Source organism: Helianthus annuus, chromosome 3 (assembly GCF_002127325.2).
Source record: "Helianthus annuus cultivar XRQ/B chromosome 3, HanXRQr2.0-SUNRISE, whole genome shotgun sequence".
NCBI classification, from domain to species: domain Eukaryota; kingdom Viridiplantae; phylum Streptophyta; class Magnoliopsida; order Asterales; family Asteraceae; genus Helianthus; species Helianthus annuus.
Genome location: NC_035435.2, coordinates 16,976,189 through 17,048,277, shown reverse-complemented (window position 1 = coordinate 17,048,277; position 72,089 = coordinate 16,976,189). Strand labels below are relative to the sequence as shown.

Below are 72,089 nucleotides of genomic sequence, written 5' to 3'. Positions count from 1 at the left end.
CTTGCTTGTTTGTCTTATGCTTTCTGCTCTGCTATACGTACTAGTTTGCCTAATTAGATAGACACGCCTCCCCTCTTCTATCTCATTCTCGCTATATTACGACATCACACTCATAATATGTTTTCTGGCTATGAAGACAATGAGTGGACGCGGACGAGGAAACGTCAACATGACTCAGGCTCAGTTCACTAACCTGATCAACACGGTGGCTGCAGCTTTCGCAGCTCACCCTGGAGGTCAGCATGCACCTGTGCAACCACGTGTTTGTACTTTCAAGACCTTTATGGATTGCAAGCCTCTTCCTTTCAATGGCACTGAGGGTGCCATAGGGCTACTGCACTGGATCGAGAAGGTGGAAGCTGTCTTCGCTATCTGCGAATGTCCCCCAGCTAATTGGGTAAAGTTTTCTACTGGTACCCTTGAGGGAAGCGCGCTTTCGTGGTGGAAGGCGCAAATTCAAATGCTTGGTTTGGAGACTGCTAATGCTACTGCATGGGAAGATTTCAAGGATATGATCAAGGAAGAGTATTGTCACAGGGATGACATCCACAAACTCGAGGACGAGTACTATGGTCTCAAGATGGTTAGGTCAGAGATTGGGACCTACACCAAGCTGTCCAACGACTATGCTGCACTTTGCCCAAACATGTCCCGACCTATGTATCGAAGGATCGAATTGTACATCAAGGGCTTGGTCCCAGAAATCCGGAGCCATGTGACCTCGGCCAACCTCACTACCATACAGCCTGTGGTTCGTCTTGCCCACAAACTCACCAACCAGGCTTTAGAAGAGGGCAAGTTGCCCAAAAGGATCAGTGTTGCGGAAGGAACTTCTAGTGATGGCAAACGAAAGTGGGATGGAAATCAGGGCAAGGATGCTAACTCTACTCAGGCCCCAGCCCAGCAAAGGAAAACTGAGAACAACAAAGGCCCTCAGCAACAGGGTGGCTACCGGGGAAGCTACCCTAAGTGCAATAAGTGTAACAGGCACCACAATGGGGCATGTAACAAAGGTCAGTGCCAGCGATGCAACAAGATGGGGCATGAAGCCAAGGATTGTAGAAGCCAGTTCCCGGCAAGGCAGAATCAGCAACAACCCCAACAGCAACAGCAGCAGGGAAACAACCGCGGGTGTTTTAAATGTGGGGCAACAGGACACATGCGGAAGGATTGCCCTGAACTGAACCAGAATCACAACAACAACCAGGGAGCTGGGAACAATGAACAAAACAACAATGCGGGGAATGGTGCGAGGGGAAGAGCTTTTGTGATTGGAGCCGGAGAAGCAAGGAACGACCCCAACGTCGTGGCGGGTAAGTTCCTACTTGATGATCGTTATGTTTCTGTGTTATTTGATTCTGGAGCCGATGCTAGTTATGTATCCCTACGAATAAGTAAGAAGCTTAAGCACCCACCTGCATTATTAAGTTCTAAGCACATCGTCGAGATAGCCAATGGTAGAAACATCGAGGCCTCGCACGTAATCCACGGCTGCAAGCTAGAATTGTCTGGCCAAACGTTTAGTATCGACCTTTTCCCTGTCAAACTTGGAAGCTTCGACGTCGTCATCGGCATGGATTGGTTATCCAAACATCGCGCTGAGATCCTCTGTCAAGAGAAAGCGGTTCGTATTCCTCGCCGTTCTGGCAAACCCCTCATCGTTCAAGGTAACAAAGGCGGAGAAGTCTCAGGCATTATCTCGCTTCTGAAAGCCCAGAAGTGTTTACAAAAAGGGCACACCGCTATCTTAGCACTCGTCACTGACACGCAGGAAAGGGAAAAGAGGATTGAAGATTTTCCAGTAGTACGTGACTACCCCGAGGTGTTTCCTGAGGAACTACCTGGACTCCCTCCCCACCGTCAGGTCGAATTCCAAATCGAGCTAGCTCCCGGAGCAGCGCCCATAGCTCGTGCGCCTTATCGACTAGCCCCTGCAGAACTGAAGGAACTCTCTACGCAATTACAGGAACTATTGGATAAAGGATTTATCCGTCCTAGTTCATCACCCTAGGGAGCACCAGTACTCTTTGTTAAGAAGAAGGATGGCACATTCCGAATGTGCATCGACTATCGTGAGCTGAACAAGGTTACCATCAAGAATCGTTACCCTCTCCCGCGCATCGACGACCTGTTCGATCAGTTGCAAGGATCGAGCTATTATTCTAAGATTGACCTGCGATCAGGCTATCATCAGCTGAGAGTTCGTAATGAAGACATCTCCAAGACTGCGTTCAGGACTCGTTACGGTCATTACGAGTTCCTCGTCATGCCTTTCGGAATGACTAACGCGCCTGCGGTTTTTATGGATCTCATGAACCGAGTGTGTAAGCCTTACCTCGACAAATTCATGATTGTGTTTATCGACGACATCCTGATCTACTCGAAAAGTCAAGAAGAGCATGAACGACACCTACGCCTTATCCTCGAACTCTTACGCAATGAGCAATTGTACGCCAAATTCTCGAAGTGTGACTTTTGGCTTCGAGAGGTTCATTTCCTTGGGCATGTGGTCAATAAGGACGGGATTCACATCGACCCCGCTAAGATCGACTCGATAAAGAATTGGCCTACGCCCAAGACGCCAACCGAAGTTCGCCAATTCTTGGGATTAGCAGGAACCTACCGCATATTCATCAAAGGATTCTCAAAGATTGCTCAACCCCTCACGACTCTCACTCAGAAAGGCATTGCTTACAAGTGGAATGAAGCTCAGGAGTCGGCCTTTCAAAGGCTAAAGGATAACCTCTGTAGTGCTCCTATTCTCTCGTTGCCTGAAGGCACTGACGACTTTGTAGTTTACTGCGATGCGTCTATCCATGGGCTCGGTTGCGTGTTGATGCAACGCGAGAAGGTTATTGCTTACGCTTCTCGACAACTTAAGACGCATGAGAGAAACTACACTACGCACGACTTGGAACTGGGAGCAGTGATCTTTGCTCTTAAGATATGGAGACACTACCTGTACGGTACCAAGTGCACTATTTACACCGATCACAGGAGTCTCGAGCATATCTTTAGGCAAAAGGAATTAAACATGCGACAACGTCGATGGGTCGAACTCTTGAATGATTACGAATGCGCCATCAAGTACCATCCGGGCAAAGCTAATGTCGTGGCAGACGCCCTTAGCCGAAAGGACACTACACCAAAGCGCATTCGAGCATTGCAACTTACCATCCAGTCTAACCTCCCTATTCAGATTCGAAAGGCTCAAGTGGAAGCACTGAAACCGGAAAACATCAGGGCTGAGTCCCTGCGAGGGTCGAGACAGCGACTAGAACAGAAAGAAGATGGCGCTTACTATGTAACAGGGCGCATTTGGGTTCCACTCTATGGAGATTTGCGTGAACTCGTGATGGACGAAGCCCATAAGTCCCGTTACTCAGTACATCCTGGCTCGCATAAGATGTACCACGACTTGAGGACTACATACTGGTGGCCTGGTATGAAAGCCCACATAGCAACATATGTCAGCAAATGTTTGACTTGCGCAAGAGTCAAGACAGAGTACCAGAAACCGGCAGGCCTACTCCAACAACCAGAAATCCCAAAATGGAAATGGGAGCAAATTTCCATGGATTTTGTTACAGGACTACCTAGGTCTCAACGCGGAAATGACACTATTTGGGTAATAGTAGATCGATTGACCAAGTCCGCACACTTTTTGGCTATTAAGGAAACAGACAAGTTTTCTACCTTGGCGGAAGTTTACTTAAAGGAAGTAGTTTCGAGGCACGGGGTGCCAACCTCAATTATTTCCGACCAAGACGCTCGTTTTACTTCAGAATTGTGGCAATCTATGCACAAATCCTTTGGCTCACGGTTGGACATGAGCACCGCTTATCACCCGCAAACGGATGGACAGTCCGAACGCACCATCCAAACCCTAGAAGACATGCTTAGAGCCTGTGTGATCGACTTTGGCAAAAATTGGGAGAAGCATCTACCGCTAGTGGAATTCTCCTACAACAACAGCTACCACACTAGCATTCAGGCAGCACCTTTTGAGGCATTGTACGGTCGTAAATGCCGATCACCTCTCTGCTGGGCGGAAATCGGTGATAGTCAAATCACGGGCCCAGAGATGGTGGTAGATACAACGGAAAAGATTGCCCAGATCAGACAACGCATGGCGGCAGCTCGTGACCGTCAGAAAGACTACGCTAATAAGCGTAGGAAACCACTAGAATTCCAGGTCGGTGACCGGGTTCTACTTAAAGTCTCACCCTGGAAGGGTGTGGTACGCTTTGGTAAACGGGGCAAACTTAATCCGTGATATATTGGACCATTCGAAATTACCGAGAAAATCGGTAAGGTTGCTTATATATTGAACCTGCCTGAAGAACTGAGTGTGGTACACAACGTATTTCACATATCTAATCTGAAGAAGTGCTTGTCAGACGAAACGCTTGTAATTCCTTTCAAGGAACTCACTATTGACGAACAGCTACACTTTACTGAGGAACCGATTGAGATCACGGATCGAGAGATCAAAACCCTCAAACGTAGCCAGATACCTCTCGTGCGAGTCCGTTGGAACTCGCGACGTGGCCCAGAATTTACGTGGGAGCGGGAAGACCAGATGAAGCACAAGTATCCCCAGTTATTCCCAAACGAAACCCCCAGCACTGAAGCTACAACCGAATTTCGGGACGAAATTCCAAACTAACGGGGGGATGATGTGACACCCCGTTGAAATGTTCTCATTTACACTAGCTTGACAGTGGCTGTCTTAACTTTCGGGACGAAAGTTCTTAAAACTTGGGGATAATGTGACACTTCGGGTTTTTCCCGGGCAACCTTCTCGAACTAACTTTTTGTGTATATATATGTGTACGTTACTATATGAAAAGTTTCCATTTTTATCTCGGTGTGCTATGTGTTATTAACGTGTATGTAGTATATATATATAGGTATGTATGTGTGTAGTGGGCCGAGACCACGGAACCCAACTCGAGACCACCCGGTCTCGAGTGAACAGTGAACGGTTGGGCCGGTTGGGCCGCAACCTCCCCTTAGCCCACTCGGAAACCTTTAGGGTGCACCTTTTGTTATATATAGCCCCAAACCCTCACACTTTCTCCTTTACACTCTCTCTCACTTCATCCTCACTCACTCTCTCCCTCACTAAAACCCTAAACCCTAACAAAATCATCCTCCTCTCCTCCTCTCGGTGGACTCAACCGGATACATCAAAGCTCTCGGACTAGCTCGAGATCATCACTCAGAACTTGGTTCATCAATTTCTTGTACTCCTCCATCTAACCGGTTAGTATACTATAGTTGTTTGATTGAAAATGATGGTTCATGATGCACAAACTACTTTGATTAGTTGGATGTTTGATCGATTATGTTGCTTGTTAGGTAATAGATTTGTTATCAAATTCAAATGAACAATGTGTTGCTTGCGAGCCAAATGAATGACTTGAAATAACTAAAGGATATGAGTAAGCTAGTGTGCTTTGAATAAGTGATTCATGCTAGAAAAATGAAGGGAAATGTTGCTTTGGTATCTAGTCTATGTGCTATGATTTTTGTCCGAAAAATACAAGGTTATGTAGGATGATGATATGATGAATATGTGTTGAATATGTATGAATACTTGATGAACTATTTGAATGTTGATATGAATATTTAAAAACAGTGGGTTTGATCCATTTTCTTTGATATTAGACAAAGAAACATGTTATTGCAATATGGTTGGTTAGTACAAAATTACATGAAAACAGAATTCTATTGGATAGTACATGTTGACAGGTTCTAGAAGATTTCTGTGCACGTAATCATGGTTGCGAGTTGGAACCCTTGGTTGCGACTCGAGACCAAAGCATGATGAACCGATACGGGCTTCAGGGACTCGAGACCGACTAAGTCTCGACTTGAGACGACATGATCTCGACTCGAGACTGGGCTCGAGACTCCTGAGATTGCGACTCACAAGCAGCACACTCGAGACCAAAACGTGATTCTTCGAGATCTCCCGGTTGCGACTCGAGACCGTGTATTCTCGAGTCGAGACCACCCTTGTCTCGACTGGGCTGCCTACGTGTTATTGGGCCACGACTTGTTGGGCTATCTGTTGACTGGGCTGCATGTGTTTCTGTTACTATTTGTTTGTGAAAATGTTAGGGCAGGCCCAATAACCCAACTGTTTGAATGTATGCATGCTAAGTGTGTCTATACGTGTTTGCTATACGTGATTACTTGTACCCCAACTTGACCTATATTTGGTAACCATGCTAGGACGTGGTGACCAACGTGATTGACCGGGTAATTAATCTACCGAGCAACCCAAGGTGAGTTCACAACCTAAAGCATGCGTTCCCGGTGGTTTGGGAAACGGAACTAAAAACAACACTATCCCCTTATGAGGGATACTACTTACTTTTCTTCCCTTGTTATTGGGAACCTTTAGTTAATTACTGTTTATACGGATTGCAACAAATGGCACTAAACGAAACTCTATCACTCAAGTCCCTACTACATAATACCGATTAGTCGCCGGGGCCAGGCGAACGGGTTATTAGTTGATAGCGCTATTTAGGTTTTACCAGCCTCACACCGTGCCCGCGTATGGGATCGGTCGTGAACTAATGTACTCAGGCATCCGTCAATGATGATAGAACATTGACATCAGGGCATCCTGCGGAAACGCAACGGTTACCTAGTGTTCGGTATTGGAAAAACAGTTTAGTCGCTAACTTTTGGGGTAGCTCCCCATGGCATGTATAAACGGATAAATTAACTGGTGAAACAAGTTTTTGGTAATTAAAACTGGACAACTAGTGAACTCGCTCAACATTATTGTTGACACCTTACTGCATGCTTTGCAGGTAACCAGTGACGGAGGAGCTTGCTGCTTGGGGATGTGTAGTGTTCGTCTACCCCTGTGTTGGGTGTTAAATAAACATGAACTATGAACCTTGTTTAAAACTGTTTTACTTATGCTTCCGCTACTTGCTACTATTTGAACTTAAAACTTTAAGCTCTGAACATGATATTTGCTAATCGTATGGTTAGTAAGTATTACTTTGGTTATTAATTTAATTATTCAGTATAATTGGTGGCTGGATCCTGGTCAGTCACGCCCTCAAGCGGATGATACTCCGCAGGTGGAATTTGGGGGTGTGACAGATCTGATGTCCACAATAGTGTCCATCTCATCCAGCCAGGTGATACAATCCACAGCACCCTTCTCCCCTGTGAATTCCCGGGGCTTACAAGACACGAAGTACTTGTAGGTGCAACCCTTGGCACCGGACGCATCAGTATATTCTCGTTCGCGACGAATACTATTCTCAGCGGACGAGTGATTATCGTCATCTTTCTTGGGTTTGGAGAGTGGTTTGGATTGTGACTTTGGTTTGGAGGGTGGTTTTGATACGGTTCTGCCTTGAGACTCAGTATATTGACGATCCAGAGCTGCCTGAACAGCGTTGTCAATCAGAGCCTTTAACTGTGCGCCTGTCAGATGCACTTGCGCATTGTCGTAGTCATCTTCATTTGTATGGCTATTCTCTCCGTTGGGATCCGCCATTGTAACTTGAATCTGTTACAGAAGATAACAAAATTTTATTCAGGAGCTTATTATAGAATTGTCTTTTATGACAATTCGTTAACCATGGTAACAGAGACCATATTTGGTTAACTTATTTCCCACTTAATCTTAGGATTTGAATATATCCTATTTTAGCTATAACAATAATATTAGCGGCGTAAAGCCTAATCACGAGGGTGTTTTATAATCTTAGCCGAGATTTCAGAGAATCAAAGACATAGAGGTTTGAACCGTAGTTCTTTTACCCCTTTCTGACAGGGAGTCATAGACCACCACTGTCTTCTGTCCTTATAAGACAATTATTACGGCCCATAGGCACTACACCACTAATGGATGTTTTAATAAGGTTAGCCCGTAGGCACTACATCTCCAATGGATGTTTTAAATAAGGTTGGCCCGTAGGCACTACATCACTAATGGATGTTTTAATAAGGTTGGCCCGTAGGCACTACATCACTAATGGATGTTTTATAAATGATCATCTTTATTGATGATTTAGCCCATGATTTATAAATCATTTATTTGGGTTTTTGAAATCCTCTAAAGGATTATTGTATAAGAATGACGTGTGTGATTTTAACGAATCACATCCGCCATGAACGTCAACATGCTTGCAGAGGTTAACAGGGAATCTGAATCTTTTAATTCGGTCGTACCATCTTGGCCGGATCTTAAAAGACACCAGGCTAGGTTTCACTCTTAAGATTCTTTATTTAGGCAGATCAATTTAAAAGGAATGGTTTTGATTTATTTCATACATATTAAAACAAAACTCATAACATACATTCCAAAATCTCAAATAAAATCACATATTGCCCTAAACGGGTCTTTCAAATAGTACATACCTCCATAGAGGTTTAAAATAAGTGACAAGTCCACGCAGGGACTGATACAAGATAAGTGTCCATGCAAGGACTAAAAGAAAAGTCCTCGTAGGACTAAAACACGATAAGTGTCCGCGCAGGGACTTATTTCAATAGAAATTACATTAGTACACTATTAAGGGCTAGTGGTCACGTTTCTTCTTTTTGCCCTTTAGTAGGTTTGCTAAGCCCTTGAGGAATTCTCGGTGGCTCTTTTTCTCTTCCTCGAACTCTCTCTCCACACGATCTAGTCGATGGAGTATCTCTTCCTGTTCAGGAGGAGAGAAACGTGGTTGTGGCGCTTGTTGCGGAACTGGAGGTCTGGGAGGTATTGGATACCCATGAGCTGAGTAGTCCGGTGCTCCCATGTTCCCATGAGCTCCGTCAGGATAGCGTGCATTATATCTAGCCGACACCACATATGGGTCGCGCTCATAATTGTAGTTGTAATGTGCTTGTGATGACGGTTCGAACGGGTTGTAAGCCGTTGGACCCGTGTAAGCAGGTATGGGTTGGTCGTACCCAAATGGTGGCGAATTTGGTGCAACTGTTGCGGAGTTCGCCTCCTGTATAGGACTTGAAGGTCCTTCTTCTTGTAGTGGCGGGTAGTGGCTACTACTAGAGTGTCGAGGGGTGCTGAAGTGGAAATCCCCTCCTCCTCGTGTGGACATACGAGCATTTGTCCTCCTACGCCTTGGCGGATCAGGCACTACTGGCTGTACCGGTGGCGGAGGTGGTGGCGTAACTGCCACGAAGCGTGATTCCTCGGAGGGATCCTGCGGATGTCGCGGTTGTTGTGATGTCTGTTGAGGTGGTGTGTAGTACCACTCATGTCGGTCGAACAACGCTTGGAAACTATCTGGCCCCTGATAGGGTGTGCCATGGAAGGATGACCCATCAGAGACTTCTATCGGATGCGTGGGCGTACCACGAGCAGGTTCTGTCGGATCCGTATCTTCGTCCATATGATCTTCGGAGAAGTGATCTTGTGGCCCTAGTGGAACAAAACCTGAAGGTTCCTGGATGTAGTCAGCTGGATTAAACTGACCTCTGAAGTATGGAGTAGGGTCGTCGTAATTTCGGTGCGATACCGAACGTTGTAGAGGTATGAAGGAGGGTTGCGGGTTGTTGGGATCATTCTCTGAATTTGGCCCGAATGAGTGCCGGTATGATGGCGTCGAGCTGTGCGAGGTGGAATGCCTCGCAGGTTCGTAAAGGTCTCTTCGCCTCTGCGGTTCTTCACTCCTTGTAGTCGAAGGAGCTCGCGTACCCGAAGGTCCGACTTCGTGATCGTGATGAGTAACGATCTCTCCTCTGCCTCTTCTTCCCCTTCCTCTTCCTCGGAATATCACTGGCGGCATGTTTCCTGCTTTATAAAACTTTAAATACCAATAATAAAAGAACCAGGCAATTTGGAATAACAACTCGAATTTGTCCTATGTTCTTGTCTAGACTCAAGTATGTGCAATTGTGTCACTGAGATTAAACACGTTAGGATAGTGTTTAGTTCACTCAATGTTGGCTCTGATACCAACCTGTCACACCCCCATTTTCCACGTGTATCACCGGTGGGCCCGGTGGGGGATTACCGTGACGTAGTTGGCAACAATATAGTCAAACCACACAATTATATGAATGCACAGCGGAAGCAAAAGATAAATATAATTCAACCTTTTGAATGTAATATCAAGTGTATTACAGAAGTCGAATTGTATCCACAGGGGATCAAAATAATAATAAAGTATTGTTCAGTCAGATACAGCATCAAGCTTGCGAGACTTATCACGATGCTAGGAAGCTACTACCAGCCAATTTCGTGTAGTACCTGCACTTAATCTTTTTGGGAAAATACGTCAGTTTACACTGGTAAATACGTTCAACTGACACATTTGAAAATGTTTATTAAAATTGATTTGAATGCACGAGGCACAAACTCTTTTATAACTTGGGAAAATTATTAAAATCTTGTGAACGAATTACATGTCCTTTTATGCGTTCAGTAGCCCGGATCCTGTCCGGGTTAAAGATTAATAGACACACCACATTGCGTAAAACCGTAGTGTAAAAACCAACGGCTACGTCTTTTAATAACATTGTCGACATAATATACCGGGTGTACGCCTACACCGGGATGTCGAGGTCGTGGCCATTTCGTAAAATGATGCCAAGGATATCCGGGACAACGGTCATTAACCCCCCAAAGGCTTTTAAGTAACAAGACTGTTTAAATGAGCCGATCACATTATTCAATTAACCACCTAAGCGATGGAAGATATGATGCTCAATCAAGCGATATTAATATACCGTATCCCAAGCCCGTATAAGGGAAAATAAGTTAAAGTATTTACCTTTGCAAGTATATTCCTTAATGGATTACGTCACAAGTAGCTTTTACTGGGGCTCCTATTCTGGAACGAAGGTTTTAATTAACCTATTAGAATCCTAACAGGTCTTTATATTGGCCGTAGCCTAGACTGGTTGGTTCCGAAATTTTAATCGCGCGAAAAGGCGAAAACCGAGAATGGAGTGTGATTCCGACCCAACAAGTTCAGAGACTTGTTTTATATGGGTTCAAGGTTCACACTCTGGATTTTGGGGTCAAAATAATATGGTTTGACCCATGTCGGCTAATTTATGAAAACTAGTTCCATAAGCCGAACCGTGCGCACAATAGGCGAAACGGTTAACCATGAGAGTCCTACGCTTATTTCCTAAGTCAATATGCCTTAAAGAGGTTGTGGTATTAGTAGGATACCTTCCGTGATGCCCGTAACGAGTTTTAGTTAATATATCGCCCCGTAGGGGTTTTTCGGTCATTTTTAAAGACTTTTAAGGAGCTTTTCGAGTTCTACAGGAAATCTGAGTTTCCCGAACAGTTTATAAAGTCTAAAATATTTTATTTATTATTTAAAATCAGTAGCAACTGGAATCGGGTCAAAAGACCTTGTAGAACTCAAGTTTTGGCCGAAAAGGGCATATTCGGTATTTACCGAACCGTAGCCATAACCGCAGGTTATGAGCAAGGTAAAAATAATTAAAAATCTTTAAAAATCCCAAAATATTATTTTATAACAGTGGGTAAAAGGTTTGGTGACGAAATCTTGGTTTAGATAGGCGTTATGCTAATTGCGCCGTTAATTACAAAAGTTTCTTATAAATGCGCCATTTAGCATAACTCTCATTCTAGACCTCGGATTGACGTGAAACTTTAAGGACATGCTTATAATTTAGTAAGCAAGGTTATGGTCCGTTCACGCGTCCGAAATATTCGTTTTATTTTAAAAAGGCCGTTACGGTCAACTTTTAGGCGATTAACGGAAATGCGTAAAAGACTCGGACAACCAATGAACCGGTCACAGAGGGTTATACCATCATGTAACCTGGTCCTAAGAGAGTCCTAAGGCATATCTATACCTCACTAAAACGGGTCAGAACTGAAGTCAAAGCAAAAGTCAAACTTTTGCGACATTCGGCTCCGAACCGGGTCAATATAGCAAATGGTCGATTCAAACGAGCGTAAACAAGTTTATATACTTAATATCATGTTTTATGAGTGTCTAAACAGGTTGTATATCGTTTATATTACAGATTATACAAGAATCACTAAAATAGCTTTCTGTTGACTTTTTAAGCATTCGTTTGACTCGACATTTGAACTAGTTAGAGTGGTGATCAGAGGGAACCCTTTTAGGGGTTTATTACCCACATAAATACCAACTCATAACTACTTTTGATCCGTCATAAGCCTGAGCCATTACGGATTTATTTTGAAGTCAAACCGTATTTACGACGGTTTGGTTTTTTAGCTATTTACTAAGTATAATTCAAACTACAAAGGATCTAATTGACTTACAGAAGTTGAGACTTGCTTAGAGAACAAAGAAGAATGCTTGAGAGCTTTTGGAATGACCAGTGAAGTGTGTTTGAGTTGTGATGAAAGTTATGAACACAAGAGGTCTATTTATAGTCAAAGACAAGCCCTTAGATCATTACAACACATCCTATAAATGAATGTGGATCAGTGGCATGTGTCCTAGAGAGTTATGGGTCGAGTAGGGGGCGCCCATGACCCTGAGAAACCCATAAATTCATGTTTTGCCGCTTAAAACAGCCAACAGCCAACAATCTGTCGCTGGGCGTTGCTTACGGACCGTATGGCTTCGGCCTTGCGGTCCGTAAGCCATAGGCGGATCATCAGCAATCATTCCCCTTTCTTACGGTCCGTAAGGCCTACCCTTTACGGTCCGTAAGGGGTTAAAAATAAATCTTTTTAAATCTTTTAGTAATGATTATAAAATCTTGGTAATTAATTACCTGCCCTTTCGGGTTTGAAGGGGTAACTTTGCGATATGGCCCTTGATTAATTACAGTTAAGGACCTCGCGCTATTTACTCGTATTGTTAAGCCCCCGATTAATTTATTTATTATCCGGAAAGCCTTAAATTATATTATTGACGCTTTTAACCCTTCTCACACGAATTCGATCGTAACTTTCTCGTTTTAAAACGGAACTTCGCGAAATTTATATATTGCATTCTAGTGAGTGTATTATACTGTTACAAAGCCTCGGGAACGTTAAAGGGTCACTCAGAGGTATAATTAAACATGTTGACACAGTTAACCCCTGTGGTTTGTAACCTCTCACTTTCTTCCGCGTTTCGCTTCCGTACGATCTATGATTTATTCGTTTGAAGGTACAAGCATTATTTAGGGTTACTATACAGAATATTTACCCTTAGTTGACATTTATAACCCTCGAATTTACATACTTTCAAGGTTTGTCAAAATTAGTCCTTTATTTAATGTAGATGCCACGTGTAATCAAATGACACGTGTTAACACATCATTGGACACAAAAATTCGAGGTGTTACATTCCCCTCAGTCTTCCTTTTGATGTTGTTTTTGACGACTCTATACGACCTCTGTCCACCATGTATAACTCTTGAAACTGCGAACTAAAATGACCATAACAATTCTCAATTAACAATTAAAAATAACGATAATAATAATACGTATCATGGTTACGGCTGTGTGTAGCGACGACCTGAGTTGCAGCGGCTATCAGCTTGTGACGAAGATCGTTGTTGCGGTGAGTAGAGATGAACACCGGTATGGGCGACATCGGTTGTCAAGTTTATCTAGTGGCGATCGGTAGTTTGACGCGGTTTCCGAATAGTTTGAGACACGAAGAAGAGGTTGAGGAGATTTCAATGGAAGAAGGAGATGATATATATGATCTTCCCGAGTAATGAATCGATGATGGAAATAAGTTTTCACAATGAAACAAATAATTTTCATTAGTTGGCCATCGGTTATGAATTTGAAGAACTCATCGGTGGAGTTGAATGGTTAAGAAAAACATGATCCTTTATGACTAAATGTATTCTTTAATAGATTAAAAGAATCAGCTTTTAAGTCATTTATGGCCCTATTAACACTCTGATTAAATGCATCATATTGATTAATTTTCATATTACATGTTAAATTTTCATTTAATTAATTCTTTGTTTTTTTTAATTATGCATGCAGAAAGACCATTTTACCTACTTAGTAACTTCATTAACTTATTGTACCATAAGCATAAAATATTGTAATTACTTAAATTTGGTTGGTATCCTTCTGAAATGCTTTATAATATAGCATAGATGGATAGAGAGAGAGAGAGAGAGCTGTTATGATCTAGCGTGGGTTTGAGGTTTTTTTTTTTAATTTTTACAAGTGGTGGTTGTCTGGTGGTGGCGGCAGGGGGCTGTGGTGGTGGTGATGTAGAGGGGGTGAAAGAGATTGTGTATAAGAATGAGCTCCATACCGCTATTGAAAATCGCCAAATATGGGTACCGGAACCTAAAATATTCGGTACCGGTATTTGAAGGTAATATTCGGTAAAATTCCGGTACCTAGCCGAATGTACCAGTACCAAAAAAACGCAAAAGTTGGTACCGAATCGGTACCGAAAATAATTCGGTACTGGAAATTCGGTACCGGTACCAGGTACCAAATGCTTATCCCTAACTTTGTGTAACAACAACAAGAATAATAATATAATAAGAAAAAGAAATTTAAAAAATAAAAATATCTTGAAGTTATGTGCCATTTTCATCCCTAAACTCTATGCGCCATTTACGTCTGTAAAATAATATAAAGTATTAAATAAGATATGGGCTTACAAGTTGGCTGAAAAAATAAGAAAAGATTATAGCTTCTAGATTGCAGGCAAATTGTCTACCAAGTTGCTTTTATTGTCAAGTTGTCATGCAAGTGGCCAAGTAGCTTAAATTTACCCTATCTACATAGACTTAGCTCTTTTATATATATATATATATATATATATATATATATATATATATATAGCATGTATACTGTACATTTATTAGTAGAGTGAATACAATGTAATCTTTAATCTCCTGTGTTTTTTCCAATGGGAGTTTCCCCTGCTTTGTTCTTGATTTGAAGTTCATCATTTGTTTGGAATCAGTTTGTGTGCTAGTGAGACTGTTACCTCAATTTATTACATGGTCTCAGATCCAATGGCTCTCGTATCGATCTTTGTTTCAGCACAAGTCTAAGTTCCTGTTAGGTCAGCAGCGGCTGTCTTCGGGTCTGATTCCAATCCTTGTTTTAGCACAAGTATCGATCCTTGTTTCAGCACAAGTCTGTTTAAGTTTCTGTTTGGTTTCGAATCCCTGGTTCGAACCAGATTTGTTTCTGCTCCATACCGTTTTTTTGGGGATTTTTTGAAGTTAATGTTTTCAGCATCTAGCGTCTATCAATCAGTATTTAAGGAGCATATGGACATTTACCATATTTCAGTTTTGCATCAGAATTTCTACAAAAAAAATATGATTCTAGCTTATTTTCTGATCATTTTCGAATCTGATCAACATAGATTTCTTGGCTCTCAAAACTTGCACAACCCCGACCCTACCCTGGGCGGGAGCCGTGAGCGGACACAAGTGGTACCGGTGTTTATTAAAATTATCGCAGCGGAAAATTTATTAGGACAAGGTGTTAGGAAAAATATCAGAGTTTCAAAACAGCGTAGTTTTCATTTCATAAACTATGGGATGAAACCCATATTTACATAAAGGATTTTCACAAGGATAACCTTTGATTACAAAACACGTTTTATTTAGGTTACATAGCCACTTATTTAAGCTTGAGTGCCTCATAGCACTTTTCCTTCCCTTCACAGTAAATCACCTGAAACGCGTTTTAAAAACATTTTATCAGCGAAAAATACTGGTGAGTTCATTCAATTTGTACAAAAAAAACATTGTTATAATTACAACATTAAGGGTTTTTACATTTATTTATATCTTTCAGTTAATCAAATCAGTATTTGTCACTCGACCGATTACTATTCATTTTAGCAACGCTTATCTGTGACTGTGGTCATGTGACTCATGTCATTATTGGCCCCATTGTCCAATAGCAAAGATTATCAAGTAATGTATACAAAACCCCACATACAGGTAGTAATTTCAGAATACAAAAACTTAATCACTTAAGATCGCTTAAGATTTGAGAACAACAAATGTTGTTAGCATGAGTCTTTCGACTTAGAGCGTCGGCCACGACATTCGCTTAAGGTTTGTGGTTCCAAAGATTGAAGCTTGTGATATGGATCACCATGATACGCTATAATACGGATCGCCACGATACGCTATAATACGATACTTAACGATAAAAAAATAATAAATATGTGATACGATACGCCACGATACGCTATAATACGATATTAAGTTAAAAATGTGACACGATATGTCACGATACACTATAATACGATACTTTTTTTTGGAGAGTGACTTTCTATGTACATGACTTGCTGTCAACGGGAGTTTGTCAAACAGCCTCGCACTTGAAGACGCGATGTTCTACAATCCTTTATTAATTTTTTTCGGAGAGTGACTTTCTATAATATGATACTAACGACAAAAAAATAATAAAGATTTTAAAACTCATTAAAACAAAAATAACCAAGAATAAACACCAATAACCAAACCCAAAACACAAAAAACCAAACACAACACACCAAAATTCAAACCTCAAAAAATCAGAGCCTTAATACTGATCGTATAACCCTTATACGATCTGTATTACCCAGCCGCCCTGCACCTGTCAGTCTTCCATGTCTTAACTTTATCCAATACGAATCGTATAGGGGGCTATATGATCCGTATTGAATTGTCAAAGTATGCGAATAGGAGGGTCGGTGTGCCAATAGAATCCCCTTATATATAAGAGGCTCTAATCCTTGCCAATAGAATCCCCTTGTATATAAGAGGCTCTAATCCTTTATTAATTTTATGTCCCCACCAATACTTTCGGTGTGAAAGTATGACCTTTTGTTTTTGTTAATAAACTAGTGTTTGCCCTGCCTGTGTTGCGGGGCACTAAGCTGATTTTTTCTCTCTCATAACATGTACGTCTGTGTTTTTGTTAGTTGCACATACTACTCATAACACGGTCTCAAAAAAATTACATCGAGTCAACCATTATCATATTTTTGCTAAAAAAAAGATGGAAAAAATAAAATTTTAAATTGGGGGAAAAATTATAATTTTTCAGGACAAATGAGTGTGTGTCAGGCAGCCGCCTGACATGAATAAAAACTACACGGAGTCAAAAAATTAAAACAAAACAATGACATGACTGTAATTTTATACTGGGGACAAAATTGTAATTTAACCAGGAAAACAAAAAAAAAAAAAACGATGGAGAAAATGTAAATTTAAGTTGAGGACAAAATCGTAACTTGGCTAGGAGAAAAAAACTAATGGCAAAACTGTAAAATCAAACGGGGCAAAATCGTAATTTTCAACCGATGGCGAAATTGAAATTTTTAGCTGAAAACAAAAGCGTAAATTTATTTTTAAGTGATAGTAAAAACAAAATTTTGAACTGATGGCAAAATCGTAATTTTAAAGGGGGATAAAATCATGAATTTGACGCTATTCCCTTTGCCCCATGTAAGCTAATAATTTAAAAAGAAAAAAAAAAAGGAAAATGTCAACCGCCTTTTTCCACCAATGTAAGCTTCTAACTATTGCCCTTCATCGTTTATTGTAGATTTAGGTAATTAGGTAATAGGTAATAGGTAATAGGTAATTTGCCTGATAGTAAACTGCCATTTTGGTCCTTGTGGTTTGGTCAATTTTGCCACTTTAGTCCAAAACTTAAACTTTTTGCATTTGGGTCACTGTGGTTTCAGTTTTATTGCCATTTTGGTCCGAAAATGAAATCAGGTCATATTTGTCTTATAAAATCCTGTTATTTTGTCATTTTCTGCAGGGGCAAAATGATCATTTCTTTTTTATAAATAAATATCATATTTTATAAGACAAATATGACCTGATTTGTCCCTGAGAAAAATGACAAAATTACAGGATTTTATAAGACAAGTATGACCTGATTTCATTTTTGGACCAAAATGAAACCACAGAGACCTAGATGCAAAAGGTTTGAGTTTTGGACTAAAGTGACAAAAGTAACAAAACCTCATGATCAAAATGGCAGTTTACTCTTTGCCTTTGCCCGAAGAAAATGTAAAGCAACTACTTTTAACTTTATGTCGTTGCGGAGTAATTTCCCTTGTATATTTGAAGTAAGACTTTTGATTTCACAACCTCTTCTTAAAGTAAACTAAATGGCTTCTACTTCATCTTCATCTGCCCCAACAACCTCTTCTTACGAGTACGATGTCTTCCTCAGTTTCAGAGGTGAAGACACTCGTCATTCTTTTACGGACCATCTTTGTAAGGCCTTACATCAAGCCGGGATCAGGACTTTCAGGGACGATGATGAAATCCGTGAAGGTCAAGAACTGAAGCCAGAAATCGAGAGATCCATAGTAGAATCCAGGGCTTCAGTGATTGTATTTTCAGAGAACTTTGCAAATTCAAGCTGGTGCCTGGATGAGCTCTGGTTGATCCTGGAGCAAAGGAGGAATGGCGCTCATTTGGTTTTACCAGTGTTTTATAAAGTGGACCCTTCAGATGTGAGGAACCAGCGAGGAAGTTACGGTATACAAGAAGCAAAAGATGGAGTGGAAGGTACAAAATGGACACATGGTAATGTGAGACGGTGGAAGGCAGCCCTAAAAGAGGTCGCTGATTTGAAGGGGAAGGTTCTTTCAGGGTATGCTTCAATATCTTTACACAAAAACAGCTGTGACTTTTTCTTCGTATTCATGTATTTCAATTATTTGGTGTAAAGTGACGGTTCAGGGATTTTTTTCATAGGTTTCTTTTGGTAGATTCTCACTAGTTTTTTCCAAACCATATAAAGTTTCCACTAATTTTTTCTAAACCGAGGGGTTCTGGGAACCCCTAAAAACCCCCTAGATCCGCCCCTAATGGTGTACTCTAAAATTTTTGTTATTATATTAACCATTATATAATTAAAATATTTACGTCAACAATGTTAAAGGATATATTTTTTTTGTTAGCCACCCGTTTAACACATAGTACTTAAACTAGTTAATTTCTGTATATAAACACTTGTTACTGCTGCTACTTTAGTTTTGACTTGCAAATTTAGGATTTTAATGGCCCATCCCATTGGAATTGTTTTTTTATTTACCAGAAATTGTTTTTCTATTTAACGAAAATTGTTTTATTAAGATGTTTTAAACTTTAAAGCATAGATTTCAAGAACAAAAGTGAAAATCATGCTTTCATTCTTTCATGTTCCTTGTCGATATACCATGTGAAATGGGTTTGGGGCAAACCAGATCAGAGCATGCTATAATTTATTTAATGATTAAATAAGTCGCAAAATGAATACAACATTACATTGGTTAAATAAATCTCAAGACAAAATTAAGAGGAACTGGGTGGGTCAGGCGGGTTCAGGTGATGGGTCAAAACTGGTTCTTGTTGAGCATATACAGGTTAGAGCAAATGAGATCCGGTCAACGAGCCGTTTTAAAAAAAGCATCAATTTGGTTCAGGTCAACATGGCTTGAGGTGAAAAAGGAGTTGCGCTGAAATGAGTTGTTTTTGTTGGGGATCAGACGACAAATATGCAGCGGAGTTTAATGATGTGTTAGGATAGTGAGTGGGATTTGTGTTATCAGAGACAAGAGATCCAAATTGGATATGCATGATAAAGTAATATTGATGAACAATTGAAGTGATTAAGCGGACAATTCTTTGAGGAAACAAGAATGTCTTGATACCGGATATTGTTTCCGGTAACGAATATATACATAGGAGTATTTGGCGGTTCGAAAATGGCGGGTAACTGTCAAGGACAGTTATTTGAAAGGTTTTCCGCTTATCTACCGATCATTACATATTCTTATCACTAACTAAACTAATACATATCATATGCAGTTCTAATTATATGTTCGAATGATAATAAAACGTATAAACATAACTTAGTTTAATAAATCCAACATAACCCCCCTTAAACTAGGTTATGTTTCCGAGCTTGATCCAAAACGCTTCGATTTGCTTCATCTACAGCCCATCTTGCATAGTTGAAATTGAAGCGTTTTCTTCTTTTCCCTTTATTCCAGTCTTCATCATCAATACCTGCAAATAATGCGACTTGTTCCGTCCCTGCAGATTCTTGTTGAGCTTCTCCTGCACTTTTTGATCTTTCATGGCAGCCTCCGGTGGACTTTCTTCTTCTATAAAAGTCTCCTTGTCCTGCACTTTCTTTTGAACTTGTTTGAAATTGTAATAATACTCTAGGATATCAAGATACATGGCATATGTGACTCTCATGTAATTTCCGTCTTCATAATCGAATCCCAGATCCTTTGCTATTGCAGGCCACAAGTTCTCCGTTGTTACATTTCTGTAACCCCCGTCCACGGCCACCAACAAGTACAGACTCAGCAAATTGATTTTCCTCATGTGTGAAGCAACTGGTGGAACCGGCCTTGTTGAGATTCCCATGTATTCGAATAGAAACCATTTAACCAATTCTTCAAACTTTGAGTCGAGTATATGTTTGTACTTGACAACAAAATCTCGATCATCCAGCAAGTTCATAAACGCTCTACAGTCTTCAAATTCTTTGAATTCCATAGCCTTAACGATCATGATACTCCAATCTGTCTCTTGTGAAGACAGATGAAGTTCTTCGAAATATGAATTCAAATATCGTTGCTTGAACTCTTCATCAAATACACCTTCTTCAATTATTTTTTGCTTTTCTTTTAACCCAATATCCTCTTCCCTCGTCAACCCACTCACTTCATTAATCAAATTATTCACCGGAACAGAGAACATGGGAAAGATTCTGCAAGTATCACCGTCTTTGTTAACGGTAAATCCTTGCATAGTCAATTGATCCATGCTTAATACGTTTCTGTCTAATTCCGGAGAGTAAAAGACACCCTGAATTTTCATAATTTCATTACTCGTTTTAATCTCTACCGATCCAACCCCCCGTGTAAACAAGAAATTTCTTTCACCCGTTTGTGTATCAACCCCAATGATGTGTTTAATGCGTTTAAACACATTCAAGTTTCCGGCCATGTGATGTTTAAACACAGAACTAACGTACCATAAATCGCTCCATAGCCCTCCTTCAGTACCGACAACGATCATTTCTTGATGATCTTTGATTCCTCCTTCTTCGTTCTGTATCCCCGTATTCATTGCTTGCCGGGTTGCCTCATCTGTTTCCTTTTTCAGACATGAAGAAATTTGATGCCCGGGTTTTCGGCAGTAAAAACATACCTTTTCCCGATAACAATGTTTATTCTTGCCATTCATTTCATCTGTACAGTGTTGGCACGGTAAGAGTGTGGATGTTGATCGAATTCCAGTCGTCTTCATCTTGCCCGTCGATGCTCTGATACCACTTTGTTGGGGATCAGACGACAAATATGCAGCGGAGTTTAATGATGTGTTAGGATAGTGAGTGGGATTTGTGTTATCAGAGACAAGAGATCCAAATTGGATATGCATGATAAAGTGATATTGATGAACAATTGAAGTGATTAAGCGGACAATTCTTTGAGGAAACAAGAATGTCTTGATACCGGATATTGTTTCCGGTAACGAATATATACATAGGAGTATTTGGCGGTTCGAAAATGGCGGGTAACTGTCAAGGACAGTTATTTGAAAGGTTTTCCTGCTTATCTACCGATCATTACATATTCTTATCACTAACTAAACTAATACATATCATATGCAGTTCTAATTATATGTTCGAATGATAATAAAACGTATTAACATAACTTAGCTTAATAAATCCAATAGTTTTAGAAAAGAAAGTGCCAAAATAGGTTGACCCGCTATGTTCTTTATGGTGGCTAGTGGCGATGGTGTAGGCAAAGGTACGGTGGCGGATACAGAGGCAGCGGTGAGAGGTGGAGGTTGCGAAAACAACTACGGTTGTGGAGTGTGGTGATGGGTGTGTTGGGGGTTGTGGCGACAACTTAGTGGTCAATAGCAGTGGTGGAGTGTGGTGGTGGCTTCATTGGTGAAGTGGTGGTGACCATGGAAGTGGCAGCGAGAACGAGTAGGTGGTGGAGGAACAATGGTCACCAGCGGTGCTAATCCATTTGGACCCATTTTAAGTTAGCAACTTTTATGATAGTTGTCCGTTTGACGCGTCTATTAATTTCAGTAGGCACAAATAAACCAATTGACTAGTTTAAGGTGATCCAAATGAACCCTATTGAGTTTTTATACCCAAACCTACCCATTCTTTGAATAATTATATTAAAGAGATAATGAAAAACTACACATCCTCACATTTGGTAGTTGCGGTTGACGGGGGTGGTGGCAAGGACAGTGGTGGAAGTACAGGCGGTGACTTGAGATGGTGGTGGCAAGGACGGTGGTGGAAGTAGAGGGGGCAGTGGTGGTGACAAAGGAGACGATGGTGGGAGGTGGCGTCTATCATTGGTAATGGTTTGCTGACCCATTTGAACCCGCTATAAGTTATAAAGTTTTTTTATGAGTACCCAGTTTGCTAAAAGCTATGTTACTTTGCACAATTTGATGGTCCTTCTCAGAGTAGTGTAATGGATTAAGCAACCGCATTAACGCCAGTAGGGTGAACATGGTTTAGTTTTCCATATTTAATGGAGCGTATCTAGCTAGTTCAGTTTCTCATTATTAAATTATTGCTTTAGTCAGATTGCATGTACATTTTCTATGTACGCTTTGGTTGATCGTTTATGGAGGTTTTAATCAGATTGCATGTACATCTGAAAAATATTTTTTATATTTTATTTTTTTATTCGGTTGATCGTATTGGGTGGTTTTATTTAGTGCATGAACTGAAGCCTTTATGCTCTTAAGCGGTTTTGATGTCTTGCTCTAAGTTTGATCATTTTCCTTTACAGGTCTGAAACCGCCTTTATTGCAGATATTGTTCAGAAAGTTTACTGTGAACTAGATTTGAAACTCCTTAGTACTCCAACGGATCTAACTGGAATAGAGACTCGAGCAAAAGGTATTAATTCCTGGTTGAAATATAAGCAGCCTAGTTCTCCGGTTCTAGCAATTTGCGGTATGGGAGGAAGTGGCAAGACAACGCTTGCCAAATACATTTATAACTCCAACAAGGAAAACTTTGAATGCAGCAGTTTTCTTGAAGGGATTGAGAATCAACCTGCTGTATTGCTTGGTTTACAGAAACAACTTCTCAGTGATGTTTCAGGAAATAACATAATGATATCTAATGTTTCTGAAGGAACATTTCAGATCGAAAAGGTTATCGAAAAAAAAAGGGTGCTTATTGTTATTGATGACATCGATGACAAAGATACATTAAACACTTTAGTTGGAACAAAGGTTTTACATACACAAGGTAAAATCATTATAACAACAAGGCATCTAAGCATACATACATGGTTTGGGTCCATATCTATTGGCTGCCATGTCAACAAAATCGAATTGTTAAATGATCATGAATCATTGGAACTTTTAAGTTATCATGCCTTTGGATCTAAAGTTCCTATGGAAGGTTTTGAGGAGCTTGCAATACAGTTAGCAAAATATTGTGAAGGGAATCCGCTAGCTCTCAAGGTATTGGGTTCTTCTCTATCTGAAGGTCAGGGGACAAGAATTGAAACGTGGAGAAGTACTAGGAATTCACTGAATTCCTTGAAAGGAGATATTAATATTAAAATCCAAGGTGTACTACAAAAGAGTTTTGATACCTTGCCATGTGAGAGTCACTGAGAGTTGTTTCTCCATATTGCTTGTTTCTTTCTTGGTGAATTTGCAGAGGATGTGGAAAAGATATTAGAGGATGACTATCATGCAGAATCTGGGATTGTGACCCTCATTAACAGATGCCTTGTTACTGATCCAAGAGTTAGTGATTACAGACTGGCAATGCATAAGCTCCTACAAGATATGGCAAGAAATATAGTTCGAAAGGATTCCAAAGATCCTGCAGAACATAGTAGAGTTTGGCGTCATGATGAATGTAAAACTTTGTTGAGGAACGGAGATGTAAGATGCTTCTTCTTGCGTTTATCTTTATGCTCATTGTACATTTCACAACCTTTCATTTCAAATAAGCCTTCTCTAATTTCATGTCTTTCTCCGTTAGGGTTCCAAGAAAATTGAAGGCCTGGTGTTGAACATGCCAGACGATACGCAAGGGATGGGATCAAAGGTAAGTCTAATAAGTAAATTAGTGTTCGATACATGGCAAGAATTACAAGAATTTCCCAATACCATAATTGTCACACATCAACATAGTTGTCTTCTTGACCAAATTTGAGCAATTATATATTTAATGAAATTAATTAAAAAAGTAAATTTATGTTCTTCCCCTGTCTTTTAACAAAATTGGCCATACAGCTCGAGAACCACCAAAATAAGCAATTAATTATATGAATTTCTTCACCGGTGTGTAGACTTAACCACCATAATGGTTGATTGGCTAATTGCAACACAAATTGACACCTGAATGAGCTAGAATGACACAAAACGGTATGAATCTGATTTTGTTCACTCTTTCCTGTTCATAAAAACATGATTCATTTCAAACCCATTAAATCGAAAAAAGAAACAGTTTTGAGATTTCCTCGCCTGTTTGTCTTTGAAAGAAAATTGTTATTTTATTTGTTTTGTGGTTAACGATCAATTATTACGTTTTGCCTGTCATTCCTCAAATTGTTAATACATATTACGACCAGGACTAAAGAATATATTGGTTAGGGCCGGACACAATAGATTTCAGTTAGGGAAGCATTAATGTATGCCCTAAGGGGTTAAGAATAAACGACTTTCAGGGAGGTGAATCGTTGTTTTTTTTGTATACTTTTTCTTCATCCTCTAATGGTAGCGAAATATTATTTACCTAGTGATCATTATCAGGCATACTGAATTTGCAGGATTTTAAGACAAGTTCCCTTATAAAGATGAAGAACCTAAAATTTCTCTATCTCCGTAATGTGAAACTCACCGGGACCTACAAGAATTTTCCTGACTTAAGATGGTTGAAGTGGCAAAGATGTTTTCTGAAAAGAGTACCCGCAGGCCTATTAACAAACTGCTTGGTGGCATTAGATATGAGTTTTGGAGATTTGGAAGAGTTCAACCCACCCATGGTACAAGGAATTCAGTCTTCTGTTTATCACTTTACCTTTTAGCTTCTTAGTGTTAGACAATCTTCATTTGAATGTACAATGATATATTCAACTTGTTATTCGTGAAACAGGTTCTTAATTCGCTCAAGGTTCTATATCTTTCTTACTCTTACAAACTTGTCAGCATCTGCAATCTCCACCGACTCCCTAAACTTGTGGTTTTGAACCTCCGTGGCTGTATCAGTTTGAGTCATGTTTGTAAAACCGTTAGATACCTTGAGAATCTTTCCTACTTGAGCTTGACAGGGTGCACTAGGCTGTGGAAGGCTTTATCGAATCAGAAGTGTGTAAATCAACTGGAAAGGCTAAAAGCTTTATGTATTTGTGGTGGAACTCCACAACAGCCTTTGTTTCCCTTACCCCAATCATTATCTACGTTGATTTTATCTTACATTTCATTTGAAATCCTGCCCACTTATATTGACCTTAAAATGCTTCGAGTCCTTAACTTGACTTCTTGTCCAAACCTCAAGTCTCTCCCATGTCTCCCAAGTACGCTAAAGTGGTTGCATGTAGATTGGTGTACATCGCTAGAGAGAATAACATTCCAATCAGCTCGTTTCACACTAGAGATGTTTCGTTATGAAGGTTGTTTTAAACTGTGTGAGATTGAAGGGCTTTTTAGGTTAGTATCCATAGAAAAACTTGATGAAGCAGATCTGGGACATATGCAATGGATTAAAGCGTATAAAGATGATAAGGTGGACCTGGTTGGTGATGAGATTACTAAAGGCAGAACTTGGAATATCCAGGTTATCTCTTTCTCAGTGTCTCACAATGTTTAGTATATGATGAAGTAATTGAGTTTTGTGTTGTGTAATATATATAGATGTTGTATGAATATGGTATAAGAAGCACCTATCTGCAAGGCATAAAGGATCAAAGCATGGCGACACATCAGTATACGTCCTCATCCAAATTTTTATCCTTTCGTGTGCCTCTGCATCCAAAGAAGCATAAAATTCATGGATTAAATGTAACGGCCTTATACACATCATCAGTAACTGAAGATAGATATCCTTTGTTTGCCAGAATCAGTAACCGAAGCAGGGGTGTTACCTGGGTATACAGCCCTGTGGTGTATTGCAAACCCAAAGTTGATGAAGATGTTGTGTGGTTAAGTTATTGGCCAACTGGCAACTTATTAGACGTTGGTGATGACGTTTATGTGGATATCATAGGGAAGGAAGGAACAATAATAAGTGGATGTGGTGCGAGCCTTGTGTATAAGGATGGCAGTGAAGTAGAAAAAGAAGAAGAAAAAAGTGAGGAAGAAGTGATTGGAGGAGATCTGTCTCGATTCGAGGTAACCAAAGGAGGCTACTATCTTTGCCGTCGTGATTTCTTCAACTCAATCATCCCAGCTACTTTTTTTGGAGACAATATTCATATTACTGGTAAGTTCCTAGTTATTTGAACAATTGATTGTCGATGTTTTATACTTGTTATTAATATTTGATATTAAGATGCATAATCATAAGCACTTATTGTCATAGATTCACGAAGATGGAGAACATGGAGTGAGTTAAAATCTCGCTTGGAGGAATTAAATAATTTCCGAAACCCCAATCAGAGTGTATGTATACACCTTTACTTTTGTTTTTTTTCGTCCCCGTAATTTGTTTGCTTTTAATGTTAAATCCATTAGCAAATTCTTATTTCCGTTTCTTTTCTTTTCGTTTAATTTTTATTTTTTACTTTGTTTGAGAGAGTTCTTATTATGATGGTTCTTATTGTCGTTTGTTGTTCGATCCTACTTTTTTTTTTCCAGAAATGGAAAGTAACGCTGGGAGTGAACTTTAACAGTGAAAGTGAAATAAAAAAGATAGAGAAGGCAGTTTCTAGTGTTCCGGGTGTTGAATCTGTTTCCTACGCCAATGAAATAGGAAGATTGATTGTCATCGGGCGTTTTGATCATCAAGAAGTTGTAACGTGTGTGAGGGAATTTGAGAAGATGGTTCAGATCCTCGAAAGAGAGTTTTTTTTGACTTTTGACAAGTAAGATGATGCCTGTTGGCCTCTCAACTTTGGGTGTTATACCAAACGGAACAAGATGGGTAGCAGCTGCTCATCTAGCATCATCCGATCTCTCCAAATCCAAACCCTAAATTGAAATATTAGGATACTTGTTGGCGGTACACATTCCACAAAAATCATCTTACAAAACTTTCGCTCATCAAACTCTTACACCTCTGTTTTCTTTATGGATACTTGTTGGCGGTACACATTCCACAGATGAGAACGTATTTTAGGTTCGACAGGTGACACACTTTTTGTTATTATTTTATACTAGGTTAGAAACCTATGTATGACAGTGGTTGTATAAATGTAATTTTATATAATAAGTAATGAAAAATATATCTTTGAAAAACTCGTATCATATGTTAACACATACGCTCGTCAAGTTTATCTTTTAAAATGAACTTTGATATACTATTTCCTTATTATAACATTTTACTTTGTATTTTTTTTTACTTCGCATAAATGTAATTTTATATAATAAATAATATCTGTAAAAAAACTCCTATATTGCACATGTTGACACATATAGTCATCAAGATTTATATTTTAAAGAGTAAACTACCATTTTGGTCTCTTAGGTTTGGTCAGTTTTGCCACTTTAGTCCAAATCTCACAGTTTTTGTATCTGGATCCCTATGGTTTCAGTTTTGTTGCCATTTTGGTCCAAAAGTGAAATCTGACCAGATTTATCTTGTAAAATCCTGCTATTTTGTTCTTTTCCTTAGAGGCAAAATGATCATTTTATTTTTATTATAACACATTATGAATTAAAATAATTAAATTAAGACTTTGGCCATATAAAAGCACAATCTCATAAACAAGTGGCATATCAGATTCAAGAGCTCAGCTTCATTTTCTAATCTTTTCCGGTTCATCTTCATTGAATCATGGAATAATGGATTCTAATAATCCAACCTATTAATCGTTGGCCGGCAACGGTCCCAATTTCAAAAATAACCAGTAGTGGTCCAACCTTTTCACATATTGTAAACTAATGGACCTTTACTAACAGAACCTTAATTTCATTTTGTCCCCTTATCCTTTTCGGTTTAGTAAAGGTCCATTGGTTTACAATATATGAAAAGGTGGGACCACCACTAGGTATTTTTTAAGTTGGGATCGTTGCCGGCCAACGGCTAATAGATAGGATTATTAAAATCCATTATTCCTTGAATCATTGGTGTTCTTCGTCTATGTTCATCGTACACACAGTTGAGTGTGCGAGAGTCGACTTACAGAGAGAAACAAGTTTCGATTTCAGATCTGAAATAACCGCTCAAATTCTGTTCGAGTGATTACTTCACAATCATTAGGTTCCGATCTGCTTCACAAGAACAATAAATCTGATTCAGGAGGAGGTGAAGGTGGAGGAGGTGAGGGTGTCGGGGTGGCGGCGGTGATGGTGGAGGCGGTGAGGGCGACGGTGGTGGCGGTGACGGGGGTGGTAGTTTAACACGTGTTTGAGTTGTAGATTCGATCTTCAGAGGTGACGGTGGTGGCACCGGGTTGCTTTCACGTGGTGTCTGGCGGCTGAGCAGGAGAACTAGGGTTTGGGATTTGGGGGAATATGAAGAAGGTTCTGTACTTTTATGGTGTCTGGCAGAGGTTTGGGCAGATGTTTCATAGAGAGAGAGAAAAAAAGTGCGGTGCTTGTAGTGGTGGCAGTGGGTATTTTGTGGTGGAGGTGTGGTGGTGGTGGATCTTCAGTGGTGGTGGTGATTATTTGAGAAGAGAGAGACGTGATAGTGATGTTAGTGATTTGGGGAAGAAGAAGCGAGGGTGGTGATTTGTTTTACTTAAACTATTTTTTCTATTTTATTAAAAATGACCATTTTGCCTCTGAGGAAAAGGACAAAATAGCAGGACTTTACAAGACAAATCTGGTCAGATTTCACTTTTGAACTAAAATGACAACAAAACTGAAACCACATGGACCCAGATACAAAAACTTTGAGCTTTGGACTAAAGTGGCAAAACTGGCCAAACCTCAGGGACCAAAATGGCAGTTTACTCTATTTTAAAAATGAACTTTGATGTACTATTTACTTATTATAACATTTTACTCTGTTTTTTATTTATTATTAGGTTAAAAACACATGTATTACATGAGTTGAATCCCATTTTTATGATACATTCAAATTATGAGGTACAATTACTTTAGTTAGTTTTATGCACCTTCATGCTTATTTGTTTATTTCATTTATAAAACACTCGTCTCAAATTTGTATTAAATAGAATTTATGGTATAAAAAGGTGGAGATCGATCTCCACAATTTTATAGGAAAATAAGGTGAGAATGCACCTGGAAGTGACACGTGTCCAAAAAAAAATTCATTTATTAGTATATGAAGATTTTTTATGAATTATACCGTGAAATCGAGAATTAATTCTATTTGAATGGAGTATAGAATTGTTATATTTAAAAATGATGTTCTTTCTAAATGTTGATGCAATATGCGATAAATGATAGGGTTAAATCAATTATAACAGTACATCTAACATATTAAAGGTGAAATTAAGTTGTCAAGATTTGACAATTGAAAGAAATTGTGCGATTATAATGGTGTGTCCAAACCATTATAGTGATGCGTCTAAAAACACTTACAATTTGATAGAACCATATGCCCCGACCTAGAATAATTATTTAATTCTAGTGAAAAAAACAATAATACAATGATTAAGTATATATCAAACGCGAGCCTTTGATTCCTAATTTACTATAATTTGAATCACCAAACTCCGGTCTATATATATCTACTCATAATAAAAACCAACATTTATCCTTATCTAAATTTTTGTTTAAAATTATTTATAGAAAAACAAATATTTATTCTTATCTAAAAATAATTGTTCATAATTATTATTAATAGAGTGAATTGCAAATTTTGTCCTTTATCTTTATACCTAATTGCAGACGTTGTCCTTTGTCTTTAAAATTGATTAGTTTTGTACTTTATGTTTCAGATTGTTGCATGGTTTGTCCTTTGGTCCTAACTTAGTTTGTTTTTAACGTTAAATGAGATCATGTGCATGTCACATGAGGGTACTTTTGTAATTTTACCCATTTAATTAAAAAAATATGTTAATTGAAAAATCAAATAAATAAAATATATATTAAACCCAAAAACTCTCTGTCTCTCTCAACATCCTTTTTCTCTCTGAGCTCTCTCCCTCTTGTATCTATTCTTCAAGACATGAAACTTCACCAACCACCTTCCATCCACCATCGCCGCTGCTAGATCTGCGGGATCTGTGATGTTTCTCTTCAATGATCGTCTGTTCTGCATCTAGACTCAAACCCTCAAGCGTCGATGCTCAAAGACACTCGAAATCATCATCGTCTCCAACACCCCTGTCCAGATCTGGTTAAATAAGGAACGATAATGGGTAGGTAGGGTGGAGGATAGGGTGGATGTGAGGTCGGTGAAAGCGGTGGTTGGTGGAGAGAGAAGAACGGTGGCGGAGGATTAAAGGGGTGGTTCCGGTGGTGGTGGAGAGAAGGTGGGAGAGAAGTTCGGTGGGGGATGAGGTGGTGTGGTGGTGCGGATGTGGTGGATATTGCCGGTGGGAAGTGGTGGTGGTGATCCCGAGCCATTGAAGCCATGATTGATGTTGAAGACCGGTGAACTTTTTCGATTTGATTTGTGTTATTGAAAGTTGAAACTGTTGTGTTGTTCTCCTTTCATTAAATAGTTGGAGATAATCAATTCATCAGCAACCGATTAGTGACAGCTGATTAGAAAAATTTAAGATTTGTTTTGATTTGTGTGGTAGAAATACTTGTGGTTGAGTAAACATTTCATGAGACTATATGGTTGATTTTTTGAATCTGGACTATATTGTGTGTTTACTTGGACTGAGAATAAAAGGGTATTCAGTAGGTGGTGTTGTGGGGTGGATGGTGGTGGTGGTGGTAGAATGTGGTGGTAAACAGGTGAGAGAGAGAGTAGTTATATGTGTATATATAAAATATCTTTTTTTTTTTATTTTTTGGTTGGTTGGGTATTTAATTTATTTACATAATTAGTCTCTTGAAAGATGAAATGACAAAAATACCCTCATATGTAAATCACATGCCCAGATTTAACAGAAAAATCAAACTGGGTTAGGACTAAAGGACATAACGTGTAGAATTTTGAAACATAAAGTACAAAACTAATCAATTTTAAAGACAAAGGACATCGCCTGCAATTAGGTATAAAGATAAAGGACAAAGCTTGCAATTCACTCTTATTAATATTTAATATGATCATAATAAAAGCACACGTTTATTCTTATCTAAATTTTTGTTAAAAATTATTTATAGAAAACAAATATTTATTGTTATCTAATTTTTTTCTTTAAAATTATTATTGTTATTATTTAATATGAGAGATAAATAGGAAAATAAGGTGAGAATGCACCAGGAAGTGACACATGTCCAAAAAAGATTTTCATTTATTAGTAGAGAAAAATGCAATTTGCGTCCCTGTGGTATGTCCCAAACATCAGCCTGAGCTAGAGGTGTACAAAAAAATTGGTTTTAGAATCGAAACCGGAAAAAAAAAACCGAAACTGGTTTTTTTTTAACCGTTTTTTTTATAACCGGTTTTTATACCGGTTACTATTCTTGATTTCAAAAACCGGTTATTAACCGAACCGGTTATTAAAAAACCGGTTAAAACCGGAAAAAAAAAACCGGTTTTTTTTGGGAAAAACCGGTTAAAAACCGGTCCCAACCGGTTATACCGGTTATTGTTTTGGACCTCAAAAACCGGTTAGTAACCGCAACCGGTTATTAAAAAAACCGGTTTTTATTTTGGGTGAAAAAACCGGTTTTTTAAAAACCGATTAACCGATTTGTACACCTCTAGCCTGAGCCCCTAAATTAAATTTTTGGTTTTTTGAGCCCCTGACTTTATAAATTCATAACAGTATGAGTCCCTGCCGTCAGTGTTCCGTCAGTTTTACCGTTTGACAGTTGTGAAAAGTCCATAATACCCCCCACCATTAATATCTACACTTAATAGCAGCAACCAGTTTCATTATCATCATCAACAGCTCTCCCAACTCCCAATATCTCTCCCAACTCCCAAGATCATCATCATCATCTTCAACGAACATCTTCATCATCGAACATCTTCATCATCGAACAGATCAGGTTCATCTTCATCCTCATATTGATTTTTGGTTTGATTCGATGATTTGAATGTGTTTATATTGTGAAAAAATAGAGGGTTGATTCTGGGTTTGATTTTGGGTTCCATTCGATGATTTTGGGTTCCAATCGATGATTTTGGGTTGATTTTAAAAAAACAGAGGGTTGATTTTGGGTTCCATTCGATGATTTTGGGTTCCATTCGATGATTTTGGGTTCCCTTCGATGATTTTGGGTTCCATTCGATGATTTTGGGTTGATTTTGAAAAAACAGAGGGTTGATTTTGGGTTCCATTCGATGATTTTGGGTTTATTTTGAAAAAACAGAGGGTTGATTTTGGGTTTGATGTATCAACTGAGTATATTGTTCAAAATGCATCAAAACAGAGGTTTTGAATCTGTTTTGGTTTTGATTCTTGTGGGTTTAGTGTTTAGGGTATCAAAACAGAGGGTTTGAATGTGGGTTTGAAAGTGTTTTGGTTTTGATTCTTGTGGGTTTGAATGTGGGTTTGAATGTGGGTTTGATGTGTTTTGGTTTTGATTTTTGGTTTGAATGTGTTAGGGTATCAAAACAGAGGGTTTAAATGTGGGTTTGAATGTGTTTTGGTTTTGATTCTTATGGGTTTGAATGTGTTTTGGTTTTGATTTTTGGTTTGAATGTGTTAGGGTATCAAAACAAAGGGTTTGAATGTGGTTTTCAATGTGTTTTGGTTTGATTCCATGATTTGGGTTCCTCATATTAAGAACTGATCGGATCAGTGGTTTTCAATGTGTTTTGGTTTGATTCCATGATTTGGGTTCCTCATATTAAGAACTGATCGGATCAGCGGTTTTCAATGTGTTTTGGTTTTTATTCTTGTGTGTTCATCATATTGATTTTTGGTTTGATTCGATGATTTGGATTCCTCATATTAAGAACTGATCGGATCAGTTTCGGATTGAATGTGTTCCTCATTTGAATGTGTTTTGTTGTACAGAATGGTTGCGGATGTAAAGTTACGCAAAACACCAACTACGAAGGCGAGAACACTTGACAACCTCCTAGAAGATGGTGCGGTGCACATAAAGAAGTGATTGATATGAATGAATATAACCCCAGTGTAGCTCTTCGATTTTCCTTGAAATTCCAGAGCTCGCTAATTACATATCTACCGCTTGGGTTATATTTATTCATATGAATGAATATAACCCCAGTGGCAGATATGTAATTACCTACACTGGGGTTGTAGTCATTCATATCTGCTACATTCCGAAGTGCACCCGTCAGTAAAGATCCACAATTGCTTGTGGATCTTTGACGTTTTGTCTCTGTATTGTATGTTACGGTCTTTTGTTATCGAGTCTGTAAGTTCCGTCAAGTCTACGAAGTTGGTATGACGTTTTGTCTCTGTATTGTATGTATTAAAAGTTTACATTTAATATACAGTTTAGGCTTTAATAATTTGTTATATATACTATACATTTAATTATTATATTGCATTTATTTAAAAAGAGTTAATTATTAGATTGCATTTATTTAAAAATAAAAGAGTTAATTTGAATTATTAGATTTCTTAAGAAAAAAGCAAAAAATGAATTTAGGGGCTCAGGTTGATATTTCACTCATACCATAGGGACGCAAAGTGTTATTAATATATGTCAAAAGACGGTCTTACCCCTGCCTCAAACAGTCAAACTGACGGCAGGGACTCAAAGTGTTATGAATTCATAAGGTCAGGGGCTCAAAAAACCAAAAACTTAATTTAGGGGCTCAGGTTGATGTTTGGGACATACCACAGGGACACAAATTGCATTTTTCTCTTATTAGTATAGAAAGAAAAGATTTAAATTTTATAAAAAAAATCTATTAAATTAAAAAAAACATTATTATAAATTGCATAAACAACATAAATTTAAAAAATTACATAAAATTAAATTAAGGGGGATTGGCCTGTAATAATCCTACCTAGACCTTATTAGCCATTAATAATCCCACATCATAATATTCCCCCCACCAGTCCCACCTTTCACCTATTTTTCCTACAATGGTCCCCCGTTAAAAAAAAGTTAACGAAGTTAAGCTTTTTTTCCAAATTACAAATAGATTTTTAGGGCTTTTGATCAGAATGATGATACGAGACCATTGATGTAAAACTTACTTCGAATTGGTGCTCCAAGTGATTTGATTTTGGTTAATTGGAAATTTAAACACCTGAATTGAAGCACCATTTTCATCGTTTGTAGCACCGTTTCGAGACAAGTTTTATATCAATGGACTCGTATCGTCGTTCTAATCAAAAGCCCTCAAAAATTTGTTTGTAATTTGGAAAAAAGCTTAACTCCGTTAAGTTCTTTTAACGGGGGACCATTGTAGGAAAAATATGTGAAAGGTGGGACTGGTGGGGGGAATATTTTGAGGTGGGATTATTAATGGCCAATAAGGTCTAGGTGGGATTATTAGAAGCCAATTTCCCTTAAAATAAAACCACATGAACTTAAAATAAAATTACATAAACATTAATCATTATCCTGAAGAAGATGAACATGAATAACTTGAGCCTTCCATTTTATAAAAACTATGCTAAAAAATGGGAGTGAATATTGACGGGTGGTCCATTGGACAACCCTTAAGCGTGTTAAAAGATGAAATAATCCTCCACTTAATTGTGTAATTATCTTGAATTAGATAACTACCGTTGCTTATGTTTCAGGTGCATTTTGGGAGCTAAAAGATGGATTAAATGCAGCTTTGGAGACTTTGGTGATAAACGGGTCGAGCATGGAACAAAAGACAAGACAAAGAAGGACATTCAGGTCACTACCGTAAATTACGGCTCCACCGTAATTTACGGTGGACCTGAGAATCAAATATTGACACCGTAAATCAGTCTCCTGTCACCATAAACATATCAAGTCCACCGTAAATTACGGTGGAGCCGTAATTTACGGTGGTGGCTGCGTGAAAAAGTGTAACTGCCACATTAAGTTGGTTTTGATGGTGTCTTTTCACATATTCCAATCATTGTCGGTTTTGGGGGCATTCCAGGGGCGAATTGGCTGGTTCTTGCTTGTTTTTGGACAATCTCTAACATTCGGTTTGTGTCTTTGATCCGTATGAACAATATTATCTTTGTTAGGATGTTGATTCGAGCCATGCTTGGCTAAACACTTTATGACTGTCCTAGATTGAAGGTTTGTTTGAGACAATTTGTATTTGACTTCCTAATTTCTAGAATAGCAATCTTAATCTTGATGGTTGGTTTGTTATGGTGTGTGATTGTTTGTTAGTAACTTGTTAATTCTTATGATTTTCTAGTTTGAAACCATACGTTCTTGGTGCCGTTGGCAATCGAGATATCATGGGTAGAATTAGGATTGGGTAAGGGTTGATTGATCATCGGGTAACAACCTCACGTTCTAGGAATCTGAGTACTTAGTTCCCTTTCATCACTGCAAGTAATCACACATGAGCTATGTCTATGTAGTTCTTTCTAGTGGAATGATAATATGAATGTCGATACAAACCGGAAATCTAGGATGGTCATTTGTCTCTAATTTGCTTACAAACAAACTTTTCTCTTGCAATTTACTTAGTTTAATTTAGTCTAAAACCAATTCACTCACATAAACTCTCGAATCTTATTTCTTTTGCAATTAGTTTAATTTTAGGTAACTTAGATAAATCTTCAAATAACACACATTCCACAAACTCCCTGTGTTCGATACCCACTTGCCGCTATCTATATAGTTGTTATTGGGATTAAATTTGCGTGACCACGACATCACGTCAAATTTTAGCGCCGTTGCCGGGGAGTAGTGCGCAACGTGTGTTAGTTTAATAGTTTTGTTTGTTATTTTCGGGTTTACGTTGGTTGTGTTTAGTGTGCAGGTACTTCAGGTGTATGCATACTAGAGGCTCTCACAGGTCATCACCGCTATCGTTTGATCCGGAAATTGAAAGAACGCTAAGACAAAACCGAGTTTTAGTGCGAGAAAACAAAATCATTGGTTCACCCACTTCACCCATCACACCGAGAAACATCATGGCTGATTCTCAAATTCCTCCTACAACGGGTCAATCATCCTCAACCTTTATACCTACTTCCACCCAACCATCACCAAACACCACATTACCTAATACCACCGCTGAATTCACACCATCCAATGTCACCCAACCAATTTCCACTCAAACTGAGCCTACCATCACCTACAATCCATCCACCACAATCCCACCATTATCTCACTTCTTTCCCCCAACTACGGGTCAATCATCATCCACCTTCACAATTGCACCCAATTCAACTATCGTGCATACTACTTCATCTTTTAGACCACAACAACAACAATCGGGCTTTCAGTATTCGACCATCCCATTTGGGCAGACCTCGGGAATTCAAGGAGATGGTTATGATGAGGGATTTGAAGATTATGAGGGTTATGAAGATGATGGGTACGGTTATGGAGGTTATGGTGATCAAGGGGAGTTTGGGTATATTCAAAGTTAATCCCAAGGGATGGCAAGTGTTGGTGGAATGCCACAACAACAACTTATACCACAACACATTCGGCCAAGACCTCAAGGGCCACCAATGCCACAACCTATTCCATTGCAACAAGTCCGGCCACAACATGTACAACAACAATTTCAAAGACCACCTCAGCGCCCACCGATGCGACAACAACAGTTTCAACAACCAAACGCACCACAAGGGCAAGTACCAAGGCCAAATGGTCCTATTATTCCACGAATGAAAGTGAAATAAAAAAGATAGAGAAGGCAGTTTCTAGTGTTCCGGGTGTTGAATTTGTTTCCAGCGACAAAGAAATAGGAAGATTGATCGTCATCGGGCGTTTTGATCATCAAGCAGTTGTAACGTGTGTGAGGAAATTTGAGAAGATGGTTCAGGTCCTACAAAGAACCCATTTATACAAGTAAGATGATGAACCTTTGTTTGATGATGAATCAGAAGAAGTTTAGGGAGGAGAAACCTTTTTGGAACTTGTTATAGTGCAATGGGAGGCTTGTATATGAATATGGTTATTATGTTTATTTTTAGTATGCAAGAGATTTGATGAGTTAATAAAAAATGTGGCAAGCTCTCAACTGACAATATCTTGTTGAGATTGTGTCACATATCACAAGGAAACTATAACACCTCGTAAAAACGTGTCCAATTGTGAGAAGACATGTGTCCTAAACCCTAAATATGTGAAAGATTGAATCACAAGGACTAAAGTTGTCAAACGATGAAAATACGTATGCGAAGGGACTAAAGGTTTCAACATGCCAAACTTGTGCCTCAGATTGACCACACTCGACGAATATATTCTTGAATGAGTAAATATTCGGATTTAAGAAGCCGTTTGTGAAAGTAATCGAAAGATTACAAAACAGAGGGGTTAAACGTGTCAACATGTTAATTCTTACCTCTGAGTGACCTTTTAGCGAACCCCGGGCTTCGTAATGTTCGATTATACTCCCAAGAATAAGTGATAACAAATTCACTAGGTTTCGATATCGTTATGTGTTATTTACGCAAATTCCCAAGAATAAGGGTTAAAAGCGTCAACGAGCAGAAACTAGTGTTTTCGGTGACGTTTAACGAAATTGGACTTAACGGTGTTTGGTTATACTTCCTAGATCATCTACAAACTAACTACAAGGGGCATTTGTGCCTAAAATGAAAGTTTCATTGTATATAAAGGTGTAGGGACTAAACATGACAAGTTTTAAAAATGTTTGGCTGGCCCTTATGGCGTCGTGCTGCGCGACCAGGTCCCTCATATGCCGTGGACTGGAGGACGGCCTTTCCTCCTTTATTTATTTATTTTTTTTGTTTTTTTTTTTATAAAAATTCAACATTTTTATATAAATTACATAACTTATAGAATAAAACATTAAATAACTTAAAAAACATTACATAACTTAAAAAAAAACGTTACATAACTTAAAAAACGAGTAAATTACAAGTTTTGTCCTTTTTGTTTGTAACAAATTGTAGGTGGTGTCCTTTGCCTTTAAATTTAACGAGTGCAAACATAACTTGTAATTTTGTACAAACATTACATAACTTTAAAGGACACCGCCTACAATCCGATACAAACATAAAGGACAAAACTTGTAATTTACTCTAAAAAAACACTACATAACTTTAAAAAAAATCCTTAACTTCAAAAAAAAAATACTAGTTACGATGCCGACCAACTCAGATCCATCGTTGGATAGTAGCCGGGTACCGAGAAAACGTTTTGGTTCGGGTTTGGGTTCGGGTTGTTTTGATTGTATGGATCCATGGCTAAAATTTTAAAAAAGTTGAAGAAATGTATAAAAAAATGAGAGATTGGGTTGATTTGGTGTAGAAAATGGCGATAAATGGTAATTATTTAAAGAAATTTATTTTTTTTATTACATGTAGCTGTTACAACGGCTATGAATTTTGAAATGTGCCCCTGCTTGAGCGTCGAGATGGAGACGGAGAAGACGGGATGACCGGGGGGGGGGGGTGCAGGCCCATCGCCGCATCAGGCCGGCCCAGGGACGTCCCCCACACCGAGTAGTCTAAGCCGTTTAATAAATAGATAATATTTAGGTTGACATATTTAATTATCTTCGAGTTAACTTGTATAACTCATTTAATTAAATAGGTTGTCTCGTCAACCGTCTACTAATGCAATAAAAAATATGTTTTATAAGGCCAAGCCGTTTAACACATTTATTTCGTCTAACCTGTGTATGACCACTCTAACCTATTTGCAACATGATTACAACCCATTTATGATCTACAAGACTGCAACCTGTTTATCACTCATTTAGATAATTGAATTACATAGATCTTTGCAGACTATAGCATCCAACAAGCATAAAGTGTGGCATAAGAAATCACAACAGCAAGAAAACGGTATATTATCTAAGATTGTAATAGAAGTACGGATGTCTTGTGTTGTGTTTAAAAATTGCAAAACTAATTACTTTCTTCAGTATAGGAATCAACATGCAGAAAACAGAGGCTTAAACATCAGTATAACACTGTACTTTCTGATGTGTTTTTATTTATCTTCACCGGGCATCCTGTTTTATAGCACCTCGTCGTCTTGTTGTTGATAAATCGAAGCATCTTGGGATGATAATGACGGCGGGGTTCCTGGCGGGATCGAGGCGACACCGTTCTCACCGGCATACACACATAGAGCCTCTGCATCGCGAAGAACGGGATCAAGGTCGATTTGACCGCTTAATTCGTTGATGAACTTTAGAAGGGTGTCAAAGTCCATTTGCTCGCCCATTATTTTGGCCCGGTGTCTTTTAAGGATAGCGACGCATACGTATAGATGAAGATGCTCGCTAGGGTAGTGAGTCCATAAAACCTCCCATAACCTTAGCGTTGTCTCGTATTGAAACTCCCTGAGATAACATTACCGACATCAATTACCACAGAATCTTGGTCTTTCCAATAAGAATTCAAAATTAAGTTATTATTATAGAAGAATGTATACAGCATTGCATATTCCTCATTTCCCTTGGTATTTTACAGGCACATAGACTTCTTCAAGTATAATCAAATTTCTCTTTTGTGGGTCCTGCCCCAATTCTTATTATTTATAGTAATAAGACGCACAACTTTGATCCGGAAACTGTAATTGGGTACAGGATAAAGAATAAAATTACCTTTTGAATTGAATAAGAATCCAGCGAAAACAGAAGAAAAAATTCAAGCAGTCATTCTGCTTGAAGTAATCATGTAACGGACTGTCTAGAAGTTCCACCAACTGCCATATAAAACAAAAATATACATGTTAGAAGACAAACAAGAACACATTATATGAATCTGAAGTTTCCAAAAGATAGATACATAATAATTAATAATTCACATAAAAGTTAAGGACGTATGGGTATCATTGAAAAGTTCAATTGCTTTATCTAAAGTTGACAAAATGGTGGGTCGAGTAACAACTAACAAGCCAAAATGGTAACCTTTTTGTACGGGTATATGTCGGGTTCGACCAACCAACAAACATCATCTTATATATGAACTATACAAATAATCAAAGTGTTATGTTGTATACGAACTAAACGTTCATGTAATGTTTGTGAATTTGTTCGGCGGGAAGTTGGTAATTTTATGAATGAATGAACATGAACAAATATTTTTGTTTATTTAGATAAACGAACGGACATGAACACACATTTTGTTCGTTCATTTATGTTTTTTAAATTTTAATAAATACATAAGTAGCTATATTTGTTCGTTCATTTATGTTTTTTTTTTAATTTTAATAAATACATAAGTAGCTATATTTATATAAGTACAAACATAATAAGGGCTTTCTAACTACTTATATAAATATAACTAATTAGTAAGTGAGCTTTCTAGTAATAAAAATTGGCTTTTCAATGGAACTTATCGTAATTAATCACTAATTTATGTAAAAAAAACTATTATATGTTCGCTTGTGTTTGTTCGATTATGTTCATTGGTGCCCTCTTATGTTTGTTAAATTATGTCCGTTTAAGTTTGTTTGTTTATATCCGTTTGTCCGAGAACTGTTCGATTAGGTTTTAAATGAACGAACATAAGTGAACATGAACATGACCATCTTATCAATGAACAAACATGAACAAAACAATATTGTTCGATTATATGTTCGTGTTCGTGTTCGGTTGAAGTTAAATAAACGAACACGAACATGCCTCCATTCATGTTCGTTCGTTTACTGGCCGAGTTAAATACTTAAATATCATTAAATAACCTATAACTCCAGAAAAATAATCGAAATATATATAATAAAACAAATTACGAGGCTTTATGCATTTTAATATGCTTTCAAGCGACTTTCAACCTGTTTAAATACACATACAGAAAAATAGGTTTAAATTGCTGCCTCAAAATCCATGTTTTAACCAATCAAAGCATGTGAAATGCAATGTGCATATATCAACAATCACACACAGAGAACGAAGTAGAGATATAGAGAGAGAGGACCTTAGAGAGTGCAAAAAGTTGAGAGTGCATGCCACTTTGATCACGATTGAAATTTGGTCCAAGCCGTTCCAATAGATAAACGAAGCACCAGAATGCTTCTGATTCATCTTTCATGATATATAATATCGGGGAAAGGAGATCACTCATGCCCTTTGAGAAGTATTATACCCATTAGCAAAAACATTTAGTAACTTATACTTTATATATATAGGAACAAAACATATCCAGAATACAAGTCAATGAGATCAGTAGAATGTACATCTCATAAAGAGTAATAAAGAATAACTAGAACTGATTAAAATCAGTTTGCTTGTGTGCCAGGCTAGAGATGGCGATTTAGACCCATTTACTTATGAATGGGTCGATTCTCATTCTTATACTTAATTTCGTAAACAAAATGCCTGCAGGGGAAATGGGAAGTGTAATTCTATATATACATATAAAATGTTATTTTGTCAACATCAACCATGGTAATGACATATTTAGCCCCTCAACTTTAATAGTAATATGTTTAGCCTCTCAACTTTTCTCAGTATCAACCAACTTTGGTCCCTCAACTTTGCTAATGACATATTTAGCCCCTTAACTTTGGTAATGACATACTTAGCCCCTCAACTTTAATAATGACATGTTTAGCCCCTCAACTTTAATAATGACATGTTTACTTTAAGTTTTTTTTTTCAATTTTCATTATTTACCCTTACACTTTATTATAGTTACGATTTAAACCTTTGCATATTTTTATCTATGTTTTGAACCCGCTACGGAGCTCGGGTGGTAACCCACTAGTTGTAATTTATAAAACCTCCAAAAGCATTTTAAGAAAAAACTAGATAACATTGAAATAATATATAGCTTTTGTAATTATATTTGACACAATAAAAAGTTCAGGATTTTGGAACAGAAAGTGTTTCAGGTCAATCCAACCAGGCCCGTCCAGTTTAAACCTGTTAGATCCTTTGCCCAGCGCGCCCAATAAGCCCATTTAACCACCTCTAGCATCAGGCTATCAGCCATACAAGCGGTCATGCCCATGACAAAAATAACTAACAATGGTTGTGTGTTACCTGACAGTAACCAAGATCAAAGTTGTAGAATGAGTAAGTCAACAATATGTCATGCATACGGCGTACATCAGGATTATCATCACCCTCATAGAATGATAGTGACCTGTCGGTCCTTACCTTGAAAATATAAATAACCGTTTAAGTATCATAGAAAAAAGAGGCTTATTGTGAATAATTTGAAGTGGGTGTTTAATCTGTCTTATTACTCATACCACGTCTTTCTCGATAAGAACATTCCTTTCTCTGAATTTTGTAAACCTTTTTGCCTGCTCTACAGAAATGCTCTGCACAAGGAAATTATAAATACTATAGATATGATAGTTTGTCACATCAACCAACTTTGGCCCCTCAACTTAAGCATTTACCAACTTTAGCCCCTCAACTTCAATAATGACATGTTTAGCCCCTTAACTAAAACATCAAAAAACTTCAACTCTCGCGATTTGCTTATTTTTATCTACGTTTCAAACCCGCTGCGGAGCGCGGGTGGTAACCCACTAGTTGAAATATAAAGAATACAATTACTTTTTTTCACATAACATAATGGCAGCAATTCCCGACACAACACAACCCAGACACACAAAAAATGGGTTAGGGTTTGGACTAAATGGTTTTGTATAGTAAACCATGCTAGCCCATTTAATAAACGGGTTGAGTTCAGGTCGCCCTGACCCGCTCGTTTCCAACCAGTCATCCTGTCTAAAGATTACAACTTAGAAACAAACTAAAAACTTACAACACATGTATCTGTTTTGATCTTATATTACAGACCTGCCATTGGTTTTTGATAGTCTCATATTCTGACTTCTTAGCTGACACAGCATACTCCCTCTCTGCATATGTAGAATCATATGAATAATATCCCAACAAAAATGGCCAAACCTGAAAACATTTATCATCAAAGGGTTAGTTTTCCACACTTCCACTTCCACTAGCCAAAACGAGGAAATCATTAAAGACTCAATAGTACCACAATACAAAATTACAAACCTCTTTACGCAAACTGTCCTCCACTCCCCCATAGAATACTCGCTTTCTCAAAGCATCAGGATCAACAATACGACCTTCGGAATCCATAAAGATTGACCACTGTATAAAAAGGTCTTAAGAGTCAAAGACATGCATGTACACCCAATCACCCGTTTTTGAAGGTGTGTATGTGCTTGCAGAAGAAGGAATTCAATAAAACAGAAAGAGCAATAAAAGCAAATACTATTCAGCAACAATATTTTATACATCACAAATCACAAATATTAATAAACGAACAAAGAAAATTGTTACCTTAATTTTTTTTTTTGTGAATATTCAATCATGATGGGTTATTTATCATTTCTTATAAAACGTACCGAAAAAGATATGGCTTACCTCTTGATGTTCTAAAGGATGTTGTCGTGGTTGTCCCCATACCTTTGACAGTTTATCGAGCTGCCAAAAATGAAAGAGCAAAAAGGAGCAAGGTCAAAAGTGTTGTGTGGGCACTCATCATATATGGAATCACATAAAAAAACATAGATGCTATGAGTTGGTAAACTGATCAAATACTAAAATCACCAACTTGGCCACACAAAAAAAAAAAAAAAAAAAAAAAAAAAAAAAAAAAAAAAACATAAATATCTCTACCGTGGTTAATCATCATAAATGGATTACTGAACTGAAAGCAGCAGTGCATGTTCATACACACATTATGTGTAGGATAACACGATGCTGCGGCAGAAGTGTAGCATGCAAATTTCTCGATTTCAAACCATCAACTTTTGATTTCTAGATATCTTAACTAAAAAGACATTGAACAAGTTTTAAATTCTACTATATCTGGATCCTACATCTTTGCATAATTTTCTAAATAGATATGATTAAAAAAAATCAACTCTTAACCTTCATTTGAAAGGAGTTACTGCTTATTAGCAAACAACGAAGTACCCTTGCACGTTCAAAATAAACTAACACTCTTCTTGTTGATTACAATTGTGGTGTGAAAAATCCAAAAATGATTGTTTTAGTATCATAACTAAAACAAAAGCCCCTTAGACGGGTTCAACATGCCGTTAATGTTTATACTTGATAAAGTAATAGCTTCGATTATACAACAATTTCTTCTGGTCCAGACTTGGGCCAACGGGGTAAACCTATAACCTCGCTAAAAGCGTCAAGTGATAAAAAAAATTTTGAATTGCTAAGGGCCCGATAAATATATAAAGTAACAATTTTTTCATTCCATCAATCAACAAATCAACAATACATGTACAGTAATCATTCCCTAGATTCAAATAATACTTCTAATTTAGTAATTTTCTTTAGTACATATTATATATAGAAAAGCTATATCCAATGTAATAAATATTTCTTGGGCTTTGCTAATATACTCTTGATATATTGTATATACTCTTAAATGGTATGGTTGGTGGGGTTTCTTACCGGCCATGCCACCCCCTTAACTTTCTGGGTTTTACACATTTAACCCTTTCAATTTCTTAAAGGTTTGTAAAATGTCGCTTTGACCCCCTCATGTTTCTAAAGTATCCTGTTTAACCCCTGTACATTTTTACTTCAAAAAATTAATTTCTTACGTCCTTATTTTCATGTACTTATCAGTATAAATTCGAATTCGTCTACGTTTTGACATAGATTTTATTCAAGAACGAGCCAGGTCAAATATATTACGTTTCCGTGTTTATTTTTATGTACATTTTGAGGTTGTCTACGTTTCAACGTAAATTCTGTTTGGAAACGAGTCCAGTCAAATATAACAGTCTTCATTCGATGATATAAACATGAGTTACTCTATGTTTCATCGTAAATTTAGTTCGTTTCGTCAGGCCAATTGTAGTCCATACTTTATCACGACGCAGACGGCCCCGCAGCGATGCGCGGCTATTAAAGAATTATTACTTTATATATTTTTCATGACCATAGTTGTTACTGGCGAATAGTGACAAATAGCGATAAGGTAGGTACCTATATGCTACATAGCGAACAGCGATAATTAGCAGGCGCCATTTTATAAATAGCAATGCACTAGAAAAAAAATTATATGTATATTATATCAAAATACCATGGTATATACGCTATTTTACTTGTATAGTTAACAAAAACCTAAAATCCAGCTATTTTATAGCTATATTTAATCGCTATTTATATTTATAAAAATAAAAAGTAACTGAAATCCACCTATTTATGGCTACATACCCTGTAGCAACCTTCGACCTATACACTACGCGATTCGCTATAGCGACCATAGTGACCGCTATTGACAATGTGATTATGACAAAAAACAAAAATTCCCAATTTCATCGTTTTGAAAAAAGACTTTACCTCCAGAGGGTCAGAAGGTACAGGAACTTTCTTGGGAGCAATTTCCACATCATTTGCAGATGTTTCCCAATTCGTCCTCCGTTTCTCATTAGGCCCATGAGCATCAAGGCTCTCGCGAAAAAGCTGTGAGGTCGTCTCTCGAGCAAACCTTGTCACAAGAGAGAATTTCTCCAAAACTTGAATTGAAATATCTCGTGCAGGATCTTGACTTTTTTGCCTCTGTTTATTGTTTTGTTGAATGCTATCCGAACTTTCGTCTTCTGAAGTATGTTTATTGTCCGAATTGCCCTCAGAGGGAGAATCTGGAAATGAAGATGAAGGTGTTCTGTTTGCAAGAGATCTTGGAAGCTCCAGTGAAGACAAAGTTCTCTGATAACACGTTTACCCAATGTATGTAAGCAACATTAATAACCACTGTTGACAGAATGATTTAAGAACATAAAAAACCGAAATAAGTTATAACTCAACCCCTATCTATAGTTGTAAATGTTCCTTAGTGATCAACGAAGTACAAGCTTGCAGTTTGGTTTAAACATAGTTAATCCGTCCAAATCAAATATCGGTCAAAGGCCGCTATTTGAGATGTAGGTTATCGTGGTGGGATATCGGTAATTTCAATATCATGCAGAATTTATTTATACATATATGATACGTAAAACATATATAATAAGAGTAATTTTAGAAGTCAGAACTCAAAAGTGTCAATATTTGACACATAATCTAATCGTAAGCCATGAAATCTTACTCCGAGTCCACACTCCACATCAACCAAGGCATCCAAAAGAACGGTCACTATCAGTCAAATATCAGTCAATATCGGTCAAAAATATCGGAAGCGATATTCTGGACTGATATTTGACATCGATATTTTGTAGAGGACCAATATCCCACTGGTATCCCAACGATATTAACTGCATAGATCAAGACAAACAGTAGCCACAATTAAACTGTACCTGAAGAGGATCTTGGAAGTTATTTACAAGAAACACATTCGCATTTTCTGAAGACCTGTGACAACAGACGTCTAATTAGAAGCAATTTGATAGGTGAAATAATCTGCACTTACGTTTTTATTTCCTAAACATAGGTGATAATATTTTAAAGCATAGACTGACTTGAAAGAGCAAGTAACAAAGGTTAAAACAAATCTATGAAAAATACAACAACCATACCTAGTAAATCCCACAAATAGCAAAGCTACTTATAGGGTCTGGGGAGAGTGGGATGTAGACAGACCTTGCCTCTATCCATAGGGATAGAGAGGCTGCTTCCGGAGAGACCCTCGGCTCGAAAACGAACAGCATACCAACACACCAAGTCAAAGTGTTTTATCTTAATTGTTAATCATTAGTTTAAACTTGACTCGATTCAAGTAGCTCATGAGCGGCTCAGCTCGTTTACAGCCCTAGCAATACTCTATGATGATGACGATGGTGGAGGTGGTGATGATGATACAGATAACAGGTCCTATGCAGAGCCTTATTTCACATTGCAATAGGTAATCTTGGTTAAGTTACTCATGAATGGTTTAATTCGGGTATGTATACTTCTAGCGGGTTAAATGACCCGAAAAAAGTTGCCCAATATGTAGTTTTAATTCACAAAACCTGCTAAATTGTATCTGAGACCCTGATTATTCACAAGATTTTATGCCCTGCTTGCGGTGTGCACATATATGTATATATGTGTGGGCGCTCGGGGGCAAAAGTGAAATGGTACTAACTTTAACGTTATTTTACTAATTTCGTGAGAATAACGTTAAAAGCCGCGGATGGTTAATCATGCATCATGTGGTGGCATTATTAGTTGAAAGACACGGGGGTACGTGCACCAATCGGTCTTTGTTTTGATTGTTTGAGTGTTATGTGCCTTAGGTCCAAGGTTTGATACAAAACTCCTATGGAACCGGGGGTATCACCGGAAGCAGCCTCTCTACTCCTTTGGGATAGAGGTAAGGCTGTCTACATCTACCCTCCTCAGACCCTACCTTAGCTTTGCTATTGAAGGGATTTACTAAGTATGATGATGATGATTATTCACAAGATTTGTTATCGGGATAACTATACTTTACATGTAAAATAAAGGTTTTGCTATCAGTAGCTTTTGCTATGAGTGGGATCTTGGTTTACAAAAGCGGACCTAGGCGCAACAAGGCTCGCGCCCCTGCATTTTTGGTAGCAATAGGCACGCACCCGAGGCAAGATTTCTTGGCAAAAAATTGACCCTGAGGCGCGTGCCACATGTATTTCCATATATTTGTGCAGCAGGTTGTTGTAGAGCATGCTTTTCAGGCTGTATATGTAATTTCCATATTAAAACATGTATAAAGCTTACTTGCTCTAAAATTGGGTAAATCATGCTAAAAACCTATAAGAAATGTATAAATCTATGAAAAATAACAGACATCATTTTATCCTAAAAGAGTCCAAGGGTCATTGTGATGATGTTCATGAAAAGTAATCTACTTGTACAATAACAAGACCACTTTGCAATTTTCAAATAGCCAACATAGAAAATAACCACAAACCTGACAATAAGAACATGTTGCTTAATTGTAGCAAAAAACTCTCGTACTCCTCCACTATAGAAGTACAGCGGAGGGTATGCTAGACCTGCACAAACTTCCGGTCAGGCTGAAATTCACCATAAAAAAATAAAAATAAATTCAAAACATGTAATTACGTAGAACATGTTGATATTGTATAGTGTCTACTAGAAAATATTTGGAAAAAGATGATGCAACTGAAGAAGTCCTCAGATGAATAATTACGAAATACTTAGAAAATCTAGCAAGTACAACAAGCTTGAACTTAATTAACAGAAATTAACAACATTGGAAGCCCAATTTACACCACCAATACATTAATGAGTGTGGGTTTTGAGAAGAAGATGTGCCATAGCTCTTTTCTAGTATCTAGAAAAAGTTACATCAACAAATTATATATCAACTTAAACCATTAGCTATGCAATTAAATCGGTGATATATCACCGACATATCGTTTATTGGTCCCCATGTCAAATATCGCTCAGAATATCGGCACCGATATTATCGGTGATATTGACCAATATTTGATTGATATTGGACCGAGATTTTCCCGATATCAGTACCTTTCTTCTTAGTTCTACCATTCGTCTTTCTTCTTATTGCTGCTATAGTGTTTTAGGTCTTAATTGTTAATTTTTAGTGTTCAATTTTAGTGTTTTAAGTCTTAATCAGTTCCTACGTGCTACAATTTGCAAGTTGCAAAAGGTTAATTTGTTAATGGTAAGAGAGTAGACTGAATTGTTAGTGTTAAATTGCTATATATATAAATTCTACATGATATTAAAATTACCGATATCGCACCGCGATAACCTATATCTCAAATATCGGTCCTTGAAAAGGTCTGGCTTTTCACAACCTTAAAGCCTACAACCCCATTAGAATTAAAATAATAGACTGCTAATCCATCTCTACGTTGCTACAGGTACATCTTAAAGGTTTCAAGGTGATCATGATACATGTTAAACTAAATAATACTGCACTATAAGCATATGTTAGATCAAACATATGCATGATCTGCTAAAAAGTTAATGAAAAGCATCGGTATAATTCATGCACAAGTCACACTGCATGTAACACAACAGTGAGGCTGTAACGTGCAAAAGTATGACATAACCTACCAGTTGAAAGAACAACAATAACATACTGCCACCCAATTGTTGGTGTATGCCGACGAATTGAATGGATACCAGAAAACGATACTGCTCTTATGGTATACAAATTTGCATCTGCATAAAACAACATTAAAAATCAGATCCACAGTTCCAAAACAAATCACATATTTATGCTAATTCAGGTATACTACGCCCCGCTTGCAGTGTGCACATATAATGTATAAAGGTGTAGTCGGTTAGGGGGCAAAAGTGAAATTGCACTAATTTTAATGTTATTTTACTAATTTCGTAAAAATAACATTAAAAGCGACGGAGGGTTAATCATGCATCATGTAATGGCGTTGATAGCCGAAAGACAAGGGGGTGCATGCACCAATCAGTCTTTTTCCCGATCGGTAAGTGTTATGTGCCTTATGTTCAAGGCTTGATGCAAAACTACAATCGAGCCGGGGGTCTCACTGGAAGCAGCCTCTCTATCCTACGCGGTAGAGGTAAGGCTGTCTACATCTTACCCTCCTCAGACCCTACCTTAGCTTTGCTATTGGTGGGACTTACCGAGTATGATGATGATGATGATATGCTAATTCAGGTATACATATAAGGAGTAACACACACATGTACACGACGAACAATTATAAGATGAGACTAACCTCTTGCAGACAGCCTCGCATTTGAGCTTTGGCCTTTATAAGGTATCCACGTCTATTATGTCAAAAAGAAGTATATCTTACCATCATAATAATAACAAATAGAACAGAACATGCATCTAGGGCTGCAAACGAACCGAACAAACACAATATGTGTTCACGAACTATTCGTTAACACTTACCAAACGAGATTTTATGTTCGTGTTCGTTCGTTAAGGAAATGAACGTGCTCGTGTTCGTTTGTGTTTGTTTGTTAATTTTAGGCAACAAACACAAACGAACGTTCATGCACACAAATGAACACAAATTGAAACAAACGAACACAAATAAGCGTTCATGAACAGAATATATAATACACTGATACTTATCAAATATTTTATTTGTCAAAATTTGAAGTATTTAAATAAATATAATAACTAAAAACATTAATGAACTATCGAACACAAACGAACATAAACGAACACGTTACCGAAACATTCACGAACATAAATGAACGAACGCGGCCTCTGTTCATGTTCGTTCATTTAACTAAACGGACGAAATTTGTTGTTCCTGTTTGTTCATTTATTAAACGAACAAACACAAACAAACTTCCCGTCGAACTGTTCGCTGAACGTTCAGTTCGTTTACAAAAACAAATAAATATTATTTCATAGCAATAGAAAAATACCATGAATAGTGAGGAACCTTGCTTTAACAACTTCAAACGCCCACCGATCCCTTCTATAGCAGATTGAGTGGGATGAATCGCCACATTATCCTTCATATACACTATTTCTGCATCTTCTAGATCACTAGAAGAGCTTCGCTTGCTACTGTCACTACGGTTTATGCTTGACGAGCCCTAAAAGATACATAAGAAGAGCCTAAACATACAACTTGGAATTTCATTTTTGTATCCGAAAAAATAGGTCGCATCAAATGTGTATGCTTCCTACACGCGACCAGTACAAAAAACTGACATTTTTGTGAATTTCATATCATGATTTTCAAATTGAAGTCGTCTGTTAACATAAGAAAACACATTGCTTTCTTCACTAAAACAAAGCATTATTTTAAATCAAGCTAATTATAAACAAACATAGAATCCAATAAGTGTTTCTTTCCTCAATAAGCCTACTTACAATTATAAACAAACAGTGACTTGCATCCAATATGAATTTATTGTTTACTTCATTTAACAAGAATTAGCAACAGCCATGCTTAAACAAACGCTAAAACACATCAGCTCCCAATAGCTTTATAGAAAAAAAATCAATTGTCATTTGTCAGCAGTAGTTGAAAGTTGAAACCTACTGCACTACGTTCAGAAAAAAATGAGAACGCATCAATAGCATGGGCGGCCCTGGGGGTGGGCGGGGAGGACCACCGGCCAGGGCCCGATATTTCGAAGGGCACGTTATTTTATGAAAAAAAAACCCGATATGTATATGTAAAATATTTTTTTAATAGGGTATACCCATAAAAACACCAAAATAGGCCCACTTACAAAACTATTCTTATGGTTTAGGTTAGTTATTAGCCCATTGGCATTAGGTTAAGACCTTTAGTGAGCCCAATACCCAATTTCGTTAAGGCCTAAGGGCACGTTTTTTCGAGCTCGAACAGGGTACACGAATTCTCAGGGCTGGCCCTGATCAATAGCTTCCCAATTAGGTCAAATTGTGCTACTTAAGTAATTGACATAAAACGAATAACACGCAATCATTAGCAAGCCTGATATCTTACAAACCCAAATTAATTTCTTACCCTGACAAACATGATCACGGAGCCCTAATCATATGAAACTAGTAAGATAACCACCTGAACACACGAGCTCAATCCAGTTCACATCATTACCTTTTAAATTAATCTACAAGTCTTTCAGGACTAATCAATCAATCCTTCACATTAATATAGCATACGTACAAATGACAATTTACCCCTAATTATGCTATTACGTAACTGACACAAAATGAATAACACGCAATCATTAGCGAACATGATAGCTTACAAACTCAAATAAACTTCTTACACTAGCAAAAATGGTCAGAGCCCTAAATTAGACAAAACCACCAACATAACCACCTAAACACTCGACCTCGGTCCAATTTACATCATTACCTTTTAAATTAGCCTACAATATGACCATCAGGAATAAACTTCTTACACTAATAAACATAATCACGGAGCCCTAATTTACACGAAAAGCATGAACATAACCACCTAAAGTTTAGGTCCTAAACACACGAGTTTGATCCAATTCACATCATTACTTTTCAAATATTCAACAAGTCTATCAGGAACAATCAATCAAACCAAAAAATCTTAATAGCATACATACAAATGACAATTTACTCCTAATTATGCTACTTAAGTAATTAACATGAAACGATTAGCACTTAATCATTAGCAAACCTACAAACTACTTCTTACACTAACAAACATGATCACGGAGCCCTAATTTACACAAAACCAACACAATAATTGCCTAAACACACGAACTTGATCCAATTCACACCATTACCTTTTAAATTACTCTACAATAAGTCTATCAAGAACAATCAATAAACTATCAGGGATAAACATGATCACGGTGGCCTAATTATTATATATATATCAATCGACATCACTGGTTTGCGCCAGTGATAGTCTTCGCTTTTTGACTTTGGCCACAGAATTTTTGTTAGTTCACTTCCGGCGCCTATAAAAACAACATTGGTAAGAACGTTTTGCCCTTCGTCTGAAAAAGAGGTTCAGTATTGTCCTTCAAAGATTTTGACGATGGCTACCCAAAAACGACCGGAGAAAAACGCAATCTTGCCGGCGAGGAACCAATAATTACCGGAGTGCACGAACCCGGGTCAGCTAAAGAACCGGGAGTTAGTGATTTTTCTGGTAATCGGAATAGCCTTTGAAGTCGCCACCGCTACGGCTAAGCACCACAGCCGGGTTTGCGTTGATGAAGCAGACGATACGAAACCAGATCCGCTCTGCTCACGGCGGCGTTTTGCTGGTTGTCTGAAATGGTTGTGGCGGCGAGGTGACTACGGCGGTGTGGGCTGGGGCGATGGATGAGGAAGACAGAAGCTTGTGTTTTGGGTAAATTGTTTACCATAAATGTGATTTTTTGTGACTATCGACTCCTCGAAATTTACCTATTTTATATCCTATAGAATATTCATGTGTGTATTATGCCGTTTTTGATTAAAAATGATTTCTGTTTGTAAGTGCTGAAAGTTGAAAAAATTGTAGTATTTAACATTTATAACTCTAATTAAAGTAACGGTAACGAAAAAACCAACTCAATACCAACTGAACGTGATATCGGTATCATTTGTAAAAGATTGATTTAAAACACCTGTTAATATCCTTTAACATATAACGACTTTGTTTTTCGTGGTTTTGGCTTTCCGTTGCTACGAGTGTCGGTGTTGTAATGAAACAAATCGATACCGACTAGATTCCCGCCGCGTAGCGCGGGTGAATCCATACTAGTTTACACAAAACCACAAACATAACCGCCTAAACACACGAGCTCGATCAAATTCACATCACTACCTTTTAAATTAATCTACAATAAGTCTATCAGGAACAATCAATCAAAACTATCAGGAAGAAACATGATCATGAAGCCCTTATTTACATAAAACCACGAACATAACCGCCTAAACACACGAGCTTGATCCAATTCACATCACTTACCTTTTAAATTAATCTACAAAGTCTTATCAGTAGTAATCAATCAAAACTATCAGGAACAAACTTCTTACACTACATGATCACGGAGCCCTAATCTACACAAAACCAGTAACATCACCGCCAAAACACACGAACTCGGTCCAATTCACTTCATTACCTTTCAAATTAATCTACAATAAGTCTATCAGAAATAATCAATCAAAACTATCAGGAATAAACTTCTTACAGTAATAAACATGATCACGGAGCCCCTTGGTTTTAAAATGCGCGCATAATGCGTGATGCGCCCGTTGCGCTAGTAAGAGCGCATCGCAACACCTCATGCGTTGCGTTTACATGATGCGGTGATATTGCGACAATTGCACGTAATGCGCCCTTCGCAAAATGCGCCATGATGCACGCATCATTGTTTGTTACGTTTTTTTCCCAGATTTTATGAAATGGGTTGGGTTTTTTCAATAATTAATATTTTAGCATGCTTGATTTGAACCATTATGGTTCCTAAACACTTTTTATGGTTCTAGAAACATTTTAGGAAGCTTGATTTGAACCAAAAAGCACAATTCTTATCTTATTATGTCGATTGTTTTAGTATAAATAATTTTTTAGTATATTTTTATAAAGAGCGCATCGCATACGTGATGCGTTCGCATCACGCATTACGCATCACGCATCAGATTTTTGGACCAAACGCATCGGAGCGCATCACGCAATTTAAAACCAAGCGGAGCCCTAATTTACACGAAACCAAGAACATAACCGCCTAAACACACGAGCTCGATCCAATTTACATCATTACCTTATAAGTAATTCTCCAACAAGTCAATCAGGAACAATCAATCAAACCTACAAATCGCAATAGCATACGTACAAATGACAATTTACTCATAATTGTTCTACTTAAGTAATTAACTTAAAACGAATAGCACTCAATCATTAGCAAACCTGATATCTTACAAACTCAAATCAACTTCCTACACTAACAAACATGATCACGGAGCCCTAATTTACACGAAACCAAAAACATAACCACCTAAACACATGAACTGGATCCAATTCACACCATCACTTATCAAATTAATCTAAAATAAGTCTTATCAGCAATAATCAATCAAGACTATCTGGAATAAACCTCTTACACTAACAAAAATGATCAAACAGCCCTAAATTACACGAAACCAAGAACATAACCGCCTAAACACATGAATTTGATCCAATTCACATCATTACCTTATAGTCTTATACATAAATCCACAATAAGTCTACCAGGAACAATCAGTCAAACCTACAAATCCAAATAGCATACGTACAAATGGCAATTTACTCCTAAATAATACTATTATATGTAATCTACACAAAATGAATAGCACGCAATCATTAGCAAACCTGATATCTTAGTATCTTACAAACTCTAATAAACTTCTTACACTGACAAACATGATCACGTAGCCCTACTTTCCACAAAACTAAAAACATAACCGCCTAAACACACGAACTCAATCCAATTGACCATCCCTTTTCAAATTAATCTACAATAAGCCTTATCTGCAATAACCAATCAAAATTATCAGGAATAAACTTCTTACACTAATAAACATGATCACTGAGCCCTGAATTACAAGAAACCAAAAACATAACCGCCTAAACACACGAACTCGATCCAATTCACACCACCACTTTTCAAATCAATCTACAATAAGCCTTATCTGCAATAACCACTCAAAACAAAACTATCAGGAATAAACTTCTTACACTAATAAATATGATCACTGAGCCCTAAATTACAAGAAACCAAAAACATAACCGCCTAAACACACGAACTCGATCCAATTCACACCATCACTTTTCAAATTAATCTACAATAAGTCTTTTATCAGAAATACTCCATCAAAACTATCAGAAACAAACTTCTTAAACTAATAAACATGATCACGGAGCCCTAATTTCTACGAAAACCAGAAACATAACCGCCTAAACACACGAAACTGATCCAATTCACATCATTACATTTCAAATTAATCAACAATAAATCCATCAGGAACAATCAATTAAACCTACAAATCATAGTAGTGTACATGCAGATGATAATTTACTCGTATATTAATTTACGGTTAGCGATTGAAAAAGTAAGTGGTGTGGTGCTTACCTGTTGAGAGGCGGCGGCGTAATCGGCGTCGTCGGACAAATCGTGAATATCCGTTTCGTGCATGGTCTCCGGCGGTACGACGGTGGAAGGCGGTGGTGATGAGCTGGATTTCTTCCGGTTTGGGTAATCGGAAACGGAGAGACGTGGAGATTGCGGGGGTAAATGTGGTTTTTGTGAAACTGGTTTTGTTTGTAGAGTAACTGAATAATAATTAAGGGGGTGTTTGGCCTAGCTTTTATTTTTTTGGCTTATGCTTATATTTTAAAGTAGCTTATGCTTATTTTCTTTTATTTGATAAGCTATTTTTAAGTGTTTGGATTAGCTTATATTCTACAAGTTGATAATTAATAATTAATCTTTAGTTGTTTGTTTAGTTATTTTGTATTATGGGAAGGGGTATAATATCATTATGTGTAATGAGTAAAAAACCATCTTGGTTAAATAAGCTTATTCAAATAAGCTAAAAAACCATGTTATCATAAGCTTCTTAAAATTAGCTTATATAAGCTAATAAGCATAACCTTAAAAAGCTAAACCAAACACCCATTAATGCTTATTTTGTAAAAATAAGCTAAAAAAGCTATAAGCTTAGATAAAAAAGCTAGGCCAAACACCCCCTAATTATTGTGTATGTATTCACGTTTTTTTTTTTTTTTTTTTTTTTAAGAATTGTCCTGTAATAATCTCACCTAGATCTTATTGGTCATTAATAATCTCACATTAGAATATTCCCCCCACCAGTCCCACCTTTCATCTATTTTTCCTACAATGGTCCTCCGTTAAAAAAAAAAAAAAAAAACTTAACAGAATTAAGTTTTTTTTCAAATTACAAACATATTTTTTTAGGGCCAATAAGGTATAGGTGAGATTATTACAGGCCAATTTCCCTTTTTTTATATTTAGATATATTTATTCTTTTAAAATTTTCGAATTATTGTAAAATAACATTTTTAAGCGTGTTATAAAACAGTTTTTAACGTCAACAAAATAGTCAACATATATGCCTCACTTAAAAGAAAATACATGTATAGTCTTTATATGATGATTGTGCTAATAATCAGTTGTCATAAATTTAACCTGTTTGTATATCTTAACTAAATTTGAAAAAAAAGAAAAACTTATATCTTAACTAAATTCGAAAAATCTAATAAACTAAAGAGAATTGAGAAACCTAAAATACTTATATCTTAACTAAATTCAAAAACGTTTAATAAACTAAAAAGGATTGAGAAACCTTTTAATACAGAACTAGAACTAGGATTTATCACCCACCGTGATACGACAGGATCCATCCATATATGTGTATTCATCTGCACATCTCTGAAGCATGAGAAAAAAAGTTAAAAAGATCTAGCAAATTGGTTAAAGCGAGTTTAGGCCGTAAAAAGTAGTTTCTTAGTAAGCATAAATTTGACACCCAAACAATTATGGAAACTATATATCATCAGGTATAGAGATAAAAAATGGTGTTTTTGATTATTGAGTTCTTGCTTGAATACATATACATATGCCCAATTTATAATAAACTGGAAACAAGAATAAGGAAAGACAATAAATGGCTGAGCTAGAGTCTTGGCTGTAAAACAGTTGTGATTGGGCTGGAAATCTTCGTAATATTCTTCACTTATTCTCTTCTTTCCGACACTCCCCTCAAGTTGAGTAGTGGGGTCACCAATACTTAACTTGCTCAAGCAGTTACTGAAAGTGTTTCCGTTGACGGCCTTTGTACGAATATCTGGGAGTTGATCTTTTGACGATACATATGGGAGTTCTATGATTCTTTCCTCCAGTTTCTCTTTGATGAAATGTCGGTCTGCCACCACATGTTTTGTTCGATCATGTTGTATTGGGTTTTCTGAGATTTGTATTGCATCCGTATTGTCACACATAACTTTACTGGGTTCCTTTTGAAGAAAACCAATGTCTTCTAGTAGCTTCCTGATCCAAAGAACTTCGCTTAGCCCTCGAGCTATACCTCTAAATTCTGCTTCTGCACTCGACAGAGCAACCACCTTTTGTTTCTTACTTCTCTAGGTAACAAGGTTTCCACCGACCAAGGAAAAGTACCCTGATGTTGACCTTCGATTTCCCTTATCTCCTACCCGGTCTGCATCAGTGTAGAGCTCAACATGCAGATGTCCATTTGTTTTGAACAACACTCCATAGCCTACGGTCCCCTTGAGATACCTTAAAATTCTCTGAGCAGCTTCCATGAGGGCAACTTGTGGTTGGTGCATGAACTAACTTACTACTCCAACCGCATACGCTATATCAGGACGAGTGTGAGAGAGATAAATTAGCTTGCCCACGAGCCATTGATACCTTTTTTTGTCCGCAAGCTCCCTATTAAGTTCCATGTAAAGGTTGTGATTCACCACCATTGGAGTATTTGCGGGTTTACAATCAATCAACTCGGTTTCCGCCAGAAGATCAAGGACATACTTTCTTTGGCAAATGAAGATCCCCCGTTTAGACCTAAGAACTTCAATCCCGAGGAAATACTTGAGATTCCCTAGATCTTTCATTTCAAATTTTGAAAACAGATTCTCCTTCAGCTGTGCTATTTCTTCTACATCATTTCCGGTAATAATCATGTTGTCTACATATATGATCAAGCAGGTTACAAGGTCGTTTCTTCCCTTGAGGAATAGAGTATGATCAGCATTACTTTGGTGATACCCGTATTCTTTCATGGCCAAAGTGAACTTTCCAAACCATGCCCGAGGAGATTGTTTTAGCCCGTATAATGACTTTTTCAACCGACATACTTCCCTTTCTTTAAAACTCTCTGAAAAACCTGGAGGTGCTTCCATGTAGACCTCTTCCGTTAGGTCTCCATGGAGAAATGCGTTTGTAACATCAAACTGGTGGAGAGGCCACTCCTTATTGGCTGCCACGGAGAAGAGGACTCTGATGGTGTCCATTTTTGCAACCGGAAAGAATGTCTCAGAGTAATCGATCCCATACGTCTGAGTGTAACCCTTGGCTACGAGCCGAGCTTTGTATCTTCCAATGGAACCATATGGTTTATATTTGATTGAATACACCCACCGACACCCTACAGTTTTCTTTCCTTTAGGAAGAACACACTTCTCCCACGTGTTGTTTTTCATAACAGCATGCATCTCCGTTTCCACTGCTTCCTTCCAGTTCTTCTTACCATGGGCTTCCTTCACGGAACTCGGTATTTGTTCGGAGTATAGTGAGGTAACAAATGCTTTCGCACTGTTAGATAGTTCCCGTTAACCATATTGGCTGTAGGATACCTTGAATTTCTGGTTTCCCTTTCTGGGGAGTACCGTTTGGGGGAACCCCTCTATTGGCTCTAGGAGGTAAAACGTATGTTCCCGGTGTTGTTTCAGATCCTCCATCATGTGGTTCATTAGATTCGACTTCTCCTTGGACTTCGTTGTTTTGCTCAGCAATCTCCACCTGTTCCATTGTCTCAGGACTTTCCTGATTGTTAGTGGTACCTGGATCAAATTCAGGCAAATTTCCAAGGTTTGGAAAGTCACTTACCTCGAACACCAGTCTGCATGATTCTTGGGTGAGACTTTCGACAGGCTTAATATGTGTGGATGTATGAGATGACTCATCTTCACTTGCAGATGGAATCCACTTCAACCAGCTCAGTGAGTCTTCATGTTCTATCTCCCTCTGACCACTGAGATGGGACTGATAGTAATATTCTGTTTCAAGAAAATCGCAGTGGACAGTGGTAATCACACGACGTCGTGATGGGTTATAACATCGGTATCCTTTCTGATTCACCCCATAACCAACAAAGACACATTTTTCAGCACATAGATCAAGTTTGGATCGTTCGGTTTTGGGTATATGGGGAAAAACGGTACACCCAAAGACACGAGGTGGTAAGGTAAGAGGTGGGGGTAATTTGGTGAATGTGGATAAGGTATCTAGGGGAGTTTTTAGGTCAAGGGCTTTGGTTGGTAAACGATTAAGGAGATACACAGTTGTGTTTATAGCTTCGGGCCAAAAAGATTTAGGGACTTTGGATTCAAGCATAAGGGCTCGGGCATTTCTACCAAAATGCTATTTTTCCGCTCAACTACACCATTCTGTTCTGGGTGTTTTGGCAAATGGTTTGGTGAATCATTCCCTTTTCTTGAATAAATTGTTTCATGGAGGTATTAACGTACTCCCCTCCATTATCAGATCGTAAGATCTGAATGTTGGTTTTGAACTGAGTTTGGACAATGATGTAAAACAGTCTAAATTTGTCAAAGACTTCAAATTTGTGTTTTAAAAAATATACCCATGTCATCCGGGTACAGTCATCAACAGATAATAGGAAGAAACGAAGATTTTGACCTCCATTCATTTCAGCTGGACCCCAAACATCGGAAAGTATTAGTGAAAAGGGTTCACTGACCCTAGTGTTACTTGGTTTGAAAGGTTTTTTATGGCTTTTGGCTAAGGCACCTGTTTCACAATCTAATGTACTGTTTGACGGGAAGAGTTTAGGGAGTAAAAGATGTAGATACCCGGCGGAAGGATGCCCTAATCTCCTATGCCAAAGCCATGCTTCTCTACTCTTTGTTCCGTGAGCAAGCATCGCAGTCCCTGACTGAGTCACCTCATCCACATAGTATAAGCCTTGTCGTTCAGTGCCACGCCCAATTATCTTTCCAGTTCTGATGTCCTGTAAGATACAAAGTCCGATGACTCGTACGTCATCATATCCGTGGCTCCACAATAAAAAATCCAAGAACTGACTTGATCACCGCTTTGTTGTGTTGTTAAATAGGCTTCCCCACTTATTGACGGATAGTCTTTCAACAACTCATAATTCCTATAATTATTCATTTGTAAAATCCTCCTTTTTTTTAAAAAAAAAATGTTGTTTTAAATAAAATAAAAAAGATTTCCCAAAAAAAGAGATGACAATCCCTTTTATTTCCTTCCCTTCACGTGCCTCCCCTTTTCATCAATCCCCTTTATTTACTTTATCTTTCTTCTTCACATAGAACCAAAAAAAACCTAGCCCCTGCACATTTTAGAGAGAGAGAGAGGAGAATCAGAGAGAGAGGCGAGATGGAGGCCTTTGGTTTACGGTTGTCATCAACAGCCGCCTGGAGGAAAAAAAACCACTGGAACTCGACGCTGAAGCGGAAGTGTGCTGTGGTGGTTGACGCCGGAGATGAGAAGCCGACGAGTGTTCCGCGGCGGTCGGAGAACGATGTGACGGTTACGATGTCTGGCTCTCCGTCGGGATCTGACAGTTACGCTGAAGCGTATGCGATTCCGGCAACAATGACGGTGGTTGTACGGTTGTGAAGTGTGGCCGAAACAAAAAAAAAACTTTGGAACCTTTCTGTTCCTATAGTGGTTGTATTGGGCTGAGTGCTTTCTCCGAGGTAGCGAAGATGCAGCGGTTGTTTGTTTGATTTTTCGGAGTTTGATTGTGATTTTTGAGTTTTCTGGTTTGAGGTTGGATTGGCTGGGATAGATTGTAGATGATGAGCAAAGTGTTCAAGACTCAGAAACACTGCTCTGATACCATATCATCAGGTATAGAGATAAAAAAATGATGTTTTTGATTATTGAGTTCTTGCTTGAATACATATACATATGCCCAATTTATAATAAACTGAAAACAAGAATAAGGAAAGACAATAAATGGCTGAGATGGAGTCTTGGCTGTAAAACAACTGTGATTGGGCTGGAAATCTTCGTAATATTATTCACTTATTCTCTTCTTTCCGACACTATACTATTAAATTTAATACACCGACATTGTGTCTTTAGCGTATGAATACACATCATGTCACTTTCAACCCATTTGCCATTCCATTTCGAAGCAAGTTCTTGAAGTTTATCCATTTGATCTATTTAAGGTAAATATATACCTAGAAACATGAGCCAAAGAGCCTTTACAAAAAGTCATGGGTCTAAACAGCTTACATCATGCAATAACTTAGTGTGTTCATGGAAAAGCTTTTCGAGATTTGATTGATATAAATAAGGGTTGGTTGCATGCCCTTGAGGATCCTTCTCTAGTTCAGGATTTGCATGTGTCCATGAAATCTAAACATATGAAAGGATAAACATCAAGAATCTTTGTTATATCTTTATACATGACATGTCAACTTATGATTTGATCAGATGTACAAAACTTATGATTTGGCATGTATTACTTAACAGTCGAGACACGCGCTGGTCTGAATAAAAACAAAATATAAACGCAAACAACGCTAAACTATTCTCCAGTCACCAACATTACAAACTAAGTTGTTGAATAGTAGAACACATTCTAAAACACATCAGGTTAATGCAACTTGGTAAATCAATTAAAGACACATCTCAAGTTAATTTATCTTCTAAACTAACACAATAAAAATCCTCAATTTCTAAGTCAGTGAATCAAAATAAGTAGCTTAGTAAATTTTTAAAGACACAACTTATTATAACACATTGGGTAAATCTGTAAGGCTTGTAAATAAACTGAACGAACACGAACAGGGCATGTTCATGTTCGTTCATTTACCTTTAACCAAACAAACGATCGGACACGAACTTTTGAATGAACGGATTTTCTTGTTCGTGTTCGTTAGTTAAGAAAATGAACATGTTCATGTTTGCTTATGTTCGTTCGCTAAAAGTATAAACGAACGGTTCACGAACACAAAAGCACACAAACACACGTAATTGAACATAAAAGAACACAACAAATCATAATGAACATAATTGAACAAGGATTTGAATTGTATAGCAATAGTAGAGGAGAAGAAGAACCTAAATATAGGTAAACCTTAATTCACATTTCATATGATAGAAAAGATTGCTTTTAAATTGAAAAATATAAATCAAATATATTAATACCATATATAAGAAAGTTTTGAAATCGGGAAGTCAAAGCTAGTTATGGGATGATAAAGAAAATTAAATAGATTTTTAAATTTAATTAGTAATAACTAAATTTAAAAGATGAACATAAACAAACGGATATAAATGATCACGAACGAACGAATTTAAATGAACGGACATAAACGGATGTAAATGAACGAACATAAACGAACGTTCATGAACGTAAATGAACAAACGGGACATTGTTCAAGTTCGTTCGTTTATTTAAATGAACAAAAAAATTGTTCATGTTCGTTCATTTATTAAATAAACGAATATGAACGAATTTCCTGCCGAACGATTCATGAACGGTTAACTGAACGTTCAGTTCGTTTACAAGCCTATCTGCAATGTCAAACACACAACATTCATTATTAAATATCATGTGAGGAACAAATTATCACAATAACAAATCATCAAATTAGAGATATTATCACAGTTCATGCCAAAATCAGACTATAACAATGCATAAAAATAAGATAAAGCATTGATCTACAATCCAAAAATTGATATAATACATATGCCTTTACATCGTGAAGTGCGGAAATCACCTATGTGTCTTATCTGTAAAACCTCCTTTCAATAACAGTTATGTAATTGTCAACATTAAAAAAGAGTATAAACTCTTGTTAACTTTAATTTACAGCAATTCACTACAAGAAAACAGGGTTTTTAGTACGCGTAAAAGCATCCTAAAATGCTATTTTATAGGACCTTTCATTTAATAGGACCAACGGTGAAAGCATTTCATGTAAAGGGGTCGTAATAAGTCCTGGAACTAAAAAAGCGTCCTAACATCTCAAATTAGATTATGAAACCAATTTTATGGTCGCGTAATATGTCTTTGAACAACCAAAATAGTGTCCTAATAAAAACATATTAGGACACTTTTACGATGTTCTAACATGTGCTTACATACTTTTAATCTTTTGATACACTTACAAGTGTCCTTAGAAATTAATTGATAGGACCCTTATGATGTAACATTATAGCTAATTTAGTACCAAAAAAAGGGTCATAATATACCAAATAAGATTATGAAACCAATTTTATGGTCGCATAATATGTCTATAGACAACTTAAATAGCGTCCTAAAAAGAACATATTAGGACACTTCTACAATGTTCTAATATGTGATTACCTATTTTTAATCTTTTGATACACATACAAACGTCCTTAAAAATTAAGTTATAGGACCCTTATGATGTAACGTTATAGCTACTTTAATATCAAGAAAATGGTCCTAATATCCCAAATAAGATTATAAAACCAATTTTATAAACAGACATCAACATATAACATCCTAATAGTTATTGTATAACATCAACTAATGAAAGAAATAAAATTTCATTATATTTCAAATAAACATGTTCATAACAAAAACACTAACCATAAATAAGTTATAACATTATCTAACATAAAGTCTTAACATTTAACAAAAAAAGCAATTAAAGAAATAAGAAGAATAAATCTTGAGTCATCATGCGTCCTCAATCCTCATGGACTACCTATAAATAAACTATCCATGTATAAGCATTAAGTTCCATTATATTAAAATTATTTGTATCACAAGTTTAACAAATACATACCGAGATGAATGGATAGGGCCATGCGATGGATGCACCAATACAATCTTGAATTGTTGAAAATAAACCATATGGTCTTACCAAGTTTTCATCTTTTTTGTTGGTATTTGAACGTTTACCTCACACCATTCTGGTCCAATCTTTGTACCACCAACTAGATCATTTGGGTCCAAGCTCTGGACCCTTCTTCTTGCTACAGTTTCGGTAGAGTTTGGAATGCTTTTGAGAAAAACTTCATCTCCGACCTAGATTTTAGTTTTCAACAAATATTTATTAAACTCTAGTCATAATAGTGCAAAAAAATAATTTTACAAAAAAAAATAATAAAGTTTTACATGATGTAACACCTCGTAAAATCACGTCCAATGATGTATTGACACGTGTAATAAACCCTAATTAAGTCAAACATTGAATTTAAGGGACTATTTTTTCGAAAAATGGAAAACTTTGATTATGAATGGACTGGAAGTGTTAACATACTTAAAATAAGTTTCTAAATAACCTCGTACGGTATCTATATTCACAAATGAGCCACTTGTTGATCGAGTCTAGCCGTTTGCGTAATTAATTGAAAGTTTGCGCAATGAAGGGTTAAAAGCGTCAACATGTTAATTCTTACCTCAGAGTGACCTTTTAGCAAACTGGGAGCTTCATGATAATTGATTATACTCTCGGAAATGCCAATTATTGGCCGTCTAAGGTTTTTATGCCTTTAAGTGAAGTTACGCGCAACTTTGCAAGTTAAAGGGACTAAAAGTGTCAATATGTTTAATTATACCTCTGAATGACCTTTTAGCAAACCCGAAGCATCGTGATGTTTAATAATACTCTCATGAATGCCTAATATGGATTAGATAAGGCTTCAATGCTATTAAACGATGATATGCGCAAGTTTACGCATTAGAGGGACTATTTGCGTCAAACTGCAAAAGTCTATCGATTCGTAAGGTACTGAACCTTCCGGAATATGATCATAAGTTAAACATGCCCTAAATATCCTTTATATAGCTTCGAAATAGGCTTTGAGGTGTTTGGTGCGCAAAAATAAACTTATTTGATCACCAGAGACTAAAAGCGTCAAAAAGTGCATAAGTTTGCATTTTCGCGCATATCTTACGTCCTGAATATATCCGGGCATCCAAAAATTTATGTAAGCATTAAAATATTTTATTTTAGTAATTGACATGATAAAAAATTCCTTTTGTCTTATAATTTGGATCGTTTTTCGCGTCCGCCCGTGTTTCGTCGTAATTAGCCGAACAACGTGACCGTATGTAACACCCCGAAAACGGGTTTAGTAATTAAACCTCGTTAATACAAAAGAGTGGGTAAAATACCGTTAGTGGTGAGAGTAACCCAGTAAATATTAGGATTTAAGTAAATAAACCTAATATTTGATAAAACGTTAATAAATGTTTTCAAGTAAATAAGGTTTATAACAAGTCCGAATTAACGTGACTTAAATACATAACGGGTTATGACTTCCCGAACCCGCTAAAGTAACAATGAATAATTAACCTAGTTAGTAGCATGTGATTAAGTGACTAAAGGTGAGTTATAGTTCCATTTTATCAAAAGGAAACATGAGGGACCAATGTTGCCAAGTGGGAAAGTTGTTTTATTAAAACAAGAGTTAAAACACCAAAACACACACTTAAAGTGTGTGTTCTGGTCGTGACAATCACAGGAGCCAAGGGAGGGTTCCTTACTCAAACCCTAACTTGCCTAAATCCAAGAAATTGAGAGGCCAAATCAGTCCCAAATCGAAATCCAAGCTCGTATGAATGAACACCAAGTTGAAAGGATCACAAGGTATGTAAAATTGTGACGTTTTGATCCATCTCAAAATTCTAGGTTATTTGTAAGAAACTGAAATTGAGCTTGATTATGTCATGCATGAGTGAATCTTGAAGCAATATGATGTCTAGGAGTAAACCCTAGTCAACAATATGTTAGATTGTTGGAAAAACTATGAGATTCATGATGATCCATTGTTAAGCTAAGTGGGTTTTATGTTAATATGATGAACACAAGGAAATAGATTGTTGATCTAGTGTAAATTGACGATTTTAAAGTGAATTCAGAAATTATAGAAGTTAACCACTTTGTAAGATGGTTGATTTATGTGAAATTTGGGGTAAGAGATAAGCTAGAGACATGATAAATAAACATGTAAAATTCTGCCCTTAAGGTGTTCGTTGAAATGCCTCAAAGAAGGCTCGAAACTAGAATTTTGTAGTTAAAACACCTAGTTGTGATGTTTCGACTATTATGCAAAAAGTGATTAAAGAGAGTTCTAAATGTGTTAAACGCGATTAGAACTTTGGTTAAAACGGAGGTCTAAAGATAACGCCTACCGAGTAGTTAAAGAGTGCTAAAAACTAGTTGATAACTCGAAAATGCAAACTAGTATACTAATGGGCATTTGACTATTAAAAAGGTCAAACTGACCTATAATACGATAAATAGCAATTTTGATATGAAATGCATAAGGTGGAATAATCGTATTAGAGTATGATTAAACTAACCACCTTGAAAACGATGATGATAGTTTGACGCGTAACAAGCTAGGTAGAAGCTTGGAGTGAAAGCGGGTCAAACAAGTCAAGCATGGAAGAAAAGCGTAGCTCGGATGCAAGGTAAGTGGAACTTACATAATTGTGTAGATTACTTGTTCATTCTATACGTTATAGATGCAATAATGCTAATATTGAAGATATGGATTTCCGACGTGATTGATACGAGTCGGAACATATAAAGATGATAAAAACCATGTTTATGGCAAAAAGGGGATTCGGTAATGAAATCCGGGACGGGATGGATGTATGAATTAGAAGTCAAAAACCATGTTTTTGATTTAATAGGCAACGTTGGGCATATAGGCCGAACGGGTCAAATGGTGGTGATAACACTATTTGACAATATCGACTAATGCGATTGTTAAGTCTTGTGTTAACAGGAGCGATTAGCGATTCAGTTAATTTCGCCCACACTAAGTGTGATGATAAAAGCAAGGTATAAATTGGGTCTATATGTTGACCCTAGCCAGGTACGTATGCATACGATTATAGTTAACATACAAACTTGGTCAAATAGGTAGTGAAAGCCCCTCGTAGTAAATGAGGGGCTAATGTCGACTAAAATGCCCTTGAAGGGTAAATTGAGCAAACAACTTATAAAGGTTGTTTAGGAACTTATCTTACGATCTTGTAACCTTTAGACGCGCATGAAAGTTGTAGACATAAACTTTCAAGAGTTAAATGCTTAAATTGTGTGTTGCCGCAAAAATAACACATCCGTAGGACTAAACTCGGAATAAATAGTCCATTTCGTTAAATCCACCACATTCATAGTTGTGGTGGAAGACTAGCTAATAACAAATTGGTGGAACTATGAGGTACATGAGAAATGAGCACCGTTCGTGCTAAAATGGTCGTAAATACCCTTAACGGGTCAAAATAAGATTTTAAACGAAAACGGGTAAATAATTGTGTAGAAACCCGTGTTCAGTGCTTAATATGATTGACAATATTAGAAATTAAGGGTTCATGATGAATGGAGGTCAAACAAACATGTTTGTTTGATAATCACATAGTCGGGTCGAAAATTGTTGAAAAGATAATAAGCCGAAGGCTTAAAAGTCTCAATTTTATTTAATCCGGATGTCAGATCTTAACTCCATATAATGGAGAATTAAATTACAAACATGTAGGAAGAAACGGTAGGTCAAACGGATAAGCGGTTTGAAAGATACGAAAGATTTCGTGTCAAATTACGGCAAAATGGAAAGGCTGAACCCAGTGTCCACCGTAAATTACGGTCCCACCGTAATTTACGGTGGAGATGATTTGTTTACGGTGAAGGTCTACTGTTTTACGGTAGAAAAGCTTGAACCCAGGTGCCACCGTAAATTACGGTCCCACCGTAATTTACGGTGGAGATATTTTTATATATTTTGTTTTTCATTTGAAAATCAGTTGTTTCCCGGATATCGTTCGGACATGATTTAAACCCCGTATGACTAAAGCATTTCATGTTTATGAAATGTAGGTACACCTTGGATGCCGGAAGACGATCAAGCTCAGCGAAGAACCGAACACGATACAGTTACATGCTTCCGCACTTCGCCACGTTGTAAATTTTAAACAACGAACTTCGATCACGTTATGTAGAATAAATTATGATTTGTAAAAGTTTTAAATAAACCCGCATTTTTATAATAAGTGTGGTCTTAACTACACATCTAATTGTGGTATTTACATATAAATTAACTAGGGTGTTACAAGTTGGTATCAGAGCCTTGGTTTAAGAGATTCGAGTATGGTGGGGAGGAACCATGCTTGGACTTAAACCTTATGCTCTTGACAAAGAATAGTGTTCGGTTCGAGGCTTGATCGCAAATCCGGTAAGTACAAGTACGTGAATAGTTAGTATGCTAAAGTGTTGTAAACAACACATAGGGCTATCGTGTGATACGCGTTACCCCAATTAAAATGATTGAAATAGTTGACGAAAATACGCGCGTTGACGCGTGTAGTAGAAAAAGCCTTGTATTATAATACGGGCGATTATTGCGGTTGACGTTACTAACTTTTGTGAATGTTTTAAATTGAAGGACACTCGCGTTTGAAGACGACGAGAGTCAAACGAATTGTGGATATGATGATGGAACGGTCCGAAGTATGACAAGAGGAGCATACTCACCGAGGACTAAATCGCGTAATGACCGCGAACAAGGTTAATGGCAAAGAACGCCCGTCGGGGAAAACATTACCAGGTGCACATTTTGAATAATAGCATAAATAGTAATATGCAACAATAAGTAGGAACTTAAAAGTTGCATATGTAAAATTAAAAACTTGGAAAGACCTGAATAGAAAACCTATCCGGGATATTGTTTCCAAGAAAAACAGATAGAGGTATTACTTACATAGGGCGTGATGTGAAAACTGTAAAAAGGTCATGCGTGTCATGTGTTAATCGCTTACTCTGGCCAAGTAAGTAGCGGCATATGTTACCATGAACTTCTTATGGCGGACACGTTTACATCCGATGTAGTAAGGGCAGGGTGAATGGGACTAATTAAAAAGTGCCCAAATGAATCAGATAAGCAAAATACTTGGTAACAATGTAAACGCACAACCAAGTGACGGGAGCGTATTACATTAGGATAATGAGCCCGAGTGAAGGGACGAACAAGCATGTAAAATGATTCAGACAAGTATTGGGAAAGAGTGTACTTACACTCGAACCCAGAAAACATCAAGTATTGGGAGGGAGTGTACTTACACTCGAACCCAGAAAACATCAAGTATTGGGAGGGAGTGTACTTACACTCGAACCCAGAAAACATCAAGTATTGGGAGGGAGTGTACTTACACTCGAACCCAGAAAACATCAAGTATTGGGAGGGAGTGTACTTACACTCGAACCCAGAAAACATCAAGCATGTAAAACGATTTAGACAAACAGTGGGAGGGAGTGATACTTACACTCGAACCCGGAGAATGTAAACATGTAGGATGAGTTAGACATGTATTGGGAGGGGGTGTACTTACACTCGAACCCGGAAAATGCAAACATGTAAAGTGATGTAGATATGCATTGGGAGGTAGTGTACTTACACTCGAACCCGGAGAATGTAAACATGTAGGATGAGTTAGACATGTATTGGGAGGGGGTGTACTTACACTCGAACCCGGAAAATGCAAACATGTAAAGTGATGTAGATATGCATTGGGAGGTAGTGTACTTACACTCGAACCCGAAGAATACAAATAAGACTCTTAACAGGCCGATTTTGTAAAACACCAAATTTGAGAACGAAGTAGGAATATAAAAGTGAAACGAAGTCATAATACATACCGTAAGGGTTGCAATAATAACGACTTCGGTAAAACACCCAGTTGGTGGGTAAGGATCTAAACACATGCGTAGACTGAGAAACAGGAACGCGAAATAGAAAGTCAAAAGACTCAGAATATGAGTCATGACTAAAAGATGATAAGAATCTTCGCAAATATAAATTTAGGTAATTACGTTCAACCATTTCAAAGTTGGACAGGTCAAATAAAGAACGAAGTCTGACATTCATAGGTGATGAAAATTCACCTAAAATAAGTCAAACGAGTCAATTAAGGAAAAAATGGAGGGGCCAAAATGACCGACGGGTCAAGAACTAAAACAAAGGGATCATAAGGGCCTCGTCTTAAAGAGACGAAAGCTTAAGAAAATAGCCTACGAGGTTAGGTGAAAGAACCTACGGGTCAATAGCGTAAGGTGAGGAAACTTGTTACGATCCCTCGCGTAAAACGAGAACGAAAAACAATAAATTAGGGGTTGTCAATTCCCTTGACATGAGTAATTGACATAGTTAAGAGAAAAACGTTAGACTAAAATTCAGATTTAGTAAGAAATATTTTTTTTTTTTTTATAAATATGAATTATGACAGGAATTTGAATAGTAATCATAAAGGGTTCAAGTCTTGACGCTGATAGGCGCAAGACGATATATTCGAAAAGTGATCTTTTTGAAAATGAAAGGTTGATATAAATTAAACATGCGTGACACGATCACGGTCAAGAAATGCAATGTGAAGTGGAATCACATTATAACCAAGCGAGCGGTAAAGGTCATTTAAGTAATCTGGTTGCTTGTAAGCGGTAGATTCGGTATAACTAAACTGAATAAATGAATTTTGAAAACAGAAGAAATTGTTGCTGAAAGTGAAAGACTTCACTAAAGACCTTTAAACGGGTCAAGGTAACGGATTCACCAAGAGTTCGATAAAATCTAAAAGCGATGGAAATCGCTAAGTTAACTAAACAAGTAAAAATAACGGAATTGCGTTATTTCAGGTCACATTATGTCGTATCAGGTACGTAGAGGTTCTGTAACCAGAAAGACATTACCATAATTTTTCTGGTAATACTAACAATTGGTTAAAGTATGAGTAATGCTTAAGGAATTACTCAAGTCAAAACGCATTGAGTTTAGAACTCAATGAACTATGTAAGAAAAGGTTTCGAGGACGAAACCTCTTTAAGGGGGGTAGACTTCATCTCCGACCTAGATTTTAGTTTTCAACAAATATTTATTAAACTCTAGTCATAATAGTGCAAAAAAATAATTTTACAAAAAAAAATAATAAAGTTTTACATGATGTAACACCTCGTAAAATCACGTCCAATGATGTATTGACACGTGTAATAAACCCTAATTAAGTCAAACATTGAATTTAAGGGACTATTTTTTCGAAAAATGGAAAACTTTGATTATGAATGGACTGGAAGTGTTAACATACTTAAAATAAGTTTCTAAATAACCTCATACGGTATCTATATTCACAAATGAGCCACTTGTTGATCGAGTCTAGCCGTTTGCGTAATTAATTGAAAGTTTGCGCAATGAAGGGTTAAAAGCGTCAACATGTTAATTCTTACCTCAGAGTGACCTTTTAGCAAACTGGGAGCTTCATGATAATTGATTATACTCTCGGGAATGCCAATTATTGGCCGTCTAAGGTTTTTATGCCTTTAAGTGAAGTTACGCGCAACTTTGCAAGTTAAAGGGACTAAAAGTGTCAATATGTTTAATTATACCTCTGAATGACCTTTTAGCAAACCCGAAGCATCGTGATGTTTAATAATACTCTCATGAATGCCTAATATGGATTAGATAAGGCTTCAATGCTATTAAACGATGATATGCGCAAGTTTACGCATTAGAGGGACTATTTGCGTCAAACTGCAAAAGTCTATCGATTCGTAAGGTACTGGACCTTCCGGAATATGATCATAAGTTAAACATGCCCTAAATATCCTTTATATAGCTTCGAAATAGGCTTTGAGGTGTTTGGTGCGCAAAAATAAACTTATTTGATCACCAGAGACTAAAAGCGTCAAAAAGTGCATAAGTTTGCATTTTCGCGCATATCTTACGTCCTGAATATATCCGGGCATCTAAAAATTTATGTAAGCATTAAAATATTTTATTTTAGTGATTG

At 37.4% G+C, this 72,089-nt stretch overlaps 4 protein-coding genes across 5 annotated transcripts; 3 read left to right on the top strand and 1 right to left on the bottom strand.

Annotated features, from left to right (window-relative positions):
• Positions 1 to 18,068: 18,068 nt before the first annotated feature.
• LOC118490370 (disease resistance protein RPV1-like) lies at positions 18,069 to 18,635 on the top strand. The gene has a single exon (XM_035987970.1). The coding sequence runs from the start codon at positions 18,069 to 18,071 to the stop codon at positions 18,633 to 18,635; it is 567 nt and encodes a 188-aa protein (XP_035843863.1).
• Positions 18,636 to 22,210: 3,575 nt separating this feature from the next.
• LOC110928691 (disease resistance protein RPV1-like) lies at positions 22,211 to 23,580 on the top strand. Its single transcript, XM_035987969.1, has 2 exons — positions 22,211 to 22,296; positions 22,740 to 23,580. Exons 1-2 carry the CDS (start codon positions 22,211 to 22,213, stop codon positions 23,578 to 23,580), a joined length of 927 nt encoding a protein of 308 aa, XP_035843862.1.
• A 120-nt stretch (positions 23,581 to 23,700) lies between these two features.
• On the top strand, positions 23,701 to 27,376 carry LOC110928690. Of its 2 annotated transcripts, XM_022171725.2 has the most exons (7): positions 23,701 to 23,856; positions 23,957 to 24,022; positions 24,747 to 24,962; positions 25,073 to 25,753; positions 25,831 to 26,398; positions 26,498 to 26,577; positions 26,773 to 27,376. In XM_022171725.2, the coding sequence occupies exons 1-7, from the start codon at positions 23,737 to 23,739 to the stop codon at positions 27,001 to 27,003; spliced, it is 1,962 nt and encodes a 653-aa protein (XP_022027417.1). In that variant the 5' UTR covers positions 23,701 to 23,736; the 3' UTR covers positions 27,004 to 27,376. The 2 variants fall into 2 exon arrangements, with proteins under 2 accessions (XP_022027417.1, XP_035843308.1); XM_035987415.1 differs by lacking the exon at positions 23,701 to 23,856 and having other exon boundaries at positions 24,730 to 24,962.
• An 11,578-nt stretch (positions 27,377 to 38,954) lies between these two features.
• LOC110928692 (TBC1 domain family member 15) lies at positions 38,955 to 55,836 on the bottom strand. The gene is made up of 15 exons (XM_022171727.2): positions 55,631 to 55,836; positions 50,474 to 50,647; positions 49,807 to 49,858; positions 49,163 to 49,270; positions 48,027 to 48,111; positions 46,453 to 46,507; positions 45,500 to 45,868; positions 43,553 to 43,612; positions 43,178 to 43,276; positions 42,959 to 43,069; positions 42,400 to 42,471; positions 42,188 to 42,304; positions 41,121 to 41,270; positions 39,806 to 39,906; positions 38,955 to 39,541 (listed from the first exon to the last, which is right to left on the bottom strand). Exons 1-15 carry the CDS (start codon positions 55,691 to 55,693, stop codon positions 39,214 to 39,216), a joined length of 1,944 nt encoding a protein of 647 aa, XP_022027419.1. The 5' UTR covers positions 55,694 to 55,836; the 3' UTR covers positions 38,955 to 39,213.
• Between the last annotated feature and the right edge of the window lie 16,253 nt (positions 55,837 to 72,089).

Excerpts from the sequence above, each read along its gene's own strand:
- LOC110928692 (XM_022171727.2), bottom strand. The coding sequence starts at position 55,693 with ATGCACGAAACGGATATTCACGATTTGTCCGACGACGCCGATTACGCC. Across the intron at positions 50,648-55,630 it reads ACGCCGCCGCCTCTCAACAG|GGCTCGTCAAGCATAAACCG; the intron begins GTAAGCACCACA and ends TGTATCTTTTAG. Across the intron at positions 42,472-42,958 it reads CTATCAAAAACCAATGGCAG|AGCATTTCTGTAGAGCAGGC; the intron begins GTCTGTAATATA and ends TTCCTTGTGCAG.
- LOC118490370 (XM_035987970.1), top strand. The coding sequence starts at position 18,069 with ATGGCTTCTACTTCATCTTCATCTGCCCCAACAACCTCTTCTTACGAG.
- LOC110928690 (XM_022171725.2), top strand. The coding sequence starts at position 23,737 with ATGCATAAGCTCCTACAAGATATGGCAAGAAATATAGTTCGAAAGGAT. Across the intron at positions 24,023-24,746 it reads CGCAAGGGATGGGATCAAAG|GATTTTAAGACAAGTTCCCT; the intron begins GTAAGTCTAATA and ends CTGAATTTGCAG. Across the intron at positions 24,963-25,072 it reads AAGAGTTCAACCCACCCATG|GTTCTTAATTCGCTCAAGGT; the intron begins GTACAAGGAATT and ends TTCGTGAAACAG.
- LOC110928691 (XM_035987969.1), top strand. The coding sequence starts at position 22,211 with ATGGTGGTGGCAAGGACGGTGGTGGAAGTAGAGGGGGCAGTGGTGGTG. Across the intron at positions 22,297-22,739 it reads GGAGGTGGCGTCTATCATTG|GTCTGAAACCGCCTTTATTG; the intron begins GTAATGGTTTGC and ends TTTCCTTTACAG.